Source organism: Castanea sativa, chromosome 11, assembly GCF_040712315.1.
Source record: "Castanea sativa cultivar Marrone di Chiusa Pesio chromosome 11, ASM4071231v1".
NCBI lineage: Eukaryota > Viridiplantae > Streptophyta > Magnoliopsida > Fagales > Fagaceae > Castanea > Castanea sativa.
Genome location: NC_134023.1, coordinates 61,618,578 through 61,690,666, shown reverse-complemented (window position 1 = coordinate 61,690,666; position 72,089 = coordinate 61,618,578). Strand labels below are relative to the sequence as shown.

The following is a 72,089-nucleotide window of genomic DNA, read 5'->3' as shown; positions in this document are numbered from 1 at the left end:
GGTTTCTTAAAAATTGGAATAGGTGGCAAAAGTGGCTCCTTGAAACCTGGAATTGGTGGTAGAAATGGTTTCTTAAAATCAGGAAGAGGTGGAAGAATTGGTTTCTTAATACCTGGAATTGGTGGTAGAAATGGTTTCCTAAAATCAGGAATAGGCGGAAGAAATGGATTCTTAAAACCTGGAAGTGGTAGAAGTGGTTTCTTAAAATCAGGAATAGGTGGGATAATTGGCTTCTTAAAACTGGGAATTGGTGGTAGATTAGGTTTCTTAAAACCTGGAATAGGTGGAAGTGGTTTCTTAAAATTAGGAAAAGGTGGAAGAATCGGCTTCTTAAAACTTGGAATTGGTGGTAGAAGTGGTTTCTTAAAATTGGGAATAGGTGGAAGAATTGGTTTCTTAAAACCTGGAATTGTTGGAAGTGGTTTCTTAAAATCAGGAATAGGTGGAAGAATCGGCTTCTTAAAACCTGGAATTGGTGGTAGAATCGGCTTCTTAAAACCTGGAATTGGTGGTAGAAGTGGTTTCTTAAAATTAGGAATAGGTGGAAGAATTGGCTTCTTAAAACCTGGATTTAGTGGTAGAAGTGGTTTCTTAAAACCTGGAATTGGTGGCAGTGGTTTCTTAAAATCAGGAATAGGTGGAAGAATTGGCTTCTTAAAACCTGGAATTGATGGAAGTGGTTTCTTAAAATCAGGAATAGGTGGAAGAATTGGCTTCTTAAAACCTGGAATTGGTGGTAGAAGTGGTTTTTTAAAACCTGGAATTTGTGGAAATGGTTTCTTAAAATTAGGAATAGGTGGAAGAATTGGTTTTTTAAAACCTGGAATTGATGGAAGTGGTTTCTTGAAATCAGGAATAGGTGGAAGAATCGGCTTATTAAATGGAAACGGTTTCTTAAACGATGGAAATGGCTTCTTAAGAACTGGAATTGGTGGTAGTATTGGTTTCTTGAAACTTGGAATAGTTGGAGGAAGTGGCTTCTTGAAAACTGGAACCGATGGTGGTAATGGCTTCTTGAAAATTGGAGTTGATGGTGGAAGCGGCTTCTTCAAAATTGGAACATGTGGTGGCTTCTTCACAACTGGACCATGTGATGGTAATGGCTTCTTGAAAATTGGAATTGGTGGAAGAAGTGGCTTCTTAAAATTTGGAATTGGTGGAAGAAATGGCTTCTTGAACGTAGGAATGGGTGGTAAAAGTGTCTTTTTAAGAATTGAAACTTTTGGTGGGTGTGGATTTGTAAGAGTGGGAATTGAAGGTTTCTTAAAGATTGGAATGTGTGGTGGAAAAGGTTTCTTGAATCTTCCTTTATCAAGATCTACAGTTGCTTTGAACCCTTCATTGTTAGACTTTCCATTGGTGGTTACACTAATCCCTGCACAAACAAATACATTAAAATGAATCATTTAGAATTATACACAAAGCCCAGCACAAACAAATACTATCACTTCTAAAAATAAAACATAAAAACAAATACTATCATGATGATCAGTCATTTAAAATTATATGATGGAACAAAAAGAATGATATTATATGCAAGGATGTCTTATTCTTTGTCCTTTGATATAGAAAATGGCTTTGGAATGAAGAAACCTTCGATGTTAAGAGCAATATCTATTGCTGGTGGTGTTAGAAATTTTTTTAAGGGGGGCGCGCGCTTAACTTTAATCTTATAATAATTTAAGGGAGGTTTATTAACACTTAAAAAAATAATAAACTGATAGTTTACAACAAGAGAGAGGAGAGTTATACTTTGGATGTTATGGACACCAAAATGTATTAATCAGTTAAGTTACAAATCTTTTAGCGAAGAAGCTTGATTAACCTTATTGTGTAGACATGTAATCTTTTATATGTGTAATCATTTTTCTTCTCATCAAATCATATGTCAAGTGCTCAATGATTCATGGGCCCACACACACACACACACACACACATATATATATAGGCAAAATTTTGAAATAAGGTTGTGACTAAATCCTTCCCATATTATAGAGAATGATTCATGGGCCCACACACACACACACATATATATATATATATATATATATATATATATATATATATATATATATATATAGGCAAAATTTTGAAATAAGGTTGTGACTAAATCCTTCCCATATTATAGAGAAGTGAATTAAACAAAAAATAAAAAATAAAATGAGGTAATAAGAAAAGAATCAAAACCGGCTGGTATTCCTCTAAAAAAAATAGAGTGGTAATATTACATTTTACAAAAACCCACTTATGATAAATTTATAACCTATTATATTTTTTATTTCTTATATATATATATATATATATATATATATATATATATATATATATATATATATATATAGTTTTAAAAAAGAGGGTCGATAGTTGATCTGTGGTGAGAAAGGGGCAAAGAAACAAAAGATACCATTCGGAGAGTTTTGTTGGTGCAGAGCTTAATTGTTATATTTCTTTTTTTTAGTATTCCACAACACGTGTTCTGCTTTTAAAAGCGGAAATTTTTTTGTGTTCTATTGAGCTTGTTTTTCATTGACTATAAAATCATTTTCATAGACTTCTACCATACTAAACACCAAAAATAAAATAAAAAAAATTTCATCAAAACAAATAGAGTAATTTCACTTTTCAGATAAGCTTTGTATGGTGATTGTTTCTTTGGTTTGTAAAATGAATGCCATAGACGATTAATTTTTCTTTTTGTTTAAATGTTTTCATGGTAAATATATAGAGTGATGGAACCACCACCAGACCAGAGGGACTTCAAAAGTTTTAAATTGTATTTTTTTAAAAATAATATTTTTAATTATTTTCAAAAAATTCATACATCGCCCCCTTCCAAAATTGAAAACCAATCCCAAAATTGAAAGTTGGCCCAAAAAGCTCAAAAATTAGAATAAGAACTTAACCTATATTTGTGATTAGTGGGCCCCTTAAAAAAAACCATTTTAACACACACACATATATATATAACTCCACTTACAAAAAAGTAATGACTTATATGCATTTCGAACGTAACATATGTTCGGTATAACACTTCTATTGTAGGAACCGAAATTAAAAGTTTAGAAATTAAGAGTTGGGTGCTGCCATGCTATCTAGCCCCACCTAAAAGATTACTAGCGTGTCTATTTTTTTTTTTTTTTTTTTTTTTTTTCCTTTTTTTTTTCTTCTCAATTAGCGAGATAACTTTACTGTTGAATGATATTGATTAACATTTTTTACATTCTCAATTGTAATAATTGAATCATCGTTTTAGTGAAACTATAATGGATCGGAGTTGCTTATTATTAGCTCAATTTTAGATTCTCAAGAGGTACATAAGTATTTTTAATTACATTTGACGATATTTGTTTGTTATCAGTGTTGTTGAGTTGTCCCACATCGGTAAGGTGTGATATGGAGAATGAATTTATCACTTGCTCCGCAACACTAACTACCGCATGCAGTTTTGGTATTGGTGTGTGAGTGTATTCCCTTATCTCATCTCTCTTCTCCTATATATATGTGTGTGTGTGTGTGTTTGTTTCTCAAAAAAAAAAAAAAAGATTTCACAAATTATGAAAAAAACTAGTTCTAAAATAGAAATTCACCATTGTAATCATAATGTAGGATATTTAGACTTCAAAAATTGTAAATTTTTTTTTGAATTGTGTTAATGATTAGTAAGGACTATAAATCAATAACATAACCATTTGTTTATAAAGTGAGCATATTGTTTATGAATATTTTATTTTTCAACAAAATGAAAGATCTAGCAAAATCTGACTTTTTATATTATTACTGATAATTTTTTGGGATTTAAAAAAAAATTGAATTCTATTTTGATAGTTAATATATGATTAAGCTGAAGTGTATTAGGGAAAAAAAATTGTATCTTTTATATTGCTAATACTATACTAGATAGATGCCAGTTTTATTTTTCATATATTCATTTATTTTTTGTTTAATTTTAGTGAAATTTTATTATTATTAGCAACTGTAACAAATTAGCAACAAGCAGTAGCTACAAGTCTACAAATCCTAATGTTTAAACAATGAAGGAAGCAGCTATGAGCTAGCCTAAAATAGCTGAGCAAAAATACCCTTATTATGTTAGAGAACAAATATACCTGAAGAGTCTTGACCAGGTTCACCATAGCAGCTCACAGCAAACGAGAAGCACACCAAGAAGCCCAGAAGAGCCCCTTGACAAAAGGATCTAGTCTTCATAGTGAACAGTGTTTAAGAGACTAGGCTTTGCACTTCTACTAGTTGTTTCAAGCTTTGAGTCACTTTGAGACTTTTGAGTCTTGTAGGTCTCATTATATATTGTGAGCTTAGTAAAGCTGTTTAATCGGTTCACCTGCGCAGCACTAACTAAGGCTTCATTGCATGAAGTCTTGGGGCCTTTCTGATTTATTTCTCTTTAAGGTAAATGACAGTTTCAGTGCTGGCTGACTTTGCTACTAAAAATGCCGAAAATGTAGTTGTACATACTGTACTTTACAGTTATTGCTTTTATGCCCTAGCTTCGAAGATGGCAAGTTGGCAAAACCCCACTAATATACATGCATCGTGTATGCCATTTCCAGGTTTGGTCTTGTCATGATATTCCTCTTATGTCATGGCTCACATGACAGGATATATGTTACAATAATAGTTGTTGGTTTTTTTGTTTTTTTTTGTTTCTTTTTTGTCAAACTTTGATTGGACTGCCTTGGATCCGGGTTCCACTTAGGAAAGTCGAGTCCGCTACTTACATCAACATAAGAGAAGAAGGCTAGTGATGCACTTCGGAATTGTGATTTAATCAGCAAACCTGCAAAAGAAATGGAAGAGACTGTTAAATATTAGCATTGATACACCATGTTGAATATGCTATTATAGATGCGGAAGTGAAAGCATAAAGTATAGAACACAATAACACAAGAAGATTATGCGGTTCAGCCTAATGGTCTACATCCACAGAAGAAACCCTAAAGGGTTACATCAATAATATATTAGAGTGTAGAACAAATCCTGTGTTACAATGAACCATAACATGTGTATATATAGTAGACTAAACTCTAAACTAATAGACTTCTAGTATAAGTAGGAAACTTGGCTTGCACACAAAGTAGAATTAGGCTTGGACTTATGCTAATGGGCTAATATATCTCTAACACCCCCTCTCAAACTCAAGATGGAAACTTGATGAAATCTTGAGATTTGATTAGGTTAAAAAAACCCCTTGAACGAAGTTTGGCTCTGTGACGGTGGCTTAAGAAAGGCAATGGTCTTGCAGTGTTGATGCGACTTCTAACGGTGACATGACTATACCGGAGAATTTTGACGGCAGCAGTGACAAACCATAGAAGATGAACACAGCGAAGAAACACCGAGGAAGACAAAGAATGCTTTTAATACACCGTAAGGATAGAAAACCATGGCCATAAGAAGGCAGCTCTGATACCATGTAAAATATTAGCATTGATACACCATGTTGAATATGCTATTATAGATGCGGAAGTGAAAGCATAAAGTATAGAACACAATAACACAAGAGGATTACGCGGTTCAGCTTAATGGCCTACATTTACAGAAGAAACCCTAAAGGGCTACATCAATAATATATTAGAGTGTAGAACAAATCCTGTGTTACAATGAACCATAACATGTGTATATATAGTAGACTAAACCCTAAACTAATAGATTTCTAGTACAAGTAGGAAACTTGGCTTGCACACAAAGTAGAATTAGGCTTTGGCTTATGCTAATGAGCTAATATATTTCTAACAGAGACAATTTCCAACCTACTATAGCGAATGTATGCTTTCAAATCACAAAAGTACCAAATTTGGAGCAATGTGATTAGGGAAAAAGAAAGCACTCTCCAAACAAAGAGAAAACTAGTTTTGGCATATGTTGATTGTTGAATGCATTGGAAAAAACTTTCGTGAAGGCGTCGGTAAAACTAATGTCGGATATTTGCTCTTCTATTGTTGGGGCATTCTATGAATTTTATGGCATTTTAGCAGCTGGGGCGAAGCTAGCTTATCTTTGGGGGAATTGAACCTCCTCACTTGAAATTTTTAAATAAATAAATAAATATATATACACATGTAATATATTTATTACTTTAATTTATCCTTAAAAAATACTTTTGCACATCCTAACTTAAATCTTGCACATCCTAATCACATATCAGCTCAGCTCAACACAAAGCCAAACACCAACAGAAATTAGCCCTTTCCAAAATTGACTAAACAACAACATAAATCACAGACTTCTCTCTCTCTCTCTCTCTCTCTCTCTTTTTAAGATCTTTGACCTCATTCCCATGAATCTCACCTTATCTCTTTTTTATTTTTTATTATCTAATTAACTATCTCATTCTCATAATTTAATAATTAGGAAACACATACAGTTTGTTACATAAATGTGTGTATTGTTCAGGGGCGGCTTGATGACTTTGGGGGCCTAAGGTAAAAATTGATTATCTTATTTTAGATACAAAATTTTTACTAATTAATATGAACTATGTAGATTTTTTTTTCTTTTTTTTAGAGATTTTATAGATAGAAAAAGTCTGACAAAATTTTTCATACTTGTTGATGTGGCAGATTGATAGTGGTAAGTAACAATGCGGTGTTAATGGTAAACTTAGATGAGAACTAGTAAAAGTTTGGAAACTCAACTCTTATTATTATTCTTTTCTTTTTGGAAGTGCAATATTCACAATATTTTTTACAACAAATCCTAGGTTTTAAGTTACTTTTTGTTTTCTGATAATATCACTATAATTAATTTTTTTATCATCAATAACAACCTACTACTTAACATTAGTTGTAAAAGTGTTGTGAAAAATATTGTAGACATTGCATTATTTTTCTTTTTTATTTGTTTTTTATCTGGTAAAAAAATATTATTTTATTTATTGATTAAAAAATAACCCTTTTGGCTAAAATTTGGAGGCCTTTTTTTTTTACTTGAGGCCTTAAGCGACCGCATTTCTTGCTCTAACATTCAGCTGGCACTGGTATTGTTATCATATTATAATAACTTTTTGTAATATAGTTAGTGATTCAAGAAAAAAAACAGTATAATTAGTGATTGTTCAAGAATTTGATTGATTAAATAGACATTTTGTGTATTATTTATGTGCGGATGAGTGTGGTTGTGTATGCCAATTTAATACAATGTCAATTGGTTGAGTTTTGCCATTTAGTTTAAAATATTTTTATAGAACTAATAACACATAGATAATGACAACTTTCATGAAAGACTGCTATAGTTTATTGGCTGGGTGATGAGCTAATCACATATGTTCAAAGTTTTTGATAGGGTTGAATGGAGGTGTCTTGAAAAAATCATGGAAAAGTTGGGGTTTGATAAGAAAGTCCGAGTTCTTTTAATGAAGTGTGTTTCATCGATCAAATACTCTATTAGGCTTAATGGAAAGCCATGTGGTAACATTGTTCCAACTCGGGGTTTGCGTCAGGGAGATCCTTTATCTCCATATCTTTTCTTGTTATGTGCTGAAGGTTTGTCAGCAATGATAAAGAAGGCTGCTGTGGTGGGTGTTTTACATGGAGTAGCTGTGTGTAGAAAAGGGCAGAAGCTCTCACATTTATTCTTTGCAGACGATAGCTTAATTTTCTGTGAAGTATCTTTTAACTCTTTGCAGTGAATTTTTCAAGTTTATGAGGTAGCTTCGGGTCAGCAACTGAATAGAACAAAGACATCATTGTTTTTCAGCTCTAAAACGGACACAAGTGTGAAGGAAGAAATCAAAAATCAATTTGGGGTATAGGTGATCAGAAATCATGAGAAATATCTTGGTCTTCTGTCGTTGGTTGGAAGAAACAAATGAAACTCATTTAATTCAATTAAGGAGAAACTTACTAAGAAATTCTCGGGTTGGAAGGAGAAGTTGTTGTCAAAGGTGGGGAAAGAAATCCTTATCAAGGCGGTAACCCAAGCTATTCCGACTTATACGATGAGTTGTTTCAAGCTTCCGGATACTCTATGTGATGAATTGACAAGTTTGATTAGAAATTTCTGGTGGGGGCAGAAGCAAAATGAAAGGATGACAGCTTGGTTGAGTTGGGAAAAGTTGTGTATGCCTAAGTCTTCTAGGGGATTAGGTTTTAAATTGCTCAAACTGTTTAATTTGGTGCTTCTTGCAAAACAGGGGTGGCATTTGCAGGTTGGAAAACACTCTTTGGTCTTCAAAGTTTTTAAAGCAAAGTATTTTCCTGATTGTGATTTTGTGAATGCTTCCATGGGGAATAATCCTTCTCATATTTGGCAAAGTTTAATGGCTACACAAAGGGTGGTTAAACAGGGGATGAGATGACAGGTTGGTAATGGGACCAATATTAGAGTGTGGGGTGATAAATGGCTTCCAAATTCGTCTTCTCATATGGTAATTTCTCCTCGGGTTAATGTTTCTCCAGGTTTTCGAGTTTCTGAGTTGATTGACTCTAATAATTCTTGCTAGAATTCGGGCTTAATTGAACAACTCCTTTTACCTTATGAAGTGGATACTGTTAAGTGTATACCATTGAGCACGCGCCTACCTGAAGATAAGCTGATTTGGGCAAAGACTAACAAAGGGGTGTTCACTGTCAAAAGTGCTTATAAGGTGGCTGTTGATATCTTGGCTGCTTCTCCTTTGGGTTCTTCAGGTTCTAGTTTGGATGAGAGTAATATGAACAGGTTTTGGAAGCGTGTTTGGAAATTAGATGTGCCTCATAAGATTTGACATTTTGTGTGGAGTGCATGTCGGGAAATATTACCTACAAAGAGGATTCTCAAACACCGAAAGATTTTAGTTAAGGATATCTATGCTGAGTGTAACTTGGAGTCGGAAACCGCGGGACATGTGTTTTGGTCTTGTCCTAAAGGTCAAAATATTTGGAAATGCTTTGGAATTTTCCAACATGGTTTTATTGGTTTATTCCCTTCTTTTCTTGACTTGTTATGGAAAATGATGATGTTGGATGATTGTGAGGAAAATATTTTAGCATTGGTGGTTACAATTACTTGGACTATTTGGACTAATCATAATGAAGTTTGTAATAGAGGAAACAAGAAAGGGGAATTAGAGCTACTGCAATGGTCATGCAAGTATTTGTAGGAGTATGTTGGTGCCAAAAAGCTTTCAATTAAGGCTGTTCAGGATCAGATTGAGCATTGGTGTCCACCTCCAGAGAATATGTATAAAGTGAATGTTGATGGGGCTATCTTCTATGCAAAGAAGGAAGCTGGGTTTAGAATTGTTGTTCGGGACTGTCATGGATTGGTGATGGCTGCAATGTCCAGGAAAATGAGTGCTCCATTGGGTCCTTTGGAAGTTTGCAAAAGATCTTGGAATACAGGACTTCATTTTAGAAGGGGATTCACCTAATGTGTACAGGGTCTAGCTGGTCTTTCTTATGCAGCTACTATGGTTGCTCCTATAATATATGGGATCCTTGATTCTTGTCATGATATTCATAATGTTAGGCTTTCTCGTGTAAAGTGCAAGGGAAATATGCCTGCGCATTTTTTAGCTGAACATGCTTGTGGCATTGTTGATTATCTAGTTTGGATGGAAGAGAATCCTTGTTTCTTAGAACAAGCTCTCCATCATGATGTAATTTCCTTCAAAGTAATGAAATTTTCTAGATTCCGATAAAGAAAAAAGAAAATAAAATCAATACTAATAAATATACATATTTATTTTGCCTTAATTAATTCTTTTATAAATCCCCAATTCCCAAACAAATTATAGAAATTAAATCATATTTAGGGATGCGCATCCAACTCACTAACCCAAAAAACCGACTTAAACCAACACAATCTGATGCTTTGGGTTGGTTTTTTGGGAGTTGAGTTGGGTTGATACTTTTTATTAGCTTTGGGTTGGGTCAAGTTCGGATAGATATATTTTTTAACCAATCTAGCCCAACCCAACTTGATATATAAGTTTATTTTATAATATTTATTTTTATTTTTAGTTTGATATAATTTTTGAGAAAAGTGTTTTTGCTAAGTTTGAAAATTAAAATATGATTTAGGCATATTATGTGAATTTTAATAATTTATCAAAAAATATGTCTTAAATAGTTGATAAAAACTTATGTTTTTTTTACAAGTTATGAAATATTTAAGTCCATCCCAGAAACCCAACCTCCTATACATATGATGGATTGGGTTGAATTGGGTTGAAAATTTCTCAACCTGACATATCAAATTAGATTTAAAAAAAAAAAAAAAAATCCTCTATTCCGATCTATACATACTTCTATCCATATTTCATTTTCTTTCTGTGTATGTGTTAAAAAGAGAATAAATAGAATATTCATTATATTTTATTCTTTTTCTTTCCTTCATTCCAAACATTCCAAGCTGAAAACTTGACAATGAATTGAAGTTTAATTTTTAGAACCTTCAAATGAGCATTGAGTTGGTTGGAATTTGTCATACTTCAAAAAAAAAAAGAAAAAAAAAAGACATTTTGATCAAATTTAAAATGAAAAAGAAAAAAAGAAAAAGAAAAAAAAGAGAGTGAGAGAAGAAAAAGAGCTCCTAGTTCTCTCATATATTTCGTCAATCATACATACACTTGTGCTTGAATTTTCTTAAGCACACTCAGCAAAGATGTCAAAGACATCATGTTAATCAAGGGGTAATTCGCAGGCTAGCATAATACTAGGTGTTAGGTTTTAATACTTTAGGAACTAAATGTATTAGAACTTCATTTTGTATATGTTGGCAAACCATGATCAAAACAATGAGTCTAGGTTTAGGCTTGCTCAAAGCTTGTTTAAGAATAAGTTTGAATCGAGTGTTTTGCAAGAATTTATTTTGTAAAATTGCAAGGCTCGATCAATCGAAAATAAGGTTCTATCGATTGAGAATTGTGAATCAGTAAATTCTGCAGAAATTTCAAACACAGCCCAAGCCCATATGATGTGTAGGGTTAAGTGTTTCACTTCTAGTATAAAAGGAAAAACCCTAGCCACATTTTAGATGTCTTTGAATAGTTTTGTGTTTTATCTAGTGTGAGATTTGAGAGATGTTTACCTTAAAACACAAGGAAAGCTCTACTAAAGTCTAGATTTGAAATCAAGTTTTGGTGGTAATTCAGTTACTGCACAAAGATCCTGCAAAGTACCAAACATTTGAGTGGAGTTTGAAAGTCACAAATAAGAGAACTTGTGTTTGGTGAAGATTCAAGGAAAGAAGTCTGTGGACTTAGAGCTGTCACATGGTCATGGTAGTAAGTTTCTACACAAAGTAGCATTAGGATGTTAGTGTTCTAAGTCATTTTGTAAAACTTTAATTCTTTCATAATGGATATGTTTTTTACTTTGAAGATAGCTAGGTCAAATCCTCCTCTGATTTTTGACCGGTTTGGTTTTCCTGGATCATCAGATCTTTGTGTTCTTTACTTTTCGCATTATATTTGTTGTGCTCATAATTTTTAACCTAGACTTGAATAACAAAGTTGTTGTTGGGAAATTTAGACTTCAGTTGATAGAATTAACAAGTTTTGAACTCAAGTTGTTAATTAAATTTATTATGAATAAAACTTATTAAAACAAACAAACATCAATATCATGTCAAATATAAGTGCAGCGGAAAAGTAAATAAGAAAGATATGATGACCCATGAAAACCAATAAAACAAACTAGCTTCATAATAAAAAACCTGAGGGGAAACCTTCCCGAAAAGCAATTCACTATAGTAAAGAGAAATTTCAGATCTAGTACAAAACCTTTATCCCTAGACTCTACAATCCTCATAGATGAACTTACAGTAGAAACCTTCTACCATTTCAGAACTTGTGAACTCTCTAATATATGAATGCCACCCTTTTGATGCACGGATCCCAGTATGTGACTCTTACCAACTTGAGGAAGAAGAATGTTGGCTGCAAAGTTCTTCAAAGTTCTTCACTTCATCAACAATGAAGATCAAAAAGCACTTGGTTACAAAACCCTAAGACGCAAAGACGCGGTAGCTTCTTTTTGAGAGAATAAAGCTTTGGTCACCTTTTGCATGTATTCTCCTTGTATTATCTTATGTAACGACCTTCAAAATAAGTCTTATATATGTCTAGGGTTATGAGAAAAGAAGGCCTAAAGACATATCCATGGATTGGAATCAAAACAGATATGAAATTCTATTTTTCTTAAACCTCGACAGATAGCAGGTGTTGAGATGCTGTCGAGCAGCTGTCGAGCCACGGGGCTGGAACAGCTTCTTAAGCTCGATAGATGCTAGCTATCGAGCTTTAATGACAGACACTTCTTTAGCTTGTTTCTTGGACAGACTTGCATGACTTTAACATTTAATCTTGAAACCTTATTTCTTAAAGTATTAAAAACATCCTAGATATACCCAAATACAAGCAAAGTGCGTTTTGTCAAAGGATTAGTTAATTGCATAAAAGAATGACATATGTTCTTAACAAGTGAACCACATATGCCCTAACAATCTCCCCCTTTAGTAATCCGTGACAAAACCACAAAAAACAAATGAACATATGAGAGAAGTCATAAAACACTCAACTCATGTTCACTTGTTGAATACAATAAAATCTATCCTAACATAAACTCTTGAAAATTTTTGCAAGAAGAGAGTTCATGACAAGTAGACTTTGACAACCTGTATTTCTGAAACACTTTAAACAAAACATATCAAGGCATCTTTATGTGAAGCAAAAATAATAGATTGCATACAAATAAATAAACATGTGTATAAAGATAGAAAAGAAACAACATATGTAGAGATAGGTGAAGAAAACATACATCATCACATATATATCAAAGATAAACATAATATAAAACATGGTTATAAGACCGGTGTATAAGAAGAAGAAGCTAAAAGTAGCTCCTACAACAAAAAGGAGGTAAACACTCCCCCTAACAAGATGAAACACATCTCCCCTTTACAAGGCATGCATTTCTTCCCCTAACTTGTAGAATCTTAAGAAGAAACCACAATTTCTCCACAATTTCTCCTCCTTTTTGTCATGATTGACAAAGGGTACAAGAAACTATAAAGCTTTACTTGATAAACATAAAGATGATCTAGGATGATCAAGGGGAGGCCCAAGGAATCCATATAAATGCATGAATGTAATGAAACAAGATGCTATGGATGTTAAGATAAAAGAAAGATGCAAAACATGTGAAAAAAAATGCATGCAAGAGAATCTCGATTAATCAATAGGTGTCGAGAAGCTATCGAGCAGACCTTAATGGATTGAGAATGTGTCGAGGATCTATCGAGTAGACAGAAAAATTCTCAATCGATTGACCTAGCTGTTGAGAGGTGTCAAGATTGCGATAAGAAAAAGCTTAAGAGCCCGATAGATAGCCTAGTTGTTGAAAGGTGTCGAGGAGCTGTCAAGATGCTTTAAAACAGTTTTTCAAGAAGAGAAAAACACATATATGAATGCAATCAAGAATACAACTTAACCAAAGATCCAAACAACATTTTAAGCTCTCAAAAATATCTCTCAACAATAAAAATAATAAGTGTTTAGATCTCAAAAACACACACACTAAACAAGTTTAACCAATTTTATATTTCAAAAACAAGTTAAGATAGTTTAGTGAGTATACATCAACACATGTAAACCTTGTGATGGCCAAATCACATTGTACTTGCATATGTATCAAGAGTAGCAAAGAATATTGTGTGTTGTGTGTGAAAAACATTGCAAGATTGCATATGTGTCTCTATGTTATAACGATTTGAGATATAAGAAAGTCACTTTAACTTACACACAATCATAACTGTTTGATGGGGACTATCACTTTCGAGGTACATCCTATAACTTCCATATTTCCTAAAATACACGCTTGCAATTATATGTAAAACATTTTGTTCTTTTTTCTTTTTATTTTCTTTTCATATTTTATTTTATTAAGCAAATCATGCATGGGTATACAAAAGAGAAAAAAGAAATACTCAATTATGTTAAGCTTTTTGACATTGTACTTTTGCTATACCAAAGCATACAGATGTCATGTCATGATTGGTGGGTAATAGTGGTGAGATGGTTATTTATACCTTTCTTTTTGGATTTTCTAGTTATTCTCGTAAAAAAAAAAGATACAAGTGTTAAGTACAAGAGATCATTTAACCTTACTCATCATAAACAAATAGCCACAAAGCTCACTTGCTTAGTTATGCATAAAGATGCTCATCTAAGCTACAAGAGATACAAAGTTTAAAGAATTTTTTTTCATTGGCCATTTTAAGGTTCATAAGAACTAATGTACACAAACACACTGTTTTTGTATTTTTTTTTTTTTTCTTATTTTTCAAATTTTTTATTTTTAAAAAAAAAAAAAAAAACAACCAAACAAAAATAGACAAACAACATGAAAGCATGAAAGAAATATGCAGATGCATGAAAGCATGAAAGAAAAATGCAAATGCATGAAAGCATGATTTCAAAAGTAAATAAGAAATCAAGAAAAGAGAGTCCTACTTTAGATAGAAAGAATTAAAGCAGAGGACAAATAGAAAAAATAATTAAGTCTTAGGCTCCTTTCTCACCCACACAGCACGAGTCTTTGGCCGTGAAGATGAAAAGGCACGTGTCTTAGTATGTCTACTAAAGGACATAGAAGAATTAAGATTCTCCTTAAATTGAGTTAAAAAGCTCAAAGCTTTTAATAACTCTCCAAACAAAGGTGTAGGCCTTTTAGAGGAAACTTGTGACCGTTTGGACACTTGCTTTTGAGGATACAACTTAAAGTAATTAGGACGGATGTGTCTAGAAACACCACAATGGTGATAAACATGAGCAGTTTTAGAGCTACTCGATTTCCTAGAAGGAGGTCTAACCTTAGAGGTTGACAGAGACCTCATCTTAGGACAATTTGGCCTAATATGACCAACAATGTGACAATGATGACAAGTGGGGACAAAAACAGATTTTTCTTTCATCCTAAGAGGAGATTTAGACATAGGTTTAGAAACTTTAGTGTTAACATCAGATCTTTTACCTTTATTTATCTTAGCAATATTAGCCTTCAAATCTTGATGATTCCTCTTAAATGGAGAAATCCTAAAATCTTTTTCTTTTGAGTTAGGCTCAACAACAAGTTTGACACTAGTTAAATTTTCAACTTCAGTTTTAAATTCAACTAGTTGCTCTTCCAAACTCTTAATTTTGTCCACTTGAGATGAAATTTGATTTTTAAATTTCTCATTCAAATTATTTGCTTCATCCAATTTTGCAATCAAATCATGTCTTTCAAGTTTGATCTTTTTAAAATTAGCTTTTAATTTTGTAGAAAACTCAAGAGATTTCATACAAATATTATAAAGCTTGCAATAGGCATCTTGAAAATCATCATCATCATTCAACACAAGATCATGCAAATCAAAACAATCAAGAGTTTCCATGACAACGGAGGTCAAGGATCACACTTAGGAAATTAAACCAATCAGAGTGTACCCACTTTGATACCACTTGTTGGGAAATTTAGACTCCAGTTGATAGAATTAACAAGTTTTAAACTCAAGTTGTTAATTAGATTTACTATGAATAAAACTTGTTAAAACAAACAAACATCAATATCATGTCAAATATAAGTGCAGTGGAAAAGCAAATAAAACAAGATATGATGACTTAGGAAAACCAATGAAATAAACTAGTTTCACAGTAAAAAGCTGGAGGGAAACCTTTTTGAAAAGTAATTCACTATAGTAAAAAGAAGTTTCAGATCTAGTACAAAACCTTTGTCCCTAGACTTTACAATCATCGTAGATAAACTTATAGCAGAAACCTTTTACCGTTTTAGAATCTCTGAACTCTCCAATATATGAACGCCACCCTTTTGATGCACAGATCCTAGTACATGACTCTCACCAACTTGAGGAAGAAGAATGTTGGCTGCAAAGTTCTTCACTTCATCAACAATGAAAATCAAGAAACACTTGGTTACAAAACCTTAAGACGCAAAGATGCAGTATCTTCTTTTTGAGAGAATAAGGCTTCAGTCACCTTTTGCATGTGTTCTCCTTGTATTTTCTTATTTGACAACCTTCAAAATAAGCCTTATATATGTCTAGAGTTATAAAAAAAGAAGGCCCGAAGACATCCACGGATTGGAATCAAAACAAATCTGAAGTTCTGTATTTCTTAAATTTTGACAGATAGTAGGTGTCGAGATGCTATCGAGCAGCTGTTGAGCCACGGGGCTGGAACAACTTCTTAAGCTCGATAGATGCTAGCTGTCGAGCTTTAATGACACGCACTTCTTCAGCTTGTTTCTTGAACAGACTTGCATGATTTTAACACTTGATCTTGAAACCTTATTTCTTGAAGTATTAAAAATATCTTAGATCTACCCAAATACAAGCAAAGTGCGTTTTTGTCAAAAGATTAGCCAATTACATAAAAGAATGACATATGTTCTTAACAAGTGAACCACATCTATCCTAACACTTGTTAATCAACTTGGCTTAATATTAGGTTAAACATATTGTCTTAAGGAGTCTAAAAGCCTTACACTGGGAGACAATGTCGTTACTTAGCATGTGTTAGAAAAGATTCAGTAAAGTAGACAATAATGTCATTTACATTGATTTTTCATCAATAATCTCATAATCAATTTTGTTCACACTCCCCAAACAATCTTGATGATATATATATTTGAAGTGAATAGTTATTTCCCAAAAAAAAGAAAAGAAAGAAAAGACTTTAACTTCTATTGTGTGCGTGGTTTCTCTCGTTATTGAAGTAGTTATGCTTGTGTGAAATCGGAGCCTTGGGGGAAGGGTACTGTTTTAGTAGTACACTTCTTGGACCTTAGCCCCTTAGGCTTGGGTTCTGGTTGTGGACTCTTCTTAGGCCCAAATACAACGTACACGGAACGGGTGATATATATATACACATACATAAGAAAAAAAAAAAATCTGTGCATGGAGATAAAGAAATAAATGTAACAAGCAATATATGTTTGATTAATAGTGCATTTGTATAAGCTGTTAGAAAACCGTGTTTTGAATTTAAAATGAACATTTATAAAAAAAAGTTATGAGGAGTTGTGGTTGTAAAATAGAGTTTTGAGTTTTAAAAATTCTCTGGTGAAAAAAAATATTGTTACCTTAGATATGATTATGGATTTTTTTAGAAATTTAATTATGCTTAAATACACTTAGTTTGTTTTGTAAATTTCAGCTAAAATGAAAAATTCTTTTAGCATAAATAATTTGTCAAAGATGGTTAATTATAATATATTAACTTGCATAAGTTGCAAAGAACAAAATCTAATTAGTAGTCCATTACAAATTAATTACATATTCTGCACAACACCATATCTCTAATATATTGGCTAATAACGTTTTTAAAATTTTCGTATTTTCATGTGTAAAAATTCTTGGAGTTGGAATATAGGATTTTACTTCTTCAGTTCAGATTATATTATTCAATCTGTGCACCAATCATGCATATTGGTCATGTCACGGTACCATCTGTCAACTTTGTTGATCATTCACGCCAACTCAACCAAGGCGGCTAGAGATTGTCCCCATGTGCGACCATACCAAAACTTCTAAGGACCTGCATCTTATCTTTTACTTTATTTCTAGCGAGAAGTGCACACCCTTTTTAGTTTTTGCAGATCGACTCTAACTGAATCTTATCATCTTATCACTTATCTTTACTTCTTCCTTTTCATCGCTATGGCTGAAGCTTTGGTGGGTGGAGCGGTTCTCTCTGCATTCCTTCAGGTGGCGTTTGATGGAGTGGCTTCTCGTGAGGTCCTAGACTTTCTCAAGGGAAGGAAACACATTGATCGAATGATGCAAAAGCTGAAGATAGAGCTTATGTCTGCTGATGCAGTGCTCATTGACGCATAGGAGAAGCAAATTACAAACCCTGCTATGAAAGAGTGGCTTGACGAGCTTAAAGATGCTGTTTATGTTGCGGATGACCTCCTGGATGAGATTGCCTATGTAGCTTTGAGATGGTTAGAAGCTGAATCCACTAGTAAGGTAAGGGGCTTGATCTCTACTTTTGTTAGTTCATTTGACAAAAGCATACAATCAGAGCTGAAAAATATTCTAGACGGATTAGAATCTATTTCAAAACAAAAGGATGTCCTTCGTTTAGAAAAAGTTGCTGCGGTTGGAATACCTTCACGACCATTGACAACTTCTTATCCGGAAGAATATGGTGTCTTTGGCAGAGACAAAGATAAGGAGGCTATATTTATGAAGTTTCAATCAAGCGATGCAAGTGTTAATGATATATGTGTTGTTCCCATAGTAGGTCTGGGTGGGGTTGGTAAAACAACTCTTGCTCGACTTATATACAATAACAAAAGAGTAACCGATAGTTTTGATCACAAAGCTTGGGTTTGAGTTTCAGAAAACTTCGATTGTTTAAGGATATTAAAAACTATTTTGGAGGACGCCACTTTGTCTATGTGTGATATTCAAAACATGAATTTGCTGCAAATTAAAAGTAGAGAGACATTCAAAGACAAGAAAATTTTCCTGGTTTTAGATGATGTTTGGAATGAAAATTATGATGATTGGATTGAGTTACTTAAAGTTTTTAAATGTGGGGCACAAGAAATTAAGATCATTGTTACGACACGAAGTGAAAAAGTTGCATCAAATGTATGCACAGTTCCAGCTTATCTTCTAAATTAATTGTCAAATGAAGAATGCTGGTTGTTATTTGAAAAGCATGCATTTAGAAACGGAAGCTCTGGTGAATTTCCTTTACTAAGGGAAATTGGTAAGCAAATTGTCCAAAAGTGTGGAGGCTTGCCTTTAGCTGCAAAAACACTTGGGGGATTGCTGCATTTTGAAGAAGATTCGAGAGAGTGGGCAAAGATTTTGAAGAGTAATATATGGGATTTACCAAAAGGAAATATTAGTATAATTCCAGCTCTCAGATTGAGCTACCACTATCTCCCACCACATTTGAAGCGTTGCTTTTCTTAATGCTCAATCCTTCAAAAGGATTATGAATTTAAAAAGGAGGAATTGGTCAAATTGTGGATGGCGGAAGATTTATTGCAGCAATCAAAAGGAAATAAAAGGATGGAAGAAATAGGTGAAGAATACTTTGATGATTTGGTATCTAGATTACTTTTCCAACAATCAAGTAACAACAAATCATGTTACATGATGCATGACTTGGTCAATGACTTGGCAAAATTTATATCTGGAGAATTTTGTTTCAAGTTGGAGACTGATGATTCTAGTGTAATCACACGAAAGACTCGTTATTTTTCATATGTTAGAACTAAATTTGATGCCTTTAAGAAATTTAACGTGTCCTACGAAGCCAAGGGTTTGCAAACCTTCCTTGGATTTGATTTGTCACCACCTAAGTTGACGTGGAATATCATATCAACAATGATGATAAATGATTTGTTGTCGAAATTTAAGTGCTTAAGAGTGCTATCATTTTCTACCTATAGAAACATGAAGGAATTACCTAAATCAGTTGGTAATTTGAAACATCTACGTTATTTAAATCTTAGTTATACTTCAATTGAACGATTACCAAATTCTCTATGTACTTTGTATAATTTACAAACATTGTTATTGTCGGAATGCGAGTCCCTTACCAAGCTGCCTTCCAAGATGTGGAGATTAGTCAACTTGCGGCACCTAGATATAGTTAAAACAAAATTGGAAGAGATGCCACTGCATATGGGTAAATTAAGAAATCTCCGGAGTTTAACTACTTTTGTTGTGAGCAAACATAATATGTCTAATATTAAAGAGTTGGGGGAGCTTCTACATCTTTCTGGAGCATTGTCTATATTAAATTTGCACAATGTTCAACATGCTAGAGATGCAATGGAGGTTAATTTGAAGGATAAGCAACACCTATATAAATTGGTGCTTGAATGGGGTCATGACAAGGACAGTTCAGAAAATGAAATAAATGTGCTTGAACATTTGTGTCCTCATTCAAAACTCGAATCTCTCACCATTGAAAATTATGGGGGTACAAGATTTCCAAAATGGTTACAAGATTGTTCATTCTCTAATATAGTGTACATACGGCTTGCCAATTGTAAGTATTGCTACTCCTGGCCTCCACTTGGGGATCTGCCTAACCTCAAGAAACTCTTTGTTGAAGGTTTTCATGTGGTATCACATGTGGATCGTGAGTTCTACGGGAGTGGTTCTTCTGCAGTTAAGCCATTTAGATCCCTTGAAATATTAAGTTTCAAGGACATGCCAGAGTGGCAGGAATGGTTTTTATTTGAAGGCAAAGATGAAGATGAAGGTGGTGTTTTCTATAATCTCCAAGAGCTTTACATAATTAAATGTCCTAAACTAAGCAAAGGTCTGCCCAACCACCTTCCTGCTTTAATGGCACTTCAAATTGAAGATTGTCCGCAGCTTGTTGCTTCGGTTCCTAGATCTCCGAATCTTAGTAAATTGCAGTTAAGTAATTGTGATGAGTTACTATTGAAGGAATTACCACCTAGGCTATATCAGCTTGAAGTTGGAGAAGGTCGTATCCTGCAATCCTTTGTAGACCTTATGATGTCTATCCCAGGAGGTGGTCTACCCACTACATTAAAAACACTTTCAATTCAAGGAACATTTCTGTTGCTAAGGAGGCATTACTATCCATCACTTAAAATATTGGTAATTAAAGGTGGTTTTGATTCACTCTGGTGTTTTCCATTGGAGTTCTACCCAAAGCTCAAATGTCTTTTTGTGCCTGGAAGTGAAAGTCTTGAATCTCTTTCGGTATCAGAGGGATCTCACCAGGATCTTATTTCTCTCACTTCTTTGAATATCTTTTATTGCCCAAATTTTGTGTCCTTTCCTAATGGAGGATTGTGCGCCCCAAATTTGACACAGATTCGTATCCTCGAATGTGAAAAGTTGAAGTCACTACCTGAAGGGATGTGCACCCTTCTCCCATCTCTTGAGTCTTTGATGTTGTTTAAATGTCCAGAACTAGAATCATTTCCTGAGGGCGGTTTGCCCTCCAATTTAGTTACCCTTAACATTACCTTATGCGACAAACTCTTTTCCCGTCGCATTGAGTGGGGTTTGCAAGGTCTTCACTCCCTCAAACAGTTCAAAATTTGGATTGGAAACGAAAAAGTGGAGTCCTTTCCGAGGCATTGCTGCCTCCCACCCTTACTGAATTTAAAATTGGAGGGTTTTCAAATCTAAAATCACTCAACTCTAAGGGATTTCAACACCTCACCTCTCTTCAACGCTTGGAGATTTGGTCTTGCTATGGCCTCCGGTACTTAACAGAAGAGCGCTTGCCTGCTTCTCTTTCTTCTCTAATTCTTGGAGGATGCCCTCTTCTAAAACAACGGTGTCAAAGAGATAAAGGGAAAGATTGGCCTAAAATTTCACACATCCTTTTCATACAGATTATAGATGAAGTTATAACATTAGCTACGAGCTATGAGTTGACAAGCACTTCTGTGCAAAGGTGAGTACTTGTTTTGCACTAATACCATCTGCTTATTGCTCAATTTTGAGTTAAAATCATTGCCTGAAATCATCAAAAACTCCATTTCAAAGAAATTGGTTTTCATGGCACGTTTGATTTGGATACATGAATATAAGCGAATGTGGCAAATTTCTTAAATTAACTTGTATTGTTTGCAAGAAGCTTGAAAATTTGATCATAAAACCAATCAAAATATAAATAAAAAAAAGTGTTTGGACGGCATCTGGGCAAAATTCACTTTCCCAAAAAATATCCCCTGAATCCACTACAAAATTTACTCATGGTAAAGAAATTCACTTTCTAGTACTAACTATAACTTTTCTATTTGCCCAAAAAAAAAGAAAAAAAAAAAAAGAAAAAAAGAAAAAAGAAGCTTCAAATAATGGTGTGTAACATAAACTTTTATAAACTAGTTTATTTTCTATGTGGGATTTCAATGCATATAATCATTTCCTTTCCTATTCTTTTGCAGTGTCACTTTCAGACAAGTGCCTCACACATGCACCCAGCATCGATTTTTTGCTACCAAGTGCTACTGATCCTCTTGCATTGTATAAACAATGAAATTTCTATTTAATGTTTCAAGAACCAGTAAAACATCTTCTTTCTTTATCAAAGAGTCCCTTGCTCTCACTTTTTCTGGAATGCTCTTTCTTCATTATCCAAGATCCATACGCCAATTTCAAGTTTGGACTTTTGAAGTGCATAGACAAAGACTTTTGAGTAAATTACTAATCTCAGTGATAAGTTTTTCCAGCATTCTTCTTTTGATGACTAACAAAGTCTAGAGTAGCTTTATGTGATATTGGCAATTGACTTGAGCACTACATGACAGGCTATTTAATCTACGGTATACATTGGGGCAATTTGAAGCTATTTCTGCTTCAATATCTTCAAATAGCAGCTAATTCTTTTATGCAAGGGAATCTTTGGGATGAATGATGCTGGTCAGTATTCCATAGTGCCCCATGTTATTTATTTAAATTTTTGGAGAGGAAAGTAAAATGATTTACAAGAGAGGAACCTGAATACCACTTTAATTTGTCAGCAGTTTAAAACACAAACCTGGCATTTATTTGGTGCAATATCAGTGCTTATTGTTCCTCTTGCATCAGTCACACTCCTAAATTTCTGATACATTTCCAGGTCACTAAAAAAAATCTTCTTATCTTGAGGATTTTTGGTTACTTGAATCCTCTGCCCACATTCCAACTGGAGGGACCTGCAGCATTATTCAACCCCTTCATTTCGAGTCCAAACTCCTGGTGGTACAACAAGACAAAGGAAGATTGAGGGAATGGCATGTCTCTGGTAGTTTAATTTTTCCCCCCTTAAGCTTAAGTATTCGTTTCTAACAGATTGATTCTTTTAACAATTTAGACTATAAAGTGCGATTGAGAAATATGGCTGCCTGTTTAATCCATACTTAACAAGTGGCAGATGGAGCCTAGTGCAGACTTGTAGCTACCATTATCACATTTTTGAGATTGAAAATCACTTCTCGGTCTTAGTGAGAGATGTTCTTTTGATTGTACAATGCAGGTAAGCTTTACACTGCTTCTATTCTTATCTTTTACCTTTGCTTTTCTGAAAAGAGGAAATCAGACATTACTTATTCTACAAATTGGAAATGGAATAAAACTAGTAAAATATTCTCATGGACAGTAAAAAATCGTATTGAAATCAGTATAAGTAATCGGTGTTGAATGTTCCTTCATTTAAACCAAGCCTTTCTCTGTTTCATTATCTAAATGGCACATTCCAGATGAAACAGACACATCACATGTGGGTGGAAGACATCCCCTGTTGGTATATGTAATCATGAAGAAATCAACTAATGGAGTATTTTCTGCTGGCGGTCCCTGCTTGGAATTCTTATCTCGTTCGTTGTCACTAATGGAAACTATGTGGGCTTGCAAGTCTTGGAGCACAACAAATCCATGCTGGATGGATCATGCAATTAAAGGAGGTAAGCTCATCTCATTACGACCGATTTGTCATTTTTTTCAGATTACAGAAGCATTCTTGAACAGATCCTTTGTTACTAAAAAATTTCTTCATCACTTCCACTAACTACTTCTGGAATCTTTTGGTGCTTGATACTGCCAAGTTATGTGCCTTTTTTTTGCAGTATTTTGTTTTGTTTATGTTATTTTCATTCATGTTCATGACCTTGGTTGATATGACCAAACAAACATCATGCATGCTGTTATGAAAACATATTTGCTATTCTACCACAATGGCAAGGACATTTTTTGTATTCCATAAGCACCTGTTTAAATTGAGTTTACATCATCAGATTAACAATCAACCTCTCTATGAGCTTTGGGAATTGATGGTGGAGAGCAAGAAATAAGTCCTCTCCAGAATTTTGGTTCTTTCTTCTCTTCCACACTTCAGAGTGCTCAAAAGGCTCAGCAAATCACTGACCTTGTTGTCCTTGCAGTCCTCACCAGTAGGGGCTGTCCAACTCCATTCTTGCTATCAAGGATTGTAAATTGTCCTATGCCAAGATAGTGGTGCCAGAAGGCAAAGAGGGGAAAACTATCCCAAGATAGCTCAGGTGCTCGTTCCATGAAAGGTTGTCATTCTTGAGGCTGTCATGTCACCACTAACAGTTACCAGTACATGTTTTCAAACCAGAGGGTGCTCATTGGTTGTTAGTGTTGTTCAATTGATAAGTGTTTCATGTATAAAATCTGTGTTGGGCTTTGTGGAGCCTAGTTGTGTTTGATCGGAATGACGACCAGACCTGAAATGATGTTGCGTGGTTTTTAATGGGAGATTTTCTGAGACTTAGTCCATGGAGCGGAGACTTGGAATGATAGGCCCAAGCAGTAACCCCTAGAAAATTTTTTTTGGCTCGTTTTGTAGCACATTGTGAATCTTGTGCGCAGGATATAGAAACTTTTGTTTTGGTGATTAGAGTTTGTGGAGGTAGTTTTTGAGGAAAGAAAAACTGTACTGCTGCACTTTGTATTTTTTCTTGATAATAGTGAAATCCCTGCAACTCCGTGAACATAGACAAATTGTCGAATCACGTAAATACTGTCTTGTGCGTGTGATTATTATTATTATTTTTTTAGCGTGTGTTTTCTTTATTTTGTTTCTCACAGGTTTGGGAATTTTGTCGTAATTTCCCTACAATCTGGACCTCCAATCATGAATGATATTTAAATATTAATTGTTCTTTAGATTTTCAGGCACAATATGTGCAACATGTTGAGACTTCCAACAATTTGTACCTAAAAATTACTTGATATCATCCTATTGATGAATTCAGTAATTATAGGTTTGGTTTTAAGATCTAGGGTGGTTTCTTCAAATCAACTTTGACCTTCTGCAATAAAAAATGTTAAAGACGTCTGTCCTGCCAGCTTGTTCTGTTTACTTCATATCAAGTTTGGACCAGCATGTTCTGTTTACTTTATATCAACTGTGATTGTTACACATCTAGAGCTGGGTAATTTTCCAAATGCGTTTGCTAGGATGTACTCCAAAATATTCCTTAATTTATCTTTTTTTTTTGGTTACTTTTAATGGTATTGAGATTTCACTAGGAATCTAGGAAACAAAGAAGTACACTTCACTCAACACAGCCCGATTCAAACTTTTTATAGATAAAAGTTATATTTTGAAATCAGTAAGAAAAAAGACATAAGATTTTCTTGGCAACACTACAGTTGCACTATAAAAAGTCTCCAGTTGGTTTTAGATTTTCCAAATGCTGAAAGTTAAATATTTAGCGATGAAAATGAATTGCAGACACAAAACCACAGCAAAAACAGTATCACTTAGGAGTTAGATGCAGTAAAGTAGTGTAAACCAATATGATCCACATAATTCTAATGCTAGAGTTCCACCTTTTGTTACTTACTGCACACTTTTACTCCCACCTCTAATATATATCCCACTTTACTACTAATGCGAATGAAAATATGTGCATGCTCCTTACTCACTCTACTACTAATGCTATTCCCTCATCCTTACATCTTTGTTGAATTAAGCATATTTTCAGCCGAACTTTCCCGGTACTAGCTGTATAAGCACATTCAGCAAATACATGGTCAAAACATTCCCCAAGCTCACTTCCAAAAACACTCCTTGCCTCTGACAATCTATGAGGGAATTGCAACTAACCTTACCATTTTTAGATGAAACATGCTGATGGCAACAGTGCCTGAAAATTGACATTATCACTGGATGCTTCTTTCTAAAAAAAAAAAAAAAAAATTTCCAAGAATGGGCAGATATATTACTTCCACTAGCAGCGGGCAACGAATTATATTTATCCTTTTCTTGTAAGGGGTACCATTTGAGGGGAGCACTTCATAATGTACTCAAGCCGTTTGAATCCAAAAGCATCAACTTTAGAGTATGCTCAAGCTCATAATGCTCACATTATATCCCACAGATCGAGTAAAACTTGATGATGCAATAGAACCTCAAGAGTTTAAAAAAGAACTTATTTGTCGAGACAATATGTCAGTTAACACAATTGAAATAAGGAGAAAGGAAAATACCATACGGGAGAGTGTTATAATATTTCCTCCCATGTTGAGAGAACAACACTGTCAGTGAGAATATCATATTTATATGTTAACAGTATATATATTATTTACATATAAATTCTTACAAATGCAAATTTCATACCTATTTCAATATGCCACAACCCATTTTGTACTTAAAAAAAAAGGACAAAGTTTGGGTACAACTTCCTTTAAAAAAATTAATATTGTTACACATTTTGAAAACTTAACCATTAAATTGCATGTGCTTTATGCTCTTAATGCATTAATCAAATTTTGTGTTAATTGAATATTATTTACTATATGATCCAAAAACTTATCTTTTATGCAGAATTTTAGACTACAATAACTTGCAATTTAAAAAATTGATTGATAATATAGCCAACGATCTTTGATTTTTTAGAAAATTTGCAAGCATAGATGATATAAGAAGAAAATGTAATCTAATTATGAATTTGTCAACATTCGCATCCAATAAAAAACTATATTGAGTAAAGTTATAGGCTTAAACGTCCAGTTTGTAGGCTAAATTATAAGTTCAACCATAATAAAAAGGTTACAAGTTCTAAAAAGAAAAAGAAAAAGAAAACCAACGAGAACTAAAGAGACTTGGGTTGGGAAAGTGGTAAGTAAAAGTAACACAATATTTTAATACGCTAGTAAGTTGCCCGTGCGATGCACGGATAATTTTGTGATATTTTATGTAAAATAGTTTTGAATAATGTTGTGCATAAATTATAAAGAAAAAGTAAACTAAATTAGAGTAAAGAAATATATACATTTTGAGATATTAAAAATTGGTTTAGTAGATTCATTGCATATTTGTAGCCTTCTTAAGTTAAGATTATTATTTTTTTAAATCATGAAACCAAAAATAAATACAAAAGAGTAACGGGACTATGAAATAAATTAATTTGTGTTGTGTTCACATATTTCATACTATGAAATAAACGTATACCCAACTCTTTGACTATCTTCCACTCATCAATAGTGAGACATTAAGACATGGTGTGGGCCAATGTGTATGCATGTGTCTTATAAATGATTTAAAATTAAACCATGGTAGAATATGACTTTACATTACGTACCAAAAATTCCTTTTACTTATAAACCCAAAACAAAAACTAACTAACCAAATTACCTAACCTAAATCATATTTAAGCCCCTAATTTAAAAAGAAAAAAGATTACTCGTAGGGGTTTCGGTGTCTTGATGGCGGTGGGAGGCTAGTATAACGGAGGTGGTGACCCTCAGATTCCTCTTTCTCTCTCTTTCAAATGTTTTGTTAGTCTCAAGTCTTTTATTTTAGTAATATATAGTGAAATACTGCCTTTTATTTAACAATCTACAATATTTTTGTGTCTCTCTATCTCTTTCTAGAGTCTTATTTCGTTAGTCATTACTATTAGCCCTTACTTTTTTTTTTTATTAAAAAAAAATACTAAAATAGTAGGTATGCTAAAAGACATGAAGAATAGTGAAATGTGTGGTGTAAGCTTAGGTAATTAATGAGATAACAGTAAAATAAGATAATGTGAACTTTTGGGTATCAAAAAAAAAAAAAAAAACTTATTGAAAAAAAAAAAAAAAAAAGGCTAAATGCAAAATTAGAGTGCCACTTGACAGGATTTCATGCACTCTCACATGAGGTTTTGGAGAGAGAGACATTTTGTAACAACTTTTATTTTACAATATTCCTCCAATTTTTTTTTTTACTCATTCTTTGAACTGAATAATTATAATGGTTATGTGTGTGCAATTTATAACTGTTGTTTCACTACATATTTATAGCTTTCTCAAGGTAAGATTGATTTTTCACCCTAAAAAAAAGGTAAGATTATTATTTTTTAAATCATAAAACCAAAAATAAATACAAAAGAGTAACAGGACCGTGAAAATCAAATAATTTGTATTATGTTCACATATTTAATACTATGAAATAAAACTATGTCCAACTCTCTCACATATTTGTGTTGTGTTCATATATGTAATATTATGGTGGGTGTGCTAAAAGACATGAAAAAGAGAGAAATGTGTAATGTAAGCTTAGGCAATTAATGAGAAACTAATGAGATAACAGTAAAATAAGTTAATATAAACTTTTTGGTAACAGTAAAAAAAAACTTAATAAAAGAGGTAAAAAAAAAAGCTAAATGCAAAATTAGAGACCTCACACATTCCCGTATTAGATCTCTGCTTATATATATATTGATGATTATTCCTTTATAATTCTAAATCACTAATCAACATGAGTCTCAAAAAAATTTGTGATAGGACTTTATCATACGTACAAAATAAGTATAAATTTGCTTATCTTTATTTTTTTATAAAAGGATATTGCTATTGTATTCATCCTTATAAGAATTGAAGCATGGATTAAATTTTCATTATTTTGACAATTTTTCTTTGATTTCTTTATAATTTACATATAATTTAAATGAATTTTTTCTCAAGCTTTTAGAGGATGGACTTTAGATAAAATGTTCAACTTTTATATGCCAAGCATTGACTATAAGTCTTGTACATGGAACAAATAAAAATAAGCAATTAAGAATATAGTCGATTTTGATTGGCATTAGCTTGATTTGTTTAGACATCAATTTTCTCTCTTGCCAAAAGTTCGACTTATTTTAGGTGGAAGTTTCCTTGATTATTAATTGTATACAAAATGTCAGGATCATTAAATTGGAATAGGTCCCTTACTAACCTAACCAATTGGAATAGGATGAAATTTCTTCCCATCCACATTAAACGTTGTGTACACTCTGAAATTTCTTATAATGATATGTTGTTGATAGATGTCATCCAAGTCCAACATGATTGAGAATTATAATAGAGACTATGGTCCAGAAGCTATACTATTCAATACTTTGCGAGAAAAATTAAACACTCATTTGATGTAATAGGAGACTATGGAATTTGACATTGTATACACTGGGGTCTATTCTTGATGTTGTGAAATTGTTGTAGATACTAAAAACTCTATTTTGATTAGTTGGCAAGTCATGTTCTTTAATTATGAAAAGTCTACAATCGAAAACTTTTGCGTTCATACAATAAATGTTTTGGAGAGAAAATTGTTAGTCCCCCCATCCCATTGGGACCCCTTATTTATACAAACGAAAAATGGTCTGATATTCCTAAGTGTGACTAAGTTACATTGAATTTTTGTGCAAATATGCCTAGATTTCTTTTAAAAATTTAATTACAATTTTAAACTCTAATTTGATGATTTTTAATAAGAAAATATTGGTAAGGTTGTAGAGCACAAAACTACAATTAATTTTGTAACTAAATTTTGTCTTAAAAAAAAAAAGGTCTCATCTCAATTATACAAGTTATTGTAGAATTATGGTTAAGTGATTTAAACTCATAATTTCTTAATAATTTAAAATTTTGGAAGAATCGGTAATTTAATATGGTATCAGAGCAGGAGATTATTTTTAGGCTTACAAGTAAGAGAGGAGTATTCGAATTATGGTTAAGTGATTAAACGCACTATTTTCTAATAGTTTAAGCTTTTAAAAGAATCGGTAATTTAACTGTTATAACCATAGTTTCTCCAAAAAAAGAAAAGAAAAGAACTAAAGTTAGAACTAAAAAAAAAAAAAAAAAAAAAAAAAAAAAGATAAGATGTGGGGTTGGTAAGACTGTAAAAGCGACACTGTATTAATCCATTTGAAAAAGTAAGCGTCATTTTGCCCAACTATTCTGAAAGTTCAAACTGCGCTCTCCATTCGCGCAGACAACAAAGAATTATTGCATTTGTAGCCATAAAATTCAAAATCTAGTACGTACATGTACCGGGACGAGGTTAGAGTAATTTCTGTTCAAGTATAATGTTTTTTCAAATCTTCGACGCATGTGATTAGCTCACAGCCAGTTTATGAAGAATATTCCAACACAGGTCTCTTTTTTCCTAGCCTATATCACAAGTTATGCACCCTATATATAGATCAAAATTGCAAGTCATGATAAGTTAATACAAAGCGAACAAGATTTGGCATGATGAGTTTAAGGTTCCATTTCTATATCTTGGTTTTGTATGCATGCATTATCATCCCAACCCAATGCCTTGGTAACATCTGCCTGCCAAAGGAACATGTTGCCTTATTCATTTTCGGGGATTCAGTACTTGATGCTGGAAACAACAACTATATCAATACCACTACTGATCTCCAGGCAAATTTCTGGCCTTATGGGGAGACATTCTTCAAGTATTCCACTGGGAGAGCTTCCGATGGCCGTCTAATTCCGGATTTCATCGGTAAGATAATGGTTATCTGTTGTTTCCTATTGGACTTGGATTGTTTACTCAATTAATTTTTGAAGCTTTATGGCAGCTGAGTATGCAAACTTGCCGCTAATTCCTCCATATCTACATCCTGGTTATAATCGGTACATTGATGGGGCTAACTTTGCATCAGGAGGAGCTGGCGCTCTTGATGAAACTCGTCCAGGATTGGTATGCTTTCTATCTGACCATATATGCTCCTTAAAATGTTAATTAGGATTCGAAAAAGTGGAGCGCAATTAGGGTCAAAGTTTGTGCGCATAGCCCGATAGAGCTCTTCCATAACAGCAATCCTATTGACTGGAATTATTGAAAAAAGAAAAGAAAAGACATTTGATACCATGATTTTTTTTTTGCTAAAAAACTTTATCATTCAACAGGCAAAACAATGGCTGTCAGCCTTACAAGTATCAACAATTACTACAGGAAGACTATACATATTGAAACAAAATTGTCTACAAAATCTAATTGCATACTTTGCAGCCACATGGACAGCAGTATTGCAACATCTCCTAACCCAACTAAAATTACATTTCAAAAAGAATTTACTAAGATCAAGTATATTACAAATAATAGTCGCAATGGACCAATCAGGCTGCAATTCAGATGTGGTTAGGGGATCAAAATAGGACTTGGCATCTCCTTCGATGATGATGTGCTGCCATTTTTCCCTTTGATACTATGACAGAATAGTTGAAACATAATAATGACATAATGAGAAAGTACATGAGAAAAGAAAGAATGCAAAGAAATAAAGAAAAAGAGAGAGAACACAAATGATGAGCATGATTCGGCCTAAGTGGCCCACATCCACAATGGAAAACTCTTGATGGTTATATCTTTATTATTAGGCTTTATTTATTACAATGAACCTATTAAAGAGTATTTTATAGTAGACTAAACCCTATGATTACCATTTCAGCAATATCAATAGGATTAGGATTTTTTTACTTGCGCTCCAAGAAGGACCATGATTACTTTATTTATAGGATTATTTTGCTTGCATTCTTAGATACAATGAACATTGACAAGAGACTTGGGCCTTGACTTGGATAAAGCTTTAGTATCCTTAACATGAATCAAGATATCGAACCTAGGATTGCCAAGGGTTTCTGCAATCGGTAATGTTGATAAATTACGCAAATTTAAAATCCTTGCATTTGCTTCATATGCTTTTGTTTATGATTGGACACTATACGAATGAAATATAAGCACTCTTTTTCTGTATTCCATCATAATTTGAAACGAAGATTATGTTCTTATGACCAAAGTGTGTCTATTTTGTTCTCACAGTTGACTGCTTCCCTTTTGTTCTTTTGCCCTCCTTATCAGGTGATAGACCTAAACACTCAACTTAAGTATTTCAAGAACATGGAGACTCAATTGAGGCAAAAACTAGGTGAAAAAGAAGTCAAGGAACTCCTATTTAAAGCTGTTTACTTAATTAGCATTGGGAACAACGATTACCTTGTCCCCTTTACCTCGAACTCTAGTGTGCTTCAATCCTACTCTCGAGAAGAATACGTGAATATGGTAATTGGCAACTTGACAACAGTGATCAAGGTAATTAAAATATGTGTTTTATACAATATTTAGAACAAACTTGTGTTAGATCATTCTTGTTTACGTTTTTAAGTTGGTCATAATTATATACTTTGATTTGTTAGGAAATATATAAGAAAGGAGGAAGAAAATATGCATTCCTAGGCTTGCCGCCTTTGGGTTGTGTCCCGCTTATAAAAGCACTAAAACCAGGAAACACCGATGCATGCATGGAGGAAATCACAGAACTTGTAAAACTACATAATAAAGCACTTTCTAAAGTCCTTCCGAAGCTACAGAGTGAGCTGAAAGGATTTAAATATTCAATAGCCGATTTATACACTTTTCTTAGTGAAAGAATTGATAATCCTTCAACATATGGTATGCACTTCCATTTTTATAGTACAAGATGTGTTTTATTATTATTGTACTTCACATTTTATTTTTTCATAGACTAATAGCATCTTTGTTTTAATTATGTTGGTAAAGGTTTTATGGAAGGGAAGGCTGCATGTTGTGGAAGTGGTCCATATAGGGGACTCCCAAGTTGCGGAGGAAAGAGATCGATCGGTTCTGAGTATGAAATATGTAGGAAAACTAGTGACTATGTGTTCTTTGACGCTGCTCATCCTACTGAGAAGGCCTACCAACAATTATCAGAGCTAATTTGGAGTGGAGCTCACAATGTCATAGGACCTTACAATCTCAAAGCATTGTTTGAACACTAATGTATATAGATTTAATAAATGAAAAATAAAAAACTTGTAAACATGGAGCATACTTAATAAGTTATGGCTTTTGTTAACAAATGCCCTAAAAGTAGTGGTTAATGTGCATTTAATATTTTATTAAATAATATATTTATATATTTTTTCAAAAAATAGAGTCATCTAGCTCACATATGTCCCAAAAAGCTCACAACCATTGAAATTGTGCTTGTAAGCCAATGAATTATTAACAAATATATATATTTTTTCTTTAAAACATGATAATTAAAACTCATAATTGAGTAATTATTAATCCTTCAAATGTGATGTCAAGGCACTCATCACCCGCACCCATAAATTAATATGTTTAATAATTTAAATCAGCCAAACACTATGTAAGTATTTTTGGTTAAAGCATTAATGAAATGATACGTCAAAAATTCTGTTAGACTAATGAAATTTATGTGATAATTAATTGCTTAATTTTGCATATTTATATCATTATTAGAAAGTATTATCAAACTTATTTTGAGTTAATTCATGAATTTTATAGTTGGTTTTGGAATAATGCTAAATAATCAATCTTGTGCTTAACTGAATTTTAATGAATGAATTTGCTTTTTGTAGGATAATGAAATTAAATAAATGGATTTGTGCAAAAGTGAAAGCTAATGGACTTTACTTTTACAAGGGCCATGATGAAGTCAAAGAAGGCCAACCTAATTAAATTCGAGTCCAATTGAAGTAAAGAATCAAAGGAAATTTACACCAAATCCAAGTCCAATTCGGATTAAGATTCCAGCCTATGCACTAGTTAGTATTTGGAACATAACTTACAACTCAGATGTCCAATCAAGATGATTCAAGTTGGCCTAGAAAGCTAGCTTAAAGAGCTACAACTTTGTAGTTTACCAAAAATCCGAATTCTGAAGTTCAATGGAACGAAAATGTCGGTTAATTGAAGCCTAAAAACCTAAGATTTTCTCCAAATGGGAATTCAACTTTTAATAGGATTCCTTGATCTATTTAAAGACCCTTTAGGGCAAAAATTCAGAAGGGAGCTGCCATAGAACATAATTTAGGTTTTCTTAAAGTTTCTTTACAGTTTTATTTATGTTATAACTTGCTAGAAGCCTTGCTAAGGTAAGGGGTGAAACCCACCAATTTATTTGTATATTCTTAACAATTATTTATTAGTTTTAATGCTTATGTTTTTATGATTTTGATTGTTTTACTCATCTAGAAAAGTGTTTTGTTCTATATACTCCTTTGATTTATCGTAGACTCCGGGCACGTTAAATACTTAGTATTCTTTATGAACTAATCCACTAGTTTTGTTTTGCCTAAAATCAATCAATTTCATAAAATTACCTTAGCCAATTAATTCTTGATCAGTTTTTATTGTTAAATCATCCGACTAAGATCATTCTTCGTATGAATTTTAGTTGAGTTATAAAATAAATATTGTTAAGACTATCAATAGATGTGTTATATGTGGATCCCTAAACCTTAGCGCCTTAATATTGATGGAAAAATACATATTTGTATTGCATACAAAACATTCGTAACAGAAAATTAACGGATTTACTTCATTCGAAATTGATAACATGTACTATGTAAATTTCAGAATACAAGTACAAGAGAGTGTACCTTGGTATGGTGAATTTCAAAGCAAAGATTAGAAGTACTTGGGAACACTTTTAATCTTCACTCCAATTCCATTAACGCCCAAGAAGTGTGGCATCTCAACTAGTTATACGTGTTTGTTCAAGAGAGAATTAGAGAGTGTCCAACATTCACATACAAACCATTTCATGTTCTTATGTGATCTTCATGAAAAACCACTTATATGAATTCTATTATTAAAACCTCTTAAAATTTTGTATGTTTCTCTCCTTATATATACTTGATTATCTAATTGGGCTAGCTTTTTGGGTCATTCCAATTGGGCTCTAGTATGTAGCTTGGAGTAGGACTAAAAGGGAACAAATAAGACTCTAGTTCCAATGGGCCTTGGATTTTTCTGTCAACTCTTGACAAGTCCAAAGTTACTATCAATAATATTTAATACCACTATATGAATATAATTGCACTCTAAGTCTTATTAATAAATTATATCCCAAGACTTTATTATATATGCGACCCCTTCATTAAAATATTCGTAATAATACAAAGTCATGAATATAGATTGCCACTTTGAAGATTACTACATCTTAATCCTTGAGTACGTTTAATCCTTTATGTTATTCATCATATAGTAATGAAATCCAATTTTATAAATATATACTTTAGTAGTTTCTTACTAAAGTGGTTGGGTCCAACACTCTAAATAATCAAACCCATTAAACTTATCTCAAGGGAATATTTTATATCTTTATTAAGAGATTATAAATTTCATCTTGAGAATATATGTTCCATCAATACTAAATGCGGCTGCCTAACATACTAAGGTTTTGATCGTGACTTATAGATCTCACTCGTGATATATTAAAGCAACTTCCACCTCACGATTAGGTTCATTGTTCTCTTAGGATTTAGAATTGATGTAAATAGAAGTTATGAGATTTATTATTCATTTGACAGTTGTTAGAAGAATAATAAATCTAACAATAGTCCTGTTCAATATGTCTTAATTCTTAAAACATATCAACATATCAACTAAAAGTCTTCACTTCCATGATCAAGACAAATCGTCTTAGTTAATATGTTATAGTCTTTGCAAATGAAATGTCTAATTTCATCACTGATTATGAACTAAAATTTTGAGTTTACAAAGAACTTATGATTTATATCTTCTGTAACTTTTCACATAAATCACATACTATGCATCTCATAGACTAAGATAATGTCCCATTAGTTCATTTATAGATAGTCTCATATAATTAAACAATTTAATTATTTATGACATGCCAATAAATTGGATTTTAGGGCATAAACTCCAACAAATATATTGTTATTTTCTCTCAATTTAAATTAACTTTACTAAACCATCAAGAATCTCTTAAATTAAACTTTATTATTTTAGTTTTATTTTCTTGTGGTTTGCTAATAAATTACCTTTTTCCTGTGAATTCGACCTCGGATTTATCGAGTTATTACTTTGCGACAATCCTGCACTTGGAAGCATTATTTAAGTAGCAGCATTATTCATTTGTCAATTACTGAAATAGGTAGGAGTGAGATTTGATCTAGCCTCCAAAAAATGAGATTTGGTAGCTACTAAAAAAATGCAGCACTTATCTAAGGACTAATAATTACAAATTTACAAATAAAATAAAAACCTATGCTTCAACAACTAGTTTTAAATATAGTAAATGAATTTTATATTTAAGCAAATAACTCTTGCCATTACAATTTCAATCAGTCAAAAACCATGTAAGTATTTTTGGTTAAAGCATTAATGAAATGATCAGTCCAACACCATGCGTTAGTCTAATGAAATTTCTTCTACATCCAAGACATCAGTTATGCCACAAAGACATCAATCTGCCATAAAGACATGGTGTCAAGATACCAATGTCACAAAGACTACGAAATCTGGTTGGGTAATCATTAGGTAATTACATGTCACAATTCAAGAGTAAAAACATGAAGAACACACAGTTTACATGAAATCAAACATGGTTCAATTTCAAATAGTTTCATAGAACCTTTTAATATCCAAGCATTTCACAAAGTTCTCAAATTTTCCAAAATCATTACTTGTCATTAAGATTTTCTATCAATTTAACAAATATCACAAGTCAAGATGAAACATCTTTTTAGTCAAAAAAGCTGAAACATCTTTAGAATTTGCAAATAATGCAATAAATCCATAAAATTCATTTCCAAGAATTTTATAAAAGATGTTTATCTTTTCTATGCTAACAAATCATGCATTTCCCCATATGCATTACCAAATATGATGCGCTTTTTATAAATAGTCATATAGAATAGGGTCACAACATAATACTTTTAAGGAAACATAATCCCACAAATAATTTTTCAAAATGTGTTTGAAATTATTTGCAAGAAACATGAAGTTTTATCTGTTTGGAATTGCATAGTGATCGGTGACGCTTTTCCTAATTAACTCCATGTCCTTCATTTGAAGCTGCATGTTGTGTCAGCCTGCCAGGAATCAAGATTTGTTGGGGGTAGCTGTAGTAAAAAAAATGTCATTTTTCTTGTTTGTTGTGATTGGAGATCATTTAGTTTGCTCACATGTGATTCTAAAACCGTTCATAAATAGCTTCATTTGGATGTTTATGTTGGGTTAAAATGAATTTACCTCTTGCAAATTAATTAATTACCCAAGTTAATTAATTCGATCAAATTTCATGCAATAGCGTGATAGCACAAACAAATCACCAATTGTACTAAATACAAAGACAAATAAATTTGACACAGGTGATTTGTTTACGAATGGGAAAAACCACCGAGGTAAAACCTCACCGGGTGCACCGGGTGATTTTAAGGTCATCACTCCCAAAATATCAACCTACAATTGAACCCTTACCCCAATATCCAATTGGACTTGTATTGTAGTGGTAATCTTCCCGTTCAATGTACGAATCTCAATACGTGACTAACCAATGACGCACAGATCCCAGTATGTGACTAACTCCAGCAACTTGAGGAGGTTGTTGGCTGTAAAGTTCTTTAGTTCATCAACAATGAAAATCAGGAAGCTCATTGGTTACAAACCCAATGGGACAAAGACGCAGTAACTTCTTCAGAGAGAATAATGAACTAGGGCACTTTATACATGTGTTTTCCATGTATGACGGCCTTTAAAAATAAGTATTATATATGTCTAGAGCTATGAGAAAAAAAACCCTATACAATTATACAAACATGGGTTGAAAATTAGATCTAAAAATTTTGATTTTGTAAGTCTCGACAGAAACATCTTGTGTCAAGCTTCTATTGAGTTTCAACATTAAATCTCGATAGAAAAGATTTTGTCGAACTTTAATAAACAACTTTTTTTCACTTGTTTTTTTATCAGATCTTCATGGATTTATCACTTAACTTGAACAACATGTTTCTTAAAGTCTTAAACTCATTCTAGATCCACCCAATTACAAGTAAAATGTATTTTGTCAAAGAATTAGCCAATTACATAAAATATGTCCCTAACAGTTTATAATGAAGATTTGATGCTGTTGGGACAGATATTTCCCAGTTCTATTAAAGTTTATTCTTGTAAAGCCACATATCTTATTAAAAAATTGTGTTTATTTATCTTTTAAAATAAAAAAGTATTGTAATTTAAAATAAAACCATTTTTTTTCAATATAAATTTATTAGTAGCACATCCACATTTAAACATTATTCTTGAATCATTAATGAAGTTATCAAATAATTATAGATTGTAATCTTGAATCACTAATGAATTTATCAAATAATTATAGATTGAGAGATGGATGATATAATAAAATGAGATAATTATAGAATAATGTGTTAATGAGTTTTAATCTTCACAAAATGTTTAGTTAGTAGATGATGTGTCAGTTTATCATTTTTTTTTTTTTAAATGTCTAGTTGAAAAACAACTGGAAATAAGCGGAACCTGTAAGAATGAAGGTAATGTGCTGCCTTATCAGAATTATGATTAAGGATATCTGTATATATAATTTTAAGATGAATTCAATTTACAAGAGTTTTGGATAACTAACGTACAAAAATCTAAATTTAAACATTTTTTTTTTAAATGTTAATTTTGTTAGTTTTTATTTTTCTATTTTTAGGGTTTAGAAGTACTATTATTAGACATATTAATATACATTTTTTGTACGTTTCGTATTTTAAATATAGTCCTTGAATTTTACATTGAAACAATTAACCCTTGAAAACAGTTGTCACGGTTTTGGTATGATGAGTTTAAGGTTCCATTTCTATCTCTTGGTTTTGTACGCATGCATTTTTATCCCAACCCAATGCCTTGGTAAGATCTGCCTGCAAAAGGAACATGCTGCCTTATTCGTTTTTGGGGATTCACTAGTTGATGTTGGAACCAATAACTATATCAATACCCTTTCTGATCACGAGGCAAATATTCCACCTTATGGGGAAACCTTCTTCAAGTACCCAACTGGGAGAGCTTCAAACGGCCGTCTAATTCCAGATTTCCTTGGTAAGATAATAGTTATGTGCTGTTTTCTATTGGACTTCAATTGTTAATCAATTTTTGAAGCATTATTGCAGCTGAGTATGCAAACTTGGAGCTAATTCCCCCATATCTACATCCTGGTTATCATCGGTACGTTGATGGGGCTAACTTTGCATCAGGAGGAGCTGGTACTCTCGATGAAACTCGTCAAGGATTGGTATGCATTCTACTGACTATGTACACTCCTAAAAAAAGAATTATAATTAGGATTCTCAGAAATGAAGCACAATTAGGGCTAAAGTTTGTTTGCATAGCCCTATAGAGCTCTTCCTTAACAACTATATATCCTATATTCCTATTGATTGGAACTAACAGAAAAGATAAAGGAATTCTGATTCCATGGTAGAATAATTGAAAAAATATTATGAGATAATGAGAAAGAACGTGAGAATATAAAGAAGGAAAATAGTGAAAGGAAAAGAGAGAGAAAACAATGAATGATTAGTTATAGTTCTGTTTAACCTTAGAGGACTCCATTAATTGCAGAGAACCTTTGATGGTTACGACTTTTTTTTTTTTTTTTTTGGGTAAAGGAAAAATGGGTAGAGGGGGGGGCGATCAGTATGGCTTCCCTACTTGGGCGTAATCATAGTAACACCTTACCCACTCTCGGACGAGACCCCATATTCCCAGTTTGCGAGAAACTCACTTATTATTCTTTTGGGCCGTTTGAGATAAAGATGAGATATAAAGAGCACTAACACGCAACTAGTTGTTGAGGCTCAAACTCAAGTCCTGAGACTTGCTGGCTTGGTATCTTACATCTTTATATTTGGTTCTATGTATTATAATGAACCCAATAAAGGATAATTATAGAAGACTAAATACCACGGTTACATTATTTGCACCACAAGAAGGATTATGGTTTTTTTTTTTTACTTGTACTCTAAGTAAGATCAAAATTACTTTACTTGCAAGATTATTTTGCAAGTATTCTAAATTGGATATTAATGCTTTGTTTTTTTAGGCAAAGATATTTTTAAGAAAATGAGTCATTTTCTTAAAAGTACTTTCCGTAAAACTATCTCATTTTTTTATGTTTAGTAATTATCTTAAATAAATTGAAAAATAATCTTCTAACTTCTCTTATTTAGCTTATTATGAAATAGAGTTGTTTTCCAAAAAAATTCAATGGAAAACAATTTCTAAAAATAAGGCATACTTTTTTTGTTAACCAAAAATAGTTTTCTTTTAACTTATTTTTTTTATACTACCAAACACTGGACCTTGACGAAGATTAAGATTTGGTCCTTGACTAAGATTAAGATTTGATATCTTTAACATGTATTAATCAACTAATCTAATCCAAGTGTTGCCATGTTTCCTTTGATATCTTTAACATGAATCAACGTAGATAACCTAAGGGCTGCTCTGTTTCCTTTTCTTAGCATTTTAGATATACTGATCGAGTATCCAAGTTCAAATCCTTGCATTTGCTTCATATATGATTAGATACTTATGAAATATAAGCTCTTTTTCTCCTGTATTCCATCATATTGTGAGATTTGGATAATGTTTTCATGATATAAGCATGTCTATTCTGTTCTCACGGTTGTGTACTTCTCTTTTGTTCTTTTCATTTGCTTATCAGGTGGTAGCCCTAAATACTCAACTTAAATATTTCAAGAAGCTGGGTACTCTGTTGAAGCAAAGGCTAGGTGAAAAAGAAGCCAAGAAATTGTTGTCAAAAGCTGTTTACTTAACTAGCGTTGGAAGCAACGATTACCTTTTCCGCTTTACCTCAAACTCCAGTGTCTACTCTCCAAAAGAATATGTAAATTTGGTAATTGGTAACTTTACAACTGTGATCAAGGTAATTACAATTAGTGTTTTATTCAATATTTAGAGAAAATTTGTCTTGGGTTTTTCATGATTTCATTGGTCATATATAATTATAATTTGATTTGTTAGGAAATATATAAGAAAGGAGGAAGAAAACATGTGTTTCTAAACCTGCCACCTTTGGGTTGTCTCCCGCTTGTGAAAGCAATAAAACCAGAAAACGCCAATCCATGCGTGGAGGAAGTAACATTAATTACGAAACTACACAATAAAGCACTTCCTAAAGCCCTTAAGAAGCTAAAGAATGAACTGAAAGGACTTAAATATTCAATAGCCGATTTCTACACTTTTCTTGGAGAAAGAATAGATAATCCTTCAAAATATGGTATGTCACATCCATTTTAATAGTGCAATATGTATTTTTTTTTTTTTTTAAATTGTACTTTGCTTTTTATTTTTGCCATAGACTAATAACATCTTTGTTTTTATTATGTTGGGAAGGTTTTAAAGAAGGGAAGATTTCATGTTGTGGAACTGGTCCATATAATGGAATTTATAGTTGCGGAGGAAAGAGAGCAGTTGGTCCTAAGTACGAATTATGTAGGAACATTAGTGATTATGTGTTCTTTGATGCTCCTCATCCTTCCGAAAAGGTCTACCAGCAATTTACAGAGCAAATTTGGAGTGGAACTCCCAATGTCATACGACCTCATAGTCTCAAAGAGTTGTTTAATCACTGATTGCATTGAAATTTTAATAAATGTAAAATAAAAACTTGTAAACATGGAGCACATTGGAGTTTAATAAATTAATGATTTTGTTAACAAATGTCATAAGGACAATGGTTAAGGTGTATTTAATGTTTATTTATTTATTTACTATAAAAAAATTAAAGTCAAACTGTACATATTCTCAAAATTGAGAAATTATTAATTCTTAATATATATGTAACCTTATACCCATAGATTTATATGTTTAATAATTCAATCATCATTTTATACTCTCAACATTTGGACAATACACCAAATTAGAGGTGGATCCAAACACTAGAGCTGCACCTCGGCTAGTGGTGACAAACGCTATTAAAAATGGATTGGGTGCAACCCGGTGAAGCATATGTTCTCGTAGTTAAATTATAAGAAACTTTTCTATATTTTACCTCTTGCATTGCCTTCCAAAATTAATATAGTCAAATTCGTTTGCTTTAAACATATCCATGTTAGATCTTAACATGCAATCAAATTGATTTGCTTTGAACATATCTTTGTTAGACCAGTAATAATATTACTTTAAGTATTCAATTCCAAGTGTTCCCATTGAAGTCAACACCATGATTGCTCTATTATAATTGCCATACCCATACCCAGAAGTATCTGGGCAATGACAGAAACTCACTATAATTTCCAATATTGATGCTATATAATAATTTTAATACTTATTCATTGTACACGCCCTGCAAATAGTGCAGGTCATAAGCTAAGTTTATTTATTATAAATTTATCTAATGTTATCCAAAATGATATCTAATATCTAATATAATATATTAAATCAAAGATTTGAGAAAATCTTCAATTTTAAAAACTAAAGAATCCTTCATATTAGGTCAAAAAATCCAGAAGTATAATTAAAAAATTAAAAAAAAAATCAAATCTATCCAAAATAGTCCTACAATTAAAATACTTCTCAATAATAATAATAATAATAAGTGTCGGTGCTAAGCATGGGATTTAAGCTAGTTATGATATACTATAACTTGTCCCAAAAACTTAATTAGTGAGAAAGAGTAAATTTAATCATTTAACCACAATTTTGATTGATAACTTCCTCACTTTAATAACTCCAAGTGGTTCATATAATTAGTGGTTACCGAGATCTCATGAAATCCATGAGGTTTTTGTTCAGAACTCCTAAGTCCTACCAAGCATCTTGGAGCCACTCTGAGGGATTGCTCAATGAAATTACGTAGTGATTAGGATTTCAGATATAATTCACATAGTATTTAAAGGAAACCCTAAGACATGTTTTGTAGAGACTGGGGAGCTTCTCTTTTGAGATCTAAAAGGTTATGTCCCTTCTCCTTTCAAAGTCACTACCGAAAATTAATTTACATATTATTAAAACCTGTAGATCTGAAGTTGCTGCATACCAGTCATCAAAGGTGCTAAATCTAAACCTTCAAGGATGGTCTTGAAGTCATAGGCTGGATGTCAAGACCCAAATCCATGAAACATGAATTTAGATGCATGACTAACTTGCTAACCTCACCTAGCTCAATAAAAATAATTTATTTAAACATAGTTCCATAAATCTCCAAATAAACAATGCTACTGATAAATCTCTTACAATAATTAAAATCCATAATTTATAATAATCTCCAAAATACTGTGAAGTCTAAAGCGGAAATATAAAGATAACTAATAATCTTTTCAAACTCCACAAATTGGAAACAATCTCCACTATATAAAACGTGAATTACCAAAACAAAGGTAACTAAAACTCTATGAGTATTCAAGTAATACTGAAGTCGTCTACAACTTCCACGCTCTACCTTGCACCTTACAAAGCGATCCAAGGGTTCTATATTCCCAACTACACTTTAATATGAAAATAGTGATTGATGGGGTGAGCCACACATCTAGTAAGTAATTATACAGAATACACAATGAAATAGAGTCAAGCAAAGCACGAGTTTGATTTCACAATTTCAATCAAAATATCCAATATAGTTTTCAAAACATGTAAAGAATCACTTAATATACATATAATCAAATCTTAAAGTCTTTTGGAAACACATACAAATAATTGATCAAAGCACAGTGTCACATATACACATCACATATTCTCACATACAATCCTGTGAGCGGATACCAACATCTAACCCCTGCTGGTGAGGGATCAGCACATATTCTCACATATAGTCCTGTGAGCGGATTTACACATATATCTGATCAATTCTAAAAACACTCATTTTGAGTCACATATCACAAACAATAAAGTTTATACAACATATAATAAATTTCTCAATATTAACAATTGTTCCAACAATAAAGACATATTGAGTATCACAATATCAAATTGAAACATAAATCAAAAGATGCTTGACTCTCTTAGGGAACGAATAGGAACTGAAGAGTTTATATAAATATTTTTACAATTCTTGAGTTAGTTTGAAAATCCAGTTTGTTGAAAGGAACGTCTTAAACACCGTTTGAAAAACAAGAATATGACTTTGAAATCACTTGGTTTGAAACAATTTAAAGAACAAAAATCTTTTTAGAAAACTTACTTTGAAACTCAATTATTTTCAGAAAATAGTTTAGTTAAAAATCATCTTTTAAATGGGATTTGGACATTCAAAACGTTATTTAAAATTCGAAATTTCTTTTAAAACATTATTTAAAAGGCAATTAAAATTTCTCTTTCAATAGTGTAAGAATGCTTTTTGATAAACTTTTAAAAAATGTAAGCTTAAAAATATAACTTTGAAAATCTTTTAACTTCTAAGAACCTAAAGAACAAAACTTGTGCATATTATACATAATTACTTACTGCACTCGAATCATTCTGAAAGTCCAGCCAAAATAATCTCCAAAGAGCCTCAAGACTAGGGGTGTGCTCGGTTCGGTTTCGGTCGGTTTGTATGGGTATGGCCAACCGAAACCGAAATATTCGGTTTGTGAAATTCTCAACCGAAACCGACCGAAATGGCTGGAAATCAATCGGTTTCGGTGTATATTGGTTTCAATCGGTTTCGGTCGGTTTTCGGTTTTTCAAAGAGAGGGTTAAGGAGATTTTCAAATCCCTAAATTTAATCACATATAAAAAACAAAGAAATAGAGCAACAGAGAGAGAGCTGTTGAAAAAAATCAGAATCACAGAGAAAGAAAAACTTCCAAGAATATTTGTTCAACAATTTACAGTATTACACACAGATTCCAACAAAAAATTGAAAATATTTTGAATTAACAAAAGGATCTAGACAGAACTTTACCATTGCTGCACCATAGCAGGAGCCTACCACCATGCTTGAGCCTACCACCAAGTCTCTGTAGTGATTTTTCAATTTGCATTGAAGAAAGAACAGAGATATGTGAGAGGAAAGCATGGCCATGGTCCATGGGACTCAGAGAACAAAAAGAAAAGAAAAGAATGAGGCGGCTGAACTGAGAAGGGCGGAGATTAGAGAGAAAATTGGGGAAGGACCGAAGGGTAGAGAGAGACAAAGAAAAAATTGAATTGAGAGAAAAAAAAATGGGGAAGGGGGCGGCTGAAGAAAAGAGAAGGGAAGCTAAAGAAAAGAAAAGAGAGAAAAAATTGAGAGAAAAAATTGAGGAAGGGGGAAGGGGGCGGCTGAAGAAAAGAGAAGGGAAAGCCAACAGGGGTATTTTCGTATTTATGCTACTACTAGGGTTTTAAAAAACTAAATAGCAAAAAATACTCACCTCCCACGCGAAGGCTCGAACCTAGGATCAAGAAGCCAAACCACAAGGAGCAAACCGCTAAGCCACTGACCAGTTACGTGTAAGAGATACATAAAAATATATATATATTTAAATAAATATATATATATATTTCGGTCGGTTCGGTTGGTTTCGGTTTTAAAAAATCCAACACCGAAACCAAAACCGAAAATTTCGGTTTTTTAAAAATAAAACCGAAACCAAACCGCACCGAAACCGAACCGAAATTTTAGACTCGGTTCGGTCGGTTTCTGTCGGTTCATTCGGTTCCTCGGTTTTTTGCACACCCCTACTCAAGACACTCTTAAATAGGACCTATAATCAATCATGAAAATATACTCAATATTCTCTACAACCATAAAGCTTATAGAACTATACAACTAACTCAGTATGATTATACTTTGTTGAACTTATTAATAACACCAATGTAAGGAATCTCTGCCCAAAATGTTTCCTTGAATTTATCAAACCTTAGAGGCAGTAACCAATATATTGTAGTAACCCTAAGATTTGATATATGTAGATATATAAAGCCCAAAGAATGTAAAAGCCTATTTCAACTCTAATATATAACCTTAAGGCATAGTATAATCACAAAGAAAGGGTCCCAGAGGCATGAAAACATAGCCGTATTCTTTGACTTATATATCTATCATATATAGCCGCATTCCTTGACTTCTAGCATAATCTCAAGGAAAGGTCTCAGAGGCAAATCTAAACATAGCCGAAATCTTTGACTTCTTCTATATCCATTATATATATATATATATATATATATATATATATATATATATATATATATATATATATATGTACAAATCCAACTAAAGAAGAAGGGCAAGAAGGGCTGCATTGTTTGACTTCAATCTAGGATTTTATATATATATATATATATATATATATATATATATATATATATATATACACACACAATCCGACGGAAGACTTAAACCAAAATATTGATTCTTGAAATCCCATGGCTCAATCTAGAATTATTTATATATCCTAATGAACAATCTAACATCTAATGTGGATACCCAGCGGCAAATCTAAACATTAGAATCTAAATTTTAGGATCAAAATCAAATTTCTAAATAACCTTATAAACTTTTAATTTTTTTGTTCCTAATTGTGAGAAATCTTACCTTGAACAATCTGACTGTCTCTTCAATTGTATGTGCTCTAACTCCAAGGAAAACACCTCTTAGCCTCTTAGATAAAACCCTGACTATCTCTTCCTCTACCCTGTAGTTTGTATTTTAAGATGTGGGCTTAGTGGGTAGTGGGCTGCAGTAATAATTAAAAGAAAACCTATAGCCCATCAATTATATTTTAAAGAAAACTCTTAAATAAAATTATGTGGGGTATTACACTGGAGGTCTATGTGGGAGATCTAAAGCGTGAACTCAAGGTTCATGTGAGAGCAAATCTACATTAAAGAAGTGTGAGGGGTTCAGAGCTCAGATTGATAATTGTAGTTAGATTTACTACGAATTGGTATTCTTGACTGTAAATCTCAATTTGATATAGTAGATTATTCTCTTGGGATCATTCTCCCTAGGTTATTTTACCTTAAGACTAGTTTTTTTATTGGTTTTCCTGGGTCACCACATCTTGTGTTATTTAGTTTTCCAATGTGCTTGTTACGTGTGATGAATATTTAACTTAGATCTAAAAAATTAACCTAAGTAATTACTTGGCTAATAAATTAAGTTAAACATTGTGTTTTCCAAAAGTCTAAAAACTTACATAAACCTTCTCCATCTTGAAATTATTTTTGGGGAAAAATTGGTAATAAATGCCTCTACATAGTCACTAAACTTTTTGGCTTATTTCAAAGAAGCCATCACCTCCTAGCATTTTTTTTATTTTTATTTTTTTTTTGCTTTCAGATAAAATTCTACTTTAGCATAATCTAAGTATATATATGTGTGAAACTTGCTTTTAGAAACTGGAACTCCGGCCCTTAACCCTCCCCTAATCTACAAGAACTTGTACTTGTAAAGTGACTATCATGCTAAGGGTGCACAATGATACCTCCTTGCATTTTGATTATGTCACCATGACAAGCTAGTCAAAATTTAGTGCATAAATTATTGATTATATCGCTATGCCATAAATTATCTTATCAAACGATCGGCATGCTATTCAAAATTTAGTGTATAAATTATCTTTATCAAATGGTCTCCATAGCAGCCATAAAATATTGATTATGTCACAATGCCATACTAGTCAGAATTTAGTGCACGTAACGGGATTGTTTGTTTATGTTTTCCTTTAAACAATGTTTATTCAAATCTTTATCCTCTCAGAAAAATATTCAAATCTTTTACGTATTTGATCTGCCAAAATAGCCTATGAACAAATTAAGCACCCTATATATATAAATGAAAATTGCAACAAATGAGAAGTTAATAGAAAGTAAAGAAGATTTGAGACGATGAGTTTAAGGTTCTATTTCTGTTTCTTGGTTTTGTATGCAAGCATTAGTTTCTCAACCAAATGTTTTGGTAACATCTGCCTGCCAAAGGATCATGTTGCCTTCTTCATCTTCTGAGATTCAATAGTAGATGTTGGAAACAATAACTATATCACAACTTATCTCCAGACAAATTTTTTGCCTTATGGGGAAACCTTCTTCAAGTACCCCACTGGGAGAGCTTCCAATGGCCGTCTCATTCCAGATTTCATTGGTAAGATAATAGTTACTTATGTGTTCTTTTCCACTACGGCCTGATCAACTGTTGCTTAATTTGACTATTGAAGTATTGGTGCAGCTGAGAGAGCAAACTTGCCTCTAATTCCACCAAATCTATATCCGGGTTCTAATCGGTACATTGATGGGGCTAATTTTGCATCAATAGGAGCTGGTGTTCTTGCTGAAACTCGTCGAGGATTGGTACGTATTCTTTCTGATTATATGTAGGCTAATTAAAAATGAATGTTGTTAATTAGTATTTTCAAAAATGGAGTTCAATTAGGCTCAAAGTTTTGTTTAGTCCAATAGAGCCTCTATAACAACTATCCTGTTGATTAGAATCAATGTATCTGATTTAGGGGTTGCTGTCACGCCCCGAACTCATAAGGGTCCAAAGCATGAAAAACATCTCAAAGGTACCGGTAGATTTTTCTTTTTTGAACAATTCAATCCAAATTAATCATATCAAGTACCAACATCAAGAATTATCATAATAATTCCATTAGATATACTCCCAAAGTAAGTCAGAATTCTATGTAACAATTACAACGATCATTGACCACAAAAGAATGGAGGTTTGAATAAATACAATTGCATAACAATAACTTGTCTCATTAGTGAAAATAAAGTCATAATCACTATTAGATACAAAATAATTGAGTCAAGCCTACTTTAAGTTATACATCATCAATTATCTCCATCACAAAAGTTAGCCTCCATCAGCAGTTATTCTAACTGCTGCTAGCCACCAAAAAAGCTGTCTCAAAAGATTGTTGCTTACTCTGAAAAGTTTATAAAATAATGGGATGAGACAAAGCCAAATAAGTAGCAAAATTAATGGGGGTGGGGGAAATGCAAGTTTCATAACGATGAGCAATTTACAAAACATGTTATAATATGAGAATTTCCATTAGGATTATGCAAATCCGTTTTTCTTAATAAATTGACAAGAATGGTTAAAAGAATATAGCACCAAGCTTTCTCAAAATATTTCAACATGAAACTACATACTATTTATAGTGAGCTATCAAAATACCATTTCTAAAACCTAGAAATCCAATCCAAGGCCACATGACAAGCCGCCAGAAAGACGTTAGGTATGCCACAAAGATATCAAGTTATGCCACGAGGACATTAGTTATGCCACGAAGACATCAATCCACCACAAAGACGAGGTGCCAAGATACCAATGTCACAAAGACTACGGCATTTGGCTGGGTAATCACCGGGTAATCACATGTCGCAGCCCAAGGGTAAAAGCATAAAGAGCTCACAGTTTACATGAAATTAAAACACTATTCAATCTCAAGTAGTTTCACAAAAACCTTTGAAATACCCAATATATTCACAAGGTTGTCAATAATATTTTGCATCAACTTTCCCAATTATCAAAGCATCGTTAAATTTTGCAAATAATGCAATAAATCAATAAAATCCATTCTCAAGAATTTAATAAAAAATGCTAATATTTTCGATGCTAACAAATTATGCATTACCCTATATGCATTGCCAAATATGATGCCATTTTCACAAATAATCTCATACATTAAAGTTACATCGTAAAGCTTTCTAGGAAAATATAGTTTCCATAAACAACTTCCCAAAATGTGTTTAACCCAAAAATAATGCTTTATGCAACATGGTAATTTTTCAAAAATCCCATTAAAAACTACTTACCTTGTAACCCTCAAAAAGCTTAACTCTCCAAGTTCCAAAAGAGATTAACTAGAACCTAAACAATATCAGGCAAACCTATCACACTAAGCATAAAGCTTAACATTGCATCTAGCTATGAATTAGAAATTGCTAACTAAGATATTAATTAGGCAAGCCTAGCATTTAACCTCACAAATAATGTATTCCACTTCCAAAGTTTCTCAACAATTTCATTACAAGGCATAGACTCCAAATTATCATCATTTCATTCCAAGCTTCACCTTTACCATAAGAGACCCTAACACTATGAATTTCTTCCTCAATATACATGTCATTTTCAAGAGACCCATAAAACAACAACATATATAACAATACCCACCATTACAAACCCCAAATGTAAATCCTCCACTAGCTCTAAATACACAATAAAAATTAGATTTATCAACTATTTCACATTAGAAAGCCAAAACTCCCAAATCTTCACCACTTAGCTAACCACTATTGCAAAAATCATAAACCCACTTATCAAATACATCCACCAAGACCAAAACCCATACATAAAAACACATAAATATCACTTTTAATGCTCATAAATCACATGGGTATTATTATTAAAGCTTAGATAACATAACCTCAAGCAAAAACATATAAACCCACAAAAAGATTAGAAATTTTTTTACTTCAAATAGTAGAGGTGAGTGAGCCTTACCTTTTTTCTATGGAGTTTTCCGGTGATCTTGCCGGAAATATGGTGGTGGAAGTGGTGAGGAGTGGTATCGGCGGAAGAGGATGAGAGAGTGATAGCGTATGAGAGAAAATGAAAAGAAAAGGGAGGAAAAGAGTGAGCCGGCAAAGGAATAAGGTGGTAGTTGAAATGTGTGGCGGGAATTAAGGGGCTAGGTGGGTCACGTGTGACCCCTTAAAAAAATCTGATCCTTTTTTTTTTTTATAGCTGGGGCGTTACAGTTGCTATGAAATTATTCAATGCATCCATTGTAGTTTACTTTCCTCTCATATAAAGGAAGGAGAATCCCACATGTAGGTTGCACACATGAAATCTACATTTATGTGAAGGGAAAGTGCAGTACGTACAACAAGTGTATTAAATAATTTCTCGAGGTTGTCATGGTTTCTTTTGTTAGTATTTTTTATTAGGGTTCAAGCCCTGATTTGACCCAACAAATTGTATCGGAATCGCTCCGGTCAAACCTAGTAACAGACTATAGTGAATGGAGTGGCTATCAAAGAAGTATCTAGATTTCTGACTTTGGCCGGTATAATTGGCAGTTCCTCCCTCTAAATTCCGACTCTCTCCGTTCACTGCCTATAGTGAGTTTTCCTCCTTACAACCACCATAGGTCTCCTCTTTGCCTAGATTTTGTCCAACCTAGATTTCTCCCCCCTCACCTTTTTCATCGTTGGGCTTTTATATCTTTTGAGTTTTGGTCATTTGGGTTGTTAGAACAATTTGTGTAAGATTATTCTTGTTTCCATGTTTAAGTTGTTTATATCTATACTTTGATTTATCAGGAAATATATAAGAAAGGAGGAAGAAAATACGTGTTCCTAGGCTTGCCACCTGCGGGATGTGCCCCATATATAAAAGCACAAATACCAGGAAACACAGGTGCATGCATGGAGGAGCTTACAACACTAGTAAAACTACACAACAAAGCATTCTCTGAAGTCCTCCCGAAGCTAGAGAGCCAACTCAAAGGATTTAAATATTCACTGGCCGATTTCTATTCAGTTTTTATTGAAAGAATAAATAGTCCGTCAAAATATGGTATGTCATATTGTCCTTAGCTTTCATAGCACATTATGTATTTTATTATTGTTGTACTCAATATTTTAGTTTTATCATAGACAATTAGCACCATTGTTTTAATTATGTTTGGAAGGTTTTACGGAAGGGAAGATTGCATGTTGCGGAAGTGGTCCATATAGGGGAATTCCAAGTTGTGGAGAAAGATCCAATGAGTACGAATTATGTGAGAAACTTAGTGATTTTTTGTTTTTTGACTCTGTTCATCCTACCGAAAAGGCCTACCAACAATTTGCAGTGTTAATTTGGAGCGGAACTCCCAATATCACGGGTTCTTACAATCTCAAAGCATTGTTTGAACAATGATGTATTTAGATTAAATAATAGTGCAATAAAAATGTTCTAGGTATTTATAGACTGTATTTAGATTAATTAATAGTGCAATAAAAATGTACAAGCTTATTTATAGACTGAATTTAATAAATTACTATTTTTAATAATTCAAATCGTTTGATTATATACTCTCAACATTTGGACAGTGCATTATTTCAACTAATGCGTCTCTTGTTTGCCTTTGGATTTTGTAACCAAGCAAAGTCTCTAGCACCAACATTGAAAATCTTATTGGTGTTTTTATGTGAAACTATTGCAAATCAATTACATCAATCAAATGAATGCTGTGGTGTAGGTCACGTACTGGAATTCATGTAAAGGAGGTAGTCACAGACTGAAGATTTGTGCATCAAAAGAAAGAAGGTTACTACAATATTAAGTTCAATTGGGTATTGGAGTGAATGTTTAACTGTATGTTGGTATTTTGGGATAGACAAGGATAGTGGTAAGATTTCTTATATTTGTAACCGTTTGATTATTGATTAGTGGATTCTCGGGAGTAGTAATCTTAAATTCATCGGGTGGCGTTTTCCCCATTTGTCAACAAATTACTATGTCAATTTAATTTTTGATACGTTTAGTTTATTTGGTGATTTGTTGGTGCCTCCACAATTTGCATGTAATTTGACCTAATTAATCAACTTGAGTAATTGAATTAATTAACCAGGGTCAAGCTATCTTAACCTAACACAGTTTAAGGTTGTAACAAATTCATTCAACTATTTCATTTCTAACATGAAATTAACCTTCTCCAACTTGAAATTATTTTTGATGGACAATTGGTAATAAATGTCTTTCTATACTCACTAAACTTTTTGTCTATCTATATATTTAGAGTGATCATAATGCCAATGGTGCATGGTGGTACCTCTTAGCATTTTGATTATGTTGCCATGCCATACTAGTCAAAATTTAGAGCATAAATTATTGATTATGTCGCTATACCATAAATTGTCTTATCAAACGGTCTGCTTAGCGGCCATAAATTATTGATTATGTCGGTGTGCCATCAAATATCTTATCAAACGATTTGCATGCTAGTCAAAATTTAGTGCATCAATTATCTTTGGCAAACGGTTTCCATAGCTAAGCTAACATAAAATATTGATTTTGTCGCCATGCCATACTAATCAAGATTTAGTGCATGTAACGGGATTGTTTGTTTATGTTTGTTTTTAAACAATGTTTATTCAAATATTTTACGTATTGGATCTGCTAATCCAGCCTATCATGAAAGTCAACGGAAGCAATTTTGTCACCTAATGAACAAATTAAGCAACCTATATATATATATATATATATAAATGAAAATTGCAACAAAAAGTCCAATAGAAAGTAAAGAAGATTTGAGATGAGGAGTTTAAGGTTCTATTTCTGTTTCTTGGCTCTGTATGCAAGCATTAGTTTCCCAACCAAATGTTTTGGTAACATCTGCCTGCCAAAGGATCATGTTGCCTTCTTCATCTTCGGGGATTCAATAGTAGATGTTGGAAACAATAACTATATCACAACTAATCTCCAGGCAAATTTTTTGCCTTATGGGGAAACCTTCTTCCAGTACCCTACTGGGAGAGCTTCCAATGGCCGTCTCATTCCAGATTTCATTGGTAAGATATAGTTATGTGTTCTTTTCGTTTCGGCCTGAACTGTTGCTTAATTTGACAATTGAGGTATTGGTGCAGCTGAGAAAGCAAACTTGCCTCTAATTCAACCATATCTATATCCGGGTTATGATCAGTACGTTGATGGGGCTAACTTTGCATCAATAGGAGCTGGCGTTCTTGCTGAAACTCGTCGTGGATTGGTACGTATTCTATCTGATTATATGCAGGCTAATTAAAAATGAATGTTAATTAGTATTTTCATAAATGGAGTTCAATTAGGTTCAAAGTTCTGCTTAGTCCATCGATCTATAACAAGATAACAACTATTCTGTTGATTAGAATCAATGTAACTGATTTAATTAGGGACTGCTGTGAAATTATTCAATGCATCCACTGTAGTTTACTTTCCTCTCATATAAAGGAAAGGGAATCCCACATGTAGGTCTCACACATGAAACTTACATTTATGTGAAAAGAAAGTGCAGTAAGTACAACAAGTGCATAAAATAATTTCTCGAGGTTTTCATGGTTTCTTCTGTTAGTATATTTTATTAGGGTTGTTTAAGCCTCGATTTGACCCAACAAATTGTACCGGAACCGCTCCAATCAAACCTAGCAACAGAACTACTACTAGTGAATGGAGTGGCCGTCAAAGAATAGTATCTAGGTTTCTGACTTCGGCCGGTATGGTTGTTGGTTCCTCCCTCTAAATTCTGACTCCCTCTATTCACTGCCTATAGTGAGTTTTCCTCCTTACAACCACCATAGGTCTCCTCTTTGCCTAGACTTTGTTCAACCTAGATTTCTCATTCTCCCCCTCACCTTTTCATCGTTGGGTTTTTAGATCTATTGAGTTTTGGTCATTTGGGTTGGTAGATCTATAGAGTTTTGGTTGTTGGGTTCTTAGATTTGTTTATTTTTCCTAAAGATCAAGGCAGTCGACAGCCAAGCCAACCCAAACCGCCACCAACACAATCAGAATTCTGATTAAACGATATGGTCGTGGTTTGCCTTCTAAGGTTCTTGATGAGGTCACATGGCTCAAAAACCTCCTCCCACACCACTCTGCCGAACCAAGTTTAGCACTATTTTTTAATAGGGAAACACTTTAGCACAATTACTTCAAAATAAAAAAACTTAGGAACAATTTCTTAAATGCAGTACATTATATATCCCAACTAAATTCAAACACATGATTGCACAAGCTAATGAAGCACAAACAACATATTCTTTTATTTAAGCACGATTATATTCAGTACAACAATATGTTTGAATTATTAAATTTAGTTGAAGAACCTAACCTACTTGAATTATTAAATATGTTTAATATACTACCCAAGTTCATATCAATGCATTGGCCTAGAAGGCATTTGTTCATGCTTGGACTTGGACACTTCGCTCACAAAATAAAAGCTCTCTTCATTATCTATTTATCATATTTTGACATATAGATTATGTTCTTATGACATTTCTAATATTTTCTTACTTGCCTTTTGTTCTTTCCCCCTCATTATCAGGTGATAGACTTGAACACTCAACTCAATTATTTCAAGAACATGGAGACTCTGTTAAAGCATAAACTAGGTGAAGAAGAAGCGAAGACATTGCTGGTTAAGGCTGTTTACTTAATATGCATTGGAAACAACGATTACTTTGTCCCCTTCACTACAAACTCCAGCGTCCTTAAATCCTACTCTCCAGAAAAATACGTAGATATGGTGATTGGAAACTTGACAACTGCGATCAAAGTAATAGCAATTACTGTTTATAGAATAACTAGAACAATTTGTGTAAGATTATTCTTGTCTCCATTTATAAGTTGGTTATAACTATACTTTGATTTATCAGGAAATATACAAGAAAGGAGGAAGAAAGTACGTGTTCCTAGGCTTGCCACCTTTGGGTTGTGTCCCATATATAAAAGCACAAATACCAGGAAACACAGGTGCATGCATGGAGGAGCTTACAACACTAGTAAAACTACACAACAAAGAACTTTCTAAAGTCCTCCCGAAGCTAGAGAGCCAACTCAAAGGATTCAAATATTCACTGGCCGATTTCTATTCATTTTGTACTGAAAGAATAAATAGTCCATCAAAATATGGTATGTCACATTGTCCTTAACTTTCATAGTACATTATGTATTTTATTATTGTTGCACTCAATATTTTAGGTTTATCATAGACAATTAGCACCATTGTTTTAATTATGTTTGGAAGGTTTTACGGAAGGGAAGATTTCATGTTGCGGAAGTGGTTCATATAGGGGAATTCCAAGCTGTGGAGAAAGATCCAATGAGTATGAATTATGTGAGAAAGTTAGTGACTTTTTGTTTTTTGACTCTGTTCATCCTACCGAAAAGGCCTACCAACAATTTGCAGAGTTAATTTGGAGTGGAACTCCCAATATAACAGGTCCTTACAATCTCAAAGCATTGTTTGAACACTGATGTATTTAGATTAATTAATAGTGCAATAAAAATGTTCGAGCTTATTTATGGACTGAATTTAATAAATTACTATTTTTAATAATTCAAATTGTTTGATTATATACACTCGATCAACATTTGGAAAGTGCATTATTTCAATGTGAATAATTTTTACTTAAACCTGTTTAATATTTCATTTGTCTCGAAAATAGAACTTTTATTTCCAACTTTGTTATGAACGAGTCTGGTATACGTAATCCCACTTTTCATTAAGGAAAATGTTTTTATTGAGACCGATTGGATGCTAGCAAGACCATTCCTCTTTTAAAATTAAAACGCAAGCCATGACAAGAGTATCTCAAATTATGTTTGCAAAAAGTATACCCTGTAAAACCGAATTTCATTAAAATTAAACTTATTAGTGATGATTAAAATAATAATTTTACAAAATTATTGGAACTTTTGGTTATTTAGTTTTTTTTTTAATTAAATTAATTTTTTAAATTTTTTTAAAAAAATTAAAAAACAGCAAGAATTAACACTTCTTGATAGGCCAGGAATATATTGACCCTTTGGGTAAATTAACCAATTAATTTGCTAAATAAATTAATTAATTAAATTAATTTAACATGCAATAACGTGGTAGGTCAAACAAATCACTAAATAACTAATGCAGCGGAAAATAATTTGACACGGATGATGTGTTTACAAATGGAAAAAACCACCGAAGTAAAACCCTACTGGGAGAACTTAAGATCACCACTTTCGAGAATCCACTATTATCAAAACTAACTTTTTAACCCGCACTATGTGTGGGAACCTTTTATTTACATTTATTAGAAAAGAATTTTTTTTAATAATATTTAAATACACTTTTACCACATACTAAACACCCAAAGCATCTCCATTTACAAATCTAATTACAAACACCATAGACAGATACCAAAAACTAATTTAACCCAAATCTAATACAAATACTCAAAACAAAATTTATTTAAAACCCATTAAAACCAAATCTAACTCAATTATCTAAATCTAAAACAATCCAACCAAGTGCATTTGAAGATGCAGATTCAGCATCAACTAACTTTTTTTTTCTTTAGAATTCCAATGTGCCTCTACATTGCTTTTTGTGTGGTTATGTGCTCAATGCTCATTTCATATCTGTTAGGACATATGTGGTTTACTTGTTAAGAACACATGCCATTTTTTGTGTAATTAGCTAATCCTTTGACAAAATGCACTTTACTTGTATTTGGGTAGATTTAGGATGTTTTTAATACTTCAAGAAACAAGGTTTCAAAATCAAGTGTTAAAGCCATGCAAATCTGTACAAGAAACAAGCTAAAGAAGTGTCTATCATTAAAGCTCGACAGCTAGCATCTATCAAGTTTAAGAAGTTGTTCTAGCCCTGTGGCTAGATAGCTGCTCGACAGCTTCTCGACACTTGCTATCTGTCGAGGTTTAAGAAAAACAGAATTTCAGATCTGTTTTCTTCCAATCTGTGGATATGTCTTTGGGCCTTCTTTTCTTATAACCCTAGACATATAAAAGGATTATTTTAAGTGCCGTATCTGGTGACATAGCTGAAAGCACAAGTTGCACAAGTATTGAGCAAAGTCTGTTCAAGCAATTTGTGACCGAAGACAAAGTTTGTCCTAGTTCATCTCTATTGTGAAGAAGCTGTTGTGTTTGTGCACCATAGGATTTTGTAACCAAGCATCTTCTTGATCTTCATCGTGTGGATGAACTGAAGAATTTTGCAACCAACATCTTTCTCAAGTTGGTGATTGAAGTCGCGTATTGGGATCCGTGCAATTGGTTAATCACGTACTGGAAGCCGTGCATCAAAAGGAGAGATTGTCACTACAGAACAAGTCCAATTGGGTATTAGGGTAAGGGTTTAACTGTAGGTTGGTAGAAGGTACTGTGATTCATTTACTTGCAACCGCTTGTTTTGATAATAGTGGATTCCTGTGAATGGTGACCTTAAAATCACCCCGTGGGGTTTTTGCCTTGGAGTTTTTCTCCATTCGTAAACAAATCACCGTGTCAATTTATTTTTCGCTACACTTTAGCTTATTGGTGATTTGTTTGTGCTACCATACGTTTGCATGTTAAATTGGTTAATTAATTAAACTTGACTAATTAATCAATTAATCCATCACAAAGGGTCAATACGTTTTTAGCCTATCAATATCTCAGTTGTTCTTTTTGTTCCTGCTCCCTTCCGATTGGTCAAATATCGTTTCCCTTTTTTATTTTCCACCTATCATGTCCCTTTTGTGAGGAATAAATATAGACTTTTGTAGATTCCGTTTAACCCCAACATTTATATGCTGCACAAAGTAAATACATCTTAGATGCTTGATAAGAAACTATAAAATATATATATATATATATATATATATATATATATATATATATATATAAAATCATAAATTCATATAAACCACAAGGTTTGATCATAATCTATGTTTTGTTTAAGCGCCCTGAGGACATAAATTTTCTCAACCTCATTAATTTTAGACACATATTCTCCATACTCTATCCATTCAATAGATGGTTAATTCAATTTCACAACTCCTACTAAACCATACTAACTAACAAAGAAAAAAAATTCCAATTGAAGCCTAAACTTATATGCATTTTTTTAATGCATAACATACATATTGACCAAAAAAACTACACAAAACATATTATTTATAAACCAAATTATTAGTTGTATGTTAATGGACAAAGTAAATGCTAATTTTGAGATTTTGCTGACAAATTATATATGAGCACTTTTAGCTTCTATTCAAATGCAAGTTCAGTTACAATAATGATTTCTTAATTCTTTACTATAAGTGGCTAAAGTAATATTCTAACAAAAATTAAGCAGAGATATTGAAGAAAGAATCTTGTGCTCAATCTGCTAACATCTATCTAATCTTTCTTTAAAACAAAAAAGAGGGGTGAGAAGGCAAAGCATGGAACTAAGCAACAGACTAAGGAGAGTATACATCACAACCTTCCCATTGTGGTTAGGAAACTATTACCATGTCCAAATATCTAGTGTGTTAAGGCTTAGAAATATTTATATGGAATTTATATATGTATTACAGAGGTTAAGACTTAAGTTTACATATTTTCAGTCAAATTTTAAGAGTAGAGTTTCTTCTCTATAATAGATCTAATTCAATATTAAAAGGCGAAAATAATTTTTTACAGCAGAGAACATGTGTAAAGGAATTACATATAACATAAGCAAATTGAAGATGACATGGGAAATTGTGCATATTTAAGATCTATATGTAGCATTTGCCATAAAGCAATTAATTTATTCTATTGGCATCCTATATAACCCCTTAAGAGATCAAGATGACATATGAGAGATCTCCAGTTACCCTTAACAAAACAAAAAAATCATGAGAAAGCAAACAAATAATAGTAACAATTACATAGCTTTGAAAAACAAATTTGTAGATTTTACAGTGAATTATCTGTATGTAAGCCTTCTTAACAATCACCTATTCTAGAAAAACGAACATCGATTACCCAAATACTCAAAAGAACACCAAATCTAACACAAATATGCAAAACCAAACCAATTCTAAACCAAATACCTTAGTATATAAACCCAAATCTAAAATATCAAACCTAAATTAAAGCCAATCTGGCCAAAATACTCAGGCTAAAAGGGATTTTAAAAAGGGACCTTTCAGAAACAGCAGACCCAAAAAAATACAATTTTAAAATAAAACTTTGGTGTGGTTTTGATTATTAACGATTTGCCTTTTGAGTGATGGAGCAAATCTTCATCTTACTCTGAATGAGAAGGAAAATTCAAAATCAAAAAGGCCCAAATATGCAAAATCGGTTCTAGATACCTAAAACCAATTTATGCCAAGCCAGCTAACCTAAACAAGACTTCTAACCAAAATCCCTTAATCAAAACTAAATCTAATCCATCTATTTAAACTAATTAAACAAAACCATTCATAACCCAAAAGCCTAAATCATAACCAATCAACCAAGAAATTTCACTAAAGATGACCCATACCCATTCTTTGAATTTATCATCCTATTCTTTCATTCTTCAACAAAATTAAAAAATTAAAGAATTGAAAAGCCTTCCCTCCATAGAGATTCACATTACTACTTATATAGATTAAGGGGAAATTCTTAATTTACTTTTTCATTCCCACTTGATTTGTATTGCTTATAACTTTGTCTAGAATAATCTCCTTCTCTATTTCAATATTCGAAGTGCCCGAACGAGACTAAGACTCACTTAAGTTCTTTAAATCCGCTCCTCTATTTTAACCCAACCACCATAGATAGATAAATACGAAAAAATTAACACAAATAACTAAACTAAAATCACTTTTACTCAAATACCTTAATCAAAACTAAATATAACCTAAAGACCCAAACTGAAACCAATCCAAACAAATATAAAAAAAAAAAAAAAAAACTTGATCATATTTAATGCACAAACTAAAAAGCTAAGTGAAAAACATAACTTAAAGACCTAAATCGAAACTACCCAAACAAATATCAAATTCTGATCTTATTTAATGGTCAAACTTAAAAGTGAGGAGAAAAAATTATTGGTAGTGGGTCTAGCATGATAGTGGCAAGAGGTTTGATGTTAGTGTGAAGACAGCCAAATGCTGACTCTATTCTCTATTTATTTGTTTAGTAATCAGGCAGTAGTAACAAATGAAATAGAAATTCATTTAAAAATAAATGCAACATAAGATAAATGAAGCAATTCTGACCTTTCAAATTAATTCAATAACTCGTGTTGAAGCATAATAAATGGTCTTATCAGTGAGAGAGCCCTTTGCAGCATTAAATAGTTGGGAATGAGAAATTAAAGACATTACATAAACTGAAAAAAGACTATGCAATTTGTTTCTTCAATAGCAAACTACTAAGTTCATTTTTATATGCATATAATTTAGTAATTCGTAACAGTACTATAACATTTTAGTAAAGTTGATGCTCTTCTTCTTCATTTAATATTCATAATAGAAATAAACATGATAGGGAATGAAATTTTCTTTTTTTAAAACCCCTATAAAAAAAAAAAAAAAAAAAAAAATTTCTTTGCTAACTGAATCACATTAAAAGTTTTTTTTTTTAACGATCTTCATCAATATCTATTAATGATTTTTTTTTTCACTTTTCATTTCTAAATTTTGAATCAAATTGTAAAGTAATAACATATTCTACTGCAATAATGTTATTATATGATTTTCTTCTGCAATTGAATATTAAACATATAAATATGTGAAGGCATTTATCTGAAACCATTCAAGTAAATAATATTATAACCACTTAATATATTTCACCTAGATTAACTATTATTTACTAAAGTGTCAAAAGGTCAAAAAGGCTTTACCCAGATTTTTTATTGTGACAAATACTATTTTAAAAGATGATGTTTTCCGTTATTATTTTGTTCGAAAATTAGTTTGAAGAGATATTTTTTTTTTCAAAAATAGAGTCACACTGAGAGTTTAAACATCCTAGAAAATAATTTCGAATTGACACCACAAATATTCACTCTGCAATTTGAAATCATTTCAAAAACATTAAACAAAATATGTCCTAGAACTAATTTAAAATAGATAAAAACTGAATAGAACATTGTTAACAATTAGTCATATGCAATAGAAAATTTTAAGAACTTAACACAACTAATTTTTCCTATAATTTTAACCCAACATGAGATAAAAACATGCATAAAAGGAAATAACAATAAGAAATGTAGAAACAATAACTGTAGTAGTAAGTATATGACAAATTGACAAAAAAATTCAAATTAAAAAAATCAAACTTCTTCAATCTCCCTCTCGCTCTCTAATGGAAGGAGATGTCTGTTATTCTATCCTCTAAGAGTATAGTTTAAGGGGAAAAAGTAAAAAAGGAAGACAAATTTTGAATCAAAATCAATTCAATTAAATACCCAAACCTAAGACTAAATCAACTCAAACGTTTAAAGCAATACTTCAAAAAAAATTACCAATAAAGGTTTTTGCTCTTTCCGAATAACGAACTCTTGTTCTCTCTTATTTCTCTGTTTTTGCCCTCTCCAAACCTAAATCATATATAACCCCAAATTTCAAAAAATCAAATCAAAACCTAATATAACCCAAATACCTAAATAAAAATCAATCCAACCAAATTTCTCAAAACTAATTCATATTTCATACCCATACCCAGATCTAAGAAAGAATGAAAAAAAGGAAAACTTACTGGTGGTAGTTCTCTCATCGTCTGTCTCCTTCTCATCTCTGTATCGCAAGGTTTATGTTTTCCTCCTTCTCTATCTTTGTATCATAAGCATCGGTTTTAAGAAAATCAAAAGGAAGCGAAAGAGGAGAGAGTATCCGAAAGAGGAGAAACGGAAGTTAAAGGGTTTTAAGGTGTGCATTTTTTTTTTTTTTTTGGATAGGCGGTTTGATGTTTTTATAGATGAAATGAGCCTCACCAAATGCATTGTACGGTATTTTAAAGATTAAACTGTAAACGTGGCAACATTTTAAGTGGCCTTTTTACCTAACGTGGTAGCACCTCCTTAAAGGCTTCTACTTTATATATGGTATTAGACAAGCAATTACAAGTAAAGGAATCCCAGTACCTTATACCAACCTGCAGTTAAACCCTTACCTCAATACACAATTAGACTTGCAATGTAGTGAGAATCTCTCATCTCAATGCACGGCTCTTAGTACGTGACTAACCAATCGATGTGTGGATCCTAGTACGTGGCTTACTCACCAACTTGAGAAAAATATTAGCTGCAAAATTCTTCAATTCATCAACACGATGAAGATCAAGAAGTCTTGGTTACAAAACCTTTCGATGTACAAACACAGCAGCTTCTTCAAGAAAAAGATGAACTAGGGCAAATTGTCTCTGGTCACAATTTGAGTGAATAATCACTTTGCATCAAGTTGCATCCAGTTGTGTCACCCTAGACGGTCCTTAAAATAATCCTTATATATGTCTAGGGTTATGAGAAAAGAAACCCTACACAAATAGCTTGGATATGTGTGAAAAATAGATATGGAAATCTGATTTTCGTAATTCTCGATAGATAGACTATATGTTGAGAGGCTGTCAAGCTTCAGGCTAAAAGCTTCTTTTAAAGCTCGATAAATAAAATTTGTCAAGCTTTAAAATACAGCACTTCTTCACTTATTTCTTGAACAGATTTGCATGGTTTTAACTCTTGACTTGTACACTATGTAGCTTGAAGACTTAAACCACCCTAGATCAACCCAATTCTAAATGACATATGTTCATATCGATTTCCACATGTCCTAACAATCTCCTCCTTTGGCAATCCGTGACAAAACCACAACAAACAAATGAAATATGAGAGAAGTCATAATCACTCAACTCGTACTCACTTGTTGAATACAATAAAGTCTAATCTTAACACAAACTCTTGAAAAACTTTGCAAGAAGAGAGTTCGTGGCATGATCGATTTTGACAACCTGTATTTTTGAAAGCATCTTAGTGTGAAATAGAAATTAAAAGACTGTTACATAAGAATCATGTGTATAAAGAGAGAAGAAACAACACATGGAAAGATAGGTGAAAGCGATAACAACATCATCATCATATATATATATATATATATATATATATATATATATATATATATCAATGATAAATAAAATGTTTGCTATCACTAAAAGAAAGAAAAGAAAAGTACATATAAGCCTCACTACATCCCTCAAACGAAACAACACTCCCGGTAACAAAAAGGCTTGTGCTAACTTTCCCCCTAGATACATGACTAATCTCATACCCAAAAATACTCCTCATTTTTGTCATGAATGACAAATGGCAAGTCACTATGAAGCAGTCATCTCCTTATCATCGGAAGAGCTAACATCCTCATCCTCATCCTCATCATCACCGGAACCATCATCATCGTCCTCATCCTCGAAAGCGTGTGGAGATGAAGAGGGAGAAGCAATGAAACCACCCAACTGAGCCTGACGTTGTGCAATACGACTCACACAAGTGTTCACCTGACAGAGCTTATCACTGAGAGTGTCAAGGCAAGCATCCATGCGCTCAAGCTAAGCCATAATGGCCTCAAGATTCACACCACCCGCAGAAGAAGAAAGAGCGGAGGTGGATGGAGGAGTTGCCGTCTCAGTCTGTGGCATGCATGATGGGGAAATGATCAGACTCGGGATAGGAAACAGGAAAGTGGTGAATGGTCCTCATGATAGCAGAAGGAAAGATAAGCATATCACGGGTCGCCGTATCCTTATAGACATCTATAAGGAAGAGAATGAAATGAGAGGGAAAGTCTATAGAGAAGTCCTCAAAGAGGGACAAAAAAAAAGCGAGCACAAGGTTTAGTAATAGAATTATAGTGAGACAAGGGATGTAGAACAAATGTCATCACCATATTCAAGAACCTCGGACCTTTTGCAAAGCCTGAGCATGAGGTGTTTTGACGCTCACCCCATAAAGAAGGTGTCTCACAAAAGAGAGACAGAAGTTCGTCTTTGGACACAGTCCTCAAACATGGACATCCGGGGTAATCAAGATGCGATTCTTTCAGAACATGTAGAACTTCGAAGAAAAGCTCTGGAGTAACTACCAAACAAGTACCTCGAATAAAAGTGATAGACTGAGGTACTAAAGAATCAAAACCGTGCATATTGGAATAGAACTCCTATATGATCACGGAAGGACAACTCACGAGTATCTCACATAGAGATTCCCAATCCCACCCGTGAATGATAGTTGGTAGAGTAGTATCGAAGAAGTCCAATAAGATAATGTGGCGTTCCAAATGAATGCCATGTTTGAAGAAGTTCTCCGAGAAGTCTTTACGGGCCTTATCATCACAAAACCTGACATGAAGAGGTGTAGGATCAGAAGATGGTGCCCTGGAATGAAGAGGGTTTCGAGACGGAGTAGTTTTGCGCTTGGGTGCCATGTGCAGACTATCCAAGAGAGAGAGAGAGAGAGAGAAAGAGAGAGAAACAAAAAAGCACCAATTAACAAATATATCAAAAGGAAAGAAAAGTTGGTATGTATGCATGATTAATGCATGATCATGTGATGTGCAACAAAAAAAACATCATGGGCTTAGTCCAATCCCATCTTACCAGCACACAAGGTTCAAACATATAAAAAACACAACTAAATGCATGAAACATTGTAAAAATGCAAATGTAATGCAATGCATGAGCATATAACATCATTTAAGCAAAACCCAACCCACAAATTTCACAAAATACTCAAAGATTTTCAAAAACCTCAAAAAAATCTTAAAAACCCAAAAACCTAGGTCTAATGTGTGAAATGCATGAAGAAAGAAGGTTTAGAAGATCATACCAGATGAGAAACACAATATCTAGGCCAAAATCCAAGCAGGGAAGATGAAAGGAGTGAAAGAAAAGTGTTTGGGAGGTGAAAAGACAAATTTTTGTCAAGAGAGAAAGAGAGAAATGAAATTTTATTTCGAGTTAAAGCAATTTAAAGAAATCGCATCTCAATGGATCGAGAGGTATCGAGAATCAGTCGAGCACTAATTCTCGACAGATGAATTTGTCAAGAATTTGTCGACGGCAAAAGTACCTCGATGGATTGAATAGCTGTTGAGAAGCTATTGACAAATTCTAAATAGCTCAATGGATCTAAGATACAATAAGATCTATCGAGAAAAAGAAGTCCAAGGGTCTTGATGGATAGCTAGCTATTGAGAGGTGTCAAGAAGCTGTCAAGCTTGATAGAAATAGATTTTTCAAAAAGGAGAAAAACACACAAATAAATGCAATCAAGCAAGCTACTCAACCAAAGATCCAATCAACATGTTAAGCTCTGAAAAACACTCCTAAAAAGAAGAATGTAAAGCATTTAAGATCCAAACACACACACACACACACACACACACACACACACACACACACACACGTCTAACCAATTTTATATTTCAAAAACAAGTCAAGACAGTTTAGTAAGCATACATTAACACATGTATTCCTTGTGATTGTTGAATCACATTATACCTACACATGTATCAAAAGTAGCAAAGAATTTTTGCATGTTGTGTGTGAAAACATCATAAGATTGCATAAGTTTCTCATGTTATGATGATTTGAGATACAAGAAAATAAATTTAACTCACACAAAATCATGACTGCTTGATGGGGACTATCACCTTCAAGATACATCCTATAAATCCCACATCTCCTAGAAACACGCTTACAACCATATTTAAAAGCATTTTGATTCTTTTTGCTTTTGAATTTCTTTGCATATATATTTTTTTGTGAGCATATCATGCACGGGCATATATATAGAAAGAGAAGAAGATACCCAATTATGTTAAGTTTTAAACATCACAATTTTGCTATTTCGAAGCACACAGATGTTATAAATGATTGGCGGGCTTTAGTGGTGAGATGCTTATGTATGCCTTTCTCTTAGGATTTTTTAGTCATTCTCAACAAAAAGAGTGATATGAGTGTTAAGTATAAGAGATTATTTAATCTTACTCATCACAAATAGGAGTCATAAAGCTCACTTACTTAGTTGTGTATAGAGATGCTCATCTAAGCTACGAGAGATACAAAGTTTAGAAAACTTTGTTTCAATGGCCATCCAAGATACATAAGTACCAATGTACATAAAACACACACTGTTTTTTTTATTTTTCTAATTTTTCAATTTTTTTTTGGTGAAAAACAAAATAAGGCAAAAATTGGAAACAAACATAAAAACATGTTAAAACAATGCATAGCATAAAACTAGACTAACTTAAACACACGAAAGCAAAACAAACAAGTAATGTAAAAACAAAAAGAGAGGCAAAGAGAAAAAATGACTAAATCACTTCGAGTCTTTTCTTTCCACACCTTGGAAGAATCTTTTCTTTGTGCAAACCATTAAACTGGAGGTGAGGGGGAAGAATTGAAACCGTTCAAGTTCAAAAGGAACATGAAGGCCTTGAGAAGATCTCCAAGAGGTGCAAAAGAGGATGGAAACTAGTTTCCAGATGAGATCATATTGTTGCTTTGTTGAGTGGCTAACCACTTGTAGCACTTAGGTTGAGTATGACCTGTAGCTCCATAGTTATAATAGAGATGTTGTTTCTTTTTTTTAGACTTTTGGTTATTACCTTTCTTAATTCTAGGGTTTTTAATCTCTTTCTTTTCAAGCTTAGGGGGTGCTCCTAAGATAAATTTACCATTGTCTATGTTCTCACTAGCTAAATCAGTTTTAGCATCATTGTTCTCAGACTTAACATTATTAGCAGGTGGAACAAACACAGTAGTACTAGAAAAAGAATATTAAGAGAAGAAAAATCATACCCCAAACTGGATTTATCAGAAGCAGATTTCTAAAAGCTAAGCATCTCATCAAGCTTTACACTGGAAGTCCTCTCCAATCGAGCTCTAACCTGGAACAACTCTTCTTCAAGCTTTTTGGCCCTTTCAGCCAAGAAGTTGTTCTCAAATCACAGTGCTCCAATGGTCTGATTAGCTTCATCAACCTTTATGGAGAGCTCTTCTCAATCAAGTTCCACATTACTCAGATTTTTGGTGGCTAGCCTATACAATTTCTCGTGCTTTTCATAGACCTTGTATAGTTTTGCATAGGCTGTATGGATGTCGTCTTGCTCATCCATTTTCTCAAACTTAGACTCTACCAAGTCCTCTTCTTCATCTACCTCTTCAACAATCCCTTCAGTAGGATTCACTGTGGTGGTGAAGGCATTCAAGATTCCTTCGTCATTATTATCTGAATCTTCAGGCTCGCTGTCACTCAAGGTAGCAGCAAGGGCTTTGCTTTTCTCAATGGTCTTAAGATAAGTTGGACATTCTTATTTCATGTGTCCAAAACCTTGACAACCAAAATACTTTGGTCTGAAGGGAACAGTGTACTGACCGCCATCCCTAGCATCCTTCTTCCCTTTATCTTGGCTCTTGAACTGTGAAGAACTAAATTGTTTTTGGTCCTTGTCAAATCCTTTCACATTGGCATTCTTCATAAATTTTTTGAACTGCCTTGTGATGTAGGATTTCATCTTAAAATCTTCATCATCAAAAGACTCATCGGTGTCACCGCTTTTGGCCTTTAGTGTCATGCTCTTGCTCTTACTTGATTTCCCAATCCTAAACAAACCCAATTCATAGGTTTGCAAGTTGCCAACCAGCTTTGTCAAAGGAATTTGGTCAATGTCCTTTTATTCCTCAATGACTGTTATCTTGGCATGGAATCTCTCCAGAGGAGTTCTGAGCACATTTCTCATAATCTTGGGTTCGAGAATGGTTTCCCCAAGATTAAATGTAGAGTTCACTATGTCCTTGAGTTTGGCATAGAACTCATCAAATTATTCATCCTCCTCCATCTTAATTTCTTCAAAACTTGTGAGACACCTTTGAAGCTTCGAATCCTTGACAACCTTAGTCCTTTCATAAATTGTCTGGAGGATAGTCCATGCTTCCTTAGCAGTTTAAGTGGAGGATATCTTCTTGAACTCCTCATTTGTGACTACACTGAATAAAGCATTTAATGCTTTGCTGTTGAAATTTGCCGCTTTGATCTTAGCATCATCTCAATCAGCCGACGCTTCCTCTGGCTTGGTCAAGCCTATCTCCACAGCTTGCCACACCTTCTCTTCTAAAGACTACAAGAAAGTTCTCATGCGTACTTTTCAGTATGCATAGTTAGTGCCATCAAATAAAGGAGGTATAATTAAAGATTATCCTCTATACATGACAAACAAGGGACAATGGATCACACAACAAAGATTAAACCTAATCAGAGTGTGCTTGCTCTGATACCACTTGATAAGCCAAGAATGTATTGACCCCTCGGGTAAATTAACCAAATAATTAGCCAATTAAATTAATTAAGTCAATTTAACATGCAATAGCATGGTAGCACAAACAAATCACCAGGTAACTAAATGCAACAGAAAATAAATTTGATACAGGTGATTTGTTTACGAATGGAGAAAACTACAGAGGCAAAACTCCACCGGGTGAATTTAAGGTCACTACTTCCGAGAATCCACTATTATCAAAATAAGGGTTACAAGTAAAAGAATCTCAATACCTTATACTAACCTACAGTTGAATCCTTATCCCAACACACAATTGGACTTGCAATATAGTAACAATCTCTCCTTTCAATGCATGGCTTCCAGTACGTGTCTAACCAATCAATGCGTGGATCCTAATACACGGCTTACTCACCAACTTTAGAAAGATGTTGGCTGCAAAGTTCTTTAGTTCATCGACGCGATGAAGATCAAGAAGCTCATTGGTTACAAAACCCTATGGCGTACAAACGCAACAACTTCTTTAAGAGAAATATGAACTAGGACAAATTGTCTCCGGTCACAATTTGAGTGAATAATCACTTTGCATCATGTTGCATCCAATTGTGTCACCCTAGACAGCAATTAAAATAATCCTTATGTGTGTCTTGTAATGTCCCAGTCAAAGTTAAAAAAGAAAAAAAGAAAGAGGGATTAGACTTTATGGTCACATGTGCCCCACGTACCCATTTGTTCCCCACCACACATCCTTACTCAATATCTCTCTCACACTTTGGCCGGCTCTACCTCTCACTTTGCTCTCTTTTATTTTCTTTTCACACAACACTCTTCTTTCACTCTCTCATCCTTTCTCGCTGGTACACTCCACATCACCTCCACCATTTTTCTGTCAAGATCACCGAAAAACTCCATAGGAAAACAGTAAGGCTCACTCACCTCTACTATTTGAAGTAAAAATTTCTAATATTTTTGTGGGTTTATATGCTTTTGCTTGAGGTTATGTTTATCTAAGCTATAATAATAATACCCATGTGATTTATGAGCATTAGAAATGATACTTATGTGTTTTTATGCATGGGTTTTGGTCTTGGTGGATGTATTTGATGAGTGGGTTTATGATTTTTGCAATGGTGGTTGGCTAAGTGGTGAAGATTTGGGAGTTTTGGCTTTTTAATATGAAATAAATGGTGAATATAATTTTTATTGTTTATTTGGAGCTAGTTAAAGATTTAAATTGTTAGTTTTGAAGGATATTGTGATTTTGGTGTCATGGGTCTCTTGATGATGTTGTGAAAATCTTGTGGAAACTACACATAAATTATTGAGGTTTTGATGTTAGAGATAATACATTGAATGATTCATGAGTATAATGGGAGTCTATGCCTTGTAATGAAATTGTTGAGAAACTTTGGAAGTGGAATACATTATTTGTGAAGTTATTTAATAGGCTTGCCTAATTAATTGCTTAGTTAGCAATCTCTAATTCATAGCTAAATGCAATGTCAAGATTTATGCTTATTGTGATAGGTTTGTTTGATATTGTTTAGGTTCTAGCTAATCTCCTTTGGAGCTTGGAGAGTTAGGCTTTTTGCGAGTTGCAAGGTAAGTAGCTTTTTAATGGGATTTTTTTGGAAAATAATCATATTGCATAGACGCTGTTTTTGGGTCAAACGCATTTTGGAAAATCATTTGTGGAACTATGTTTTCTTAAAAGTATTGTGTTGAGACCCTATTATATATGACTATTTATGTATAGTGCATCATATTTGGTAATGCAAATGGGGAAATGCATCATATTTGGATTCTATGGATTTATTGCATTATTTGCAAATTCTAAAGATGTTTTATCTTGGCTTATGATATTTGGGAAATTGATAGAAAATCTTATTGACAATAAACGAATTTGGAAAACTTGAGAACCTTGTGAATATATGGGGTATTTCAAAGGTTTTTGTGAAACTACTTGAAATTGAATCGTGTTTGATTTCATGTAAACTGTGAGCTCTTCATGTTTTTACCCTTGGGCTGTGACACGTGATTACCCGGTGATTACCCAACCAGATGCTGTAGTCTTTGTGACATTGGTATCTTGGCACCCCGTCTTTGTGGCGAATTGATGTCTTTGTGGCATAACTTGATGTCTTTGTGGCATACCTAACGTCTTTATGGCGGCTTGTCATGTGACCTTGGGTTGGATTTTCAAGTTTCAAAAGGGTGTTTTGATAGCTCACAATAAATAGTACGTAGTTTCATGTTGGAATACTTTGAAAAAGCTTGGTGCTACGTTCTTTTAATTATTCTTGTCATTTTATTAAGAAAAATTGGAGTTACTGGATGTTCATGGAAATTCCCAAATTATATCACATTTTGTAAAATGATTATTATCATGAAATTTGCATTTCCCCTACTCCCATTAATTATGCTACTTACTGGGCTCTGTCTCATTCCATTATTTTACAAACTTTTTCAGAGTAGGCAACTATCATTTTGAGAAAGCTTTTTGGTGGCTAGCAGTAGTTAGATTAATTGCCGATGGAGGCTGACTTTTGTGATGGAGATAATTGATGACATATAACTTAGAGTAGGCTTGACTCAATTCTTTTGTATCTAATAGTGGTTATGACTTTATTTTCACTAATAAGACAAGTTATTGATATGTAATTGTATTTATTCAGACCTCCATTCTTTTGTGGCTAGTGGCCATTGTAATTGTTACATAGAGCTCTAACTTACCTTGGGAGTATATTTAATGAAATTATTATGATAATTCTTAATGTTGTTACTTGATATGATTTTATTTGGATTGAATTGCCAAAAGGAACAAAATCTATAAGTACTTTTGAGATGTTTTTCTTATGCTTTGGGCCCTTTTGGGTTTGGGGCGTGACATATCTAGGGTTGTGAGAAAAGAAACCCTACACAAAGAGCTTGGATATGAGTGAAAAACAGATATGGAAATCTGATTTTCGTAATTCTCAATAAATAGGCTATCTGTTGAGATGCTGTCGAGTTTCAATCTAAAAGCTTCTTTTAAACCTCGATAGATACAATCTGTCGAGCTATCTGTTGAGTTTTAAAATACAACACTTCTTCACTTGTTTCTTAAACAGATTTGCATGGTTTTAACTCTTGACTTGAACACAATATTGCTTGAAGACTTAAATCACCCTAGATCTACCTAATTACAAGTAAAGTGCATTTTGTCAAACAATTAGCCAATTCTAAATGACATATGTTCATATAAATTTCCACATATGTCCTAACACGTCTCTCGTTGTTATCAAAAATATATTTTAAAAAAAATGAGAGAGAGCGAGAGAGAGAGAGATCATCAGTGAATCAGTATTTACCTGTAGAGCCCCAGTCATTTTGACTAGAAAATGGTCAAAAACTGAGAGTAAGAAAAACCTTTAATAATTCAGGGGTCTGGGGTCATTGTTTTGTACCCAACAAATTAAAGATAATCCTTGAAATGAGAGGTGGCTCCACTGGAAGATATTTATTCAAAATCTTGGCTCTGTATTAGTTTTACGAAGCCACCAACCAAAGGATGTGAAATTATGCATGGTCCACCGTTGGCTCACACATCTTGCTTATCAATTGGGAAAGTCTAAAAAACACCACCAACCAAAGGACGTGAAATTATGCATGGTCCACCGTTGGTTCACACATCTTGCTTATCAATTGGGAAGTGTAAAAAGATAGAAAAAAAAAAAAAAAAGTTTACTAAAAATTGACAGTTTGACTGTGGTAAATAGTTAGTGTGGTAGAGAAAAATATAATATCAATAATGGGTCTAGATGGGAACTAGTGAAAACCTATC

At 33.1% G+C, this 72,089-nt stretch overlaps 4 protein-coding genes, 2 long non-coding RNA genes and 2 pseudogenes across 8 annotated transcripts in view; 7 read left to right on the top strand and 1 right to left on the bottom strand.

Annotated features, from left to right (window-relative positions):
• LOC142615610 (uncharacterized) overlaps positions 1-4,242 on the bottom strand; it is a 4,651-nt gene extending 409 nt beyond the window's left edge. Inside the window, exons 1-2 of the mRNA XM_075788347.1 lie at positions 4,107-4,242; positions 1-1,375 (exon numbers count right to left, since the gene is read on the bottom strand). The exon at positions 1-1,375 is cut by the window's left edge and continues 409 nt beyond it. Of these exons, the coding sequence (XP_075644462.1) occupies positions 1-1,375; positions 4,107-4,206 (1,475 nt within the window). The 5' untranslated portion in view covers positions 4,207-4,242. The remainder of the gene's footprint in view (positions 1,376-4,106) is intronic.
• A 13,366-nt stretch (positions 4,243-17,608) lies between these two features.
• On the top strand, positions 17,609-21,210 carry LOC142617767 (putative disease resistance RPP13-like protein 1; annotated as a pseudogene).
• A 1,363-nt stretch (positions 21,211-22,573) lies between these two features.
• LOC142617809 (uncharacterized) lies at positions 22,574-24,377 on the top strand. Its single transcript, XR_012841054.1, has 3 exons — positions 22,574-22,975; positions 23,199-23,402; positions 23,733-24,377. It is a non-coding gene; the product is annotated as an uncharacterized LOC142617809 (long non-coding RNA).
• Positions 24,378-29,939: 5,562 nt separating this feature from the next.
• LOC142617463 (GDSL esterase/lipase 1-like) lies at positions 29,940-32,688 on the top strand. 2 transcript variants are annotated; one of them, XM_075790338.1, is made up of 5 exons: positions 29,940-30,229; positions 30,306-30,427; positions 31,550-31,819; positions 31,924-32,179; positions 32,288-32,688. In XM_075790338.1, exons 1-5 carry the CDS (start codon positions 29,968-29,970, stop codon positions 32,524-32,526), a joined length of 1,149 nt encoding a protein of 382 aa, XP_075646453.1. In that variant the 5' UTR covers positions 29,940-29,967; the 3' UTR covers positions 32,527-32,688. The 2 variants fall into 2 exon arrangements, with proteins under 2 accessions (XP_075646453.1, XP_075646454.1); XM_075790339.1 differs by having other exon boundaries at positions 31,589-31,819; positions 32,288-32,673.
• Positions 32,689-38,361: 5,673 nt separating this feature from the next.
• LOC142617473 (GDSL esterase/lipase 1-like) lies at positions 38,362-41,181 on the top strand. Its single transcript, XM_075790353.1, has 5 exons — positions 38,362-38,623; positions 38,695-38,816; positions 40,251-40,472; positions 40,571-40,826; positions 40,943-41,181. The coding sequence occupies exons 1-5, from the start codon at positions 38,362-38,364 to the stop codon at positions 41,179-41,181; spliced, it is 1,101 nt and encodes a 366-aa protein (XP_075646468.1).
• A 6,160-nt stretch (positions 41,182-47,341) lies between these two features.
• On the top strand, positions 47,342-51,745 carry LOC142616875 (GDSL esterase/lipase 1-like; annotated as a pseudogene).
• Positions 51,746-52,748: 1,003 nt separating this feature from the next.
• On the top strand, positions 52,749-55,550 carry LOC142617683 (GDSL esterase/lipase 1-like). 2 transcript variants are annotated; one of them, XM_075790635.1, is made up of 5 exons: positions 52,749-53,020; positions 53,096-53,217; positions 54,535-54,735; positions 54,866-55,121; positions 55,237-55,550. In XM_075790635.1, the coding sequence occupies exons 1-5, from the start codon at positions 52,765-52,767 to the stop codon at positions 55,464-55,466; spliced, it is 1,065 nt and encodes a 354-aa protein (XP_075646750.1). In that variant the 5' UTR covers positions 52,749-52,764; the 3' UTR covers positions 55,467-55,550. The 2 variants fall into 2 exon arrangements, with proteins under 2 accessions (XP_075646750.1, XP_075646749.1); XM_075790634.1 differs by having other exon boundaries at positions 54,535-54,765; positions 55,237-55,549.
• A 13,225-nt stretch (positions 55,551-68,775) lies between these two features.
• LOC142618053 (uncharacterized) lies at positions 68,776-71,102 on the top strand. Its single transcript, XR_012841143.1, has 3 exons — positions 68,776-69,187; positions 69,814-69,868; positions 70,737-71,102. It is a non-coding gene; the product is annotated as an uncharacterized LOC142618053 (long non-coding RNA).
• Positions 71,103-72,089: the final 987 nt, after the last annotated feature.

What these genes read in the sequence shown, in the direction of transcription:
- LOC142617463 (XM_075790338.1), top strand. Translation starts at nt 29,968, where the DNA reads ATGATGAGTTTAAGGTTCCATTTCTATATCTTGGTTTTGTATGCATGC. An exon ending in TCTAATTCCGGATTTCATCG is followed by an intron (nt 30,230 to 30,305) that starts GTAAGATAATGG and finishes GCTTTATGGCAG; the next exon opens with CTGAGTATGCAAACTTGCCG. An exon ending in ACTTGACAACAGTGATCAAG is followed by an intron (nt 31,820 to 31,923) that starts GTAATTAAAATA and finishes TTGATTTGTTAG; the next exon opens with GAAATATATAAGAAAGGAGG.
- LOC142617473 (XM_075790353.1), top strand. Translation starts at nt 38,362, where the DNA reads ATGATGAGTTTAAGGTTCCATTTCTATCTCTTGGTTTTGTACGCATGC. An exon ending in ATGAAACTCGTCAAGGATTG is followed by an intron (nt 38,817 to 40,250) that starts GTATGCATTCTA and finishes TTTGCTTATCAG; the next exon opens with GTGGTAGCCCTAAATACTCA. An exon ending in ACTTTACAACTGTGATCAAG is followed by an intron (nt 40,473 to 40,570) that starts GTAATTACAATT and finishes TTGATTTGTTAG; the next exon opens with GAAATATATAAGAAAGGAGG.
- LOC142617683 (XM_075790634.1), top strand. Translation starts at nt 52,765, where the DNA reads ATGAGGAGTTTAAGGTTCTATTTCTGTTTCTTGGCTCTGTATGCAAGC. An exon ending in ACTTGACAACTGCGATCAAA is followed by an intron (nt 54,766 to 54,865) that starts GTAATAGCAATT and finishes TTGATTTATCAG; the next exon opens with GAAATATACAAGAAAGGAGG. An exon ending in AAATAGTCCATCAAAATATG is followed by an intron (nt 55,122 to 55,236) that starts GTATGTCACATT and finishes TATGTTTGGAAG; the next exon opens with GTTTTACGGAAGGGAAGATT.